Here is a 72089-nt window from a genome sequence, read left to right on the forward strand (position 1 = left end):
ATGCTATCGTAAATACATTATCTTATGCATTCTAAATTACCGCCCATTTGGAAAAGGAAAATGCAATAAATATTTACTCTGAGCTGCGCTTCGGTAGATTGGTCGTAGATGCTGGCCGGGTTGGCCAACAGATCTTCCTGTCCTCGGAAGAATGTCTCTGGTGGTAAATTGGTTACGTGGTGGTATCTTTGTCTGTCTGTTAGACTGGATCCGTCGTCCGTCCTTTCCTAGCCCCCGTCTACAGCGGCCGCTGCTAACTCAACGGCTAGGAAGTATCACTTCTGTAGTGAATAAGCTCAAAGTTCATACCATTCGCCACCAAAGCTCACGCCGAGGTTGGCTTAGTTCTGTACTTGACGTGTGTCCTTCTAACGTAGAGGCTGCAGACCTCACGTACTGGAACATGCGGTTATCTTTTCGTCAAAGGCTTATATAGTGGAAGGGGGAAGGATGTGTTTCATCGTTTATAACCCCTGTCTCTTCACAGGGGTGGGCCACTGATCAAGCAGGGCACTTTCCTTATGAAAACCCAATTCTCTCATTTGGAAGCTAAAATTACATTTAATCTCCTAACAAACAATTTCAATATCAAACATTTCAATTGCATAACAATTCCATGTGACTCTGATAACTAGAGGGTGTATACTTTCCCAGGTACAGTTTATGTCGTCCTGTCATCAGTCATAATGTCTCAGATGACAACCGAACTGACATCCATGCTCATTACGTTCCAAAGCATATTTCCAACTGGTTTTATTACCAAAATATGGTTCCTTTCCCAATTTGTTTGATGTTCCCAGACTCTCTATATTTAACACAGGCTGTTCAAGTCCTTCAGTAGGGTCAGAAAGAGAGGGGAAGGGAGAAAGGTATTTATGGGGGTCATAAACCTTACCCACAGGCCAACGTCATGACACTGGTATGATGTAGTTGTTGAGCGGCTTCACTGCAAGTATATTGTATGTTTCGAATATTCAATAAATACATTAAAAAAATGAAATTAAAAATATGGTGGAAGGAAGCCCATCATTAGGCTGGCTTAGCTTTCACCTGGTCAGCTCTTTCAGATCAGAGAAGGAGAGGACAGACGAAGACAGATGTTTAGACTACTGAGAAAAGAGCCATAGTGTATTGGGTTAGTGTAATGTTGTTGTTTAATTAGCACAGGCTGTAGCTCTTCTAGGCCAGTCATTCTCAGTCACACGGATTGGATGGTTATCACAGGAGGTTGGTGGGACCTTAATTGCGGAGGGCAGGCTTGTAATGGCTGGAGCGTAATTGGTAGAATGATATCAAATACAAATGCATGATTTCTTTGTGTTTGATGCCATTTTATTTGCTCTGTTCCAGCCATTATTACGAGCCGTCCTCCCCTCAGCAGCCTCCACTGATTTAAACGATTTTACTTGAATCTTATGCATTCTGTCAATCACACACACCCACAAAACCCTGCCTAAGGCTGTCTCTCTGATAACTGGAGGTCATTGCCACCTGTTCTACTGTAGTCAATGATTAGTCCTAGTTGTTAGCTTAGTAACACAACCACAGACACTGTTTTGATAACTAATGGTTATTTATGATCCAACCCTTCATTCTGATGTTGTCACCACATAGAGGAAGTTAACAAGATATAAGTTCAAATGTAAACAGTAACATTCACTCTCTGTACTTAAGTGGCAGAGGTGTCTTGTCCTTCTAGATTCCATGTTAATATTAGATAAAGTATAAAACAGAGAGGTGTCTTATCCTTCTAGATTCCATGTTAATATTAGATAAAGTATAAAACAGAGAGGTGTCTTATCCTTCTAGATTCCATGTTAATATTAGATAAAGTATAAAACAGAGAGGTGTCTTGTCCTTCTAGATTCCATGTTAATATTAGATAAACTATAAAACAGAGAGGTGTCTTGTCCTTCTAGATTCCATGTTAATATTAGACAAAGTATAAAACAGAGAGGTGTCTTGTCCTTCTAGATTCCATGTTAATATTAGATAAAGTATAAAACAGAGAGGTGTCTTGTCCTTCTAGATTCCATGTTAATATTAGATCAAGTATAAAACAGAGAGGTGTCTTGTCCTTCTAGATTCCATGTTAATATTAGATAAAGTATAAAACAGAGAGGTGTCTTGTCCTTCTAGATTCCATGTTAATATTAGACAAAGTATAAAACAGAGAGGTGTCTTGTCCTTCTAGATTCCATGTTAATATTAGATCAAGTATAAAACAGAGAGGTGTCTTGTCCTTCTAGATTCCATGTTAATATTAGATAAACTATAAAACAGAGGTGTCTTGTCCTTCTAGATTCCATGTTAGATAAAACAGAGTAGAGAACAATAATGTACTAGTCAGGTAATGTCTTTAATCTAGATTAAATGATTTATTGAATTAGCAGGAAGTACACATTGTTTATGTTCAGAATAATAAAAGCACAAGAAGAAAACATACCTGATAAACATATACAGTCATTTCAAATGTATTTAAAAGTGTAAAACTTAACAGTAATTGACTGACAGCAGCTATTGAATGATATTAAACCCCTATTATACACCTCATTGTTTGACATATGAATTATTGTTTGTCAGCTTGTGTAGCAGACATGAGTCGTTCATGATTGCTCATGGTCAAGTGTTGAGGTAGTCCAACCTGCGACTTCAAAATCAGTGTCAGATCTCGGTCCGAGAGGGAAATACCTCGTCTAAGTAAGACGTTGGTTTCCCCCATGGGAGACTCAGGTTCAGATCAGTATCTTTGTGTGTGTGTGTTTCTGAATGTGTGCATGTGTTTGTACCATTCTATCAAATCACACCAGTCTTCAGAACATCATTAACATACAGTAGAGAGTTCATTTATCAGCAGTGCAGAGAAAGTACCTATGAGAAGCCTATTTCTCACAGATCCATTGTTTTGAATAGATACACTCAAAATCCCACAATGCTCCTTGGCCTGACGACTTGTAAATGATTCCCCCACAGTTCTGGTATGTACCACCATTGGGCTGTCCATCATCCCAATACCTGCAGTAGAGCCAACGCAGAGTTAGACTGACCACTCTCTCAGAACCTAGAGTATGAACAACACAGAGAATCAGTCCTACTCCTTCCACTGTGGTCAGTGTTATTAGACCAGTAATCTCTTACCTTGGGGTGGTCAGTGTTATTATAGAGCAGTAGTCTCTTACCTTGGGGTGGTCAGTGTTATTAGATCAGTAGTCTGTTACCTTGGGGTGGTCAGTGTTATTATAGAGCAGTAGTCTGTTACCTTGGGGTGGTCAGTGTTATTAGATCAGTAGTCTGTTACCTTGGGGTGGTCAGTGTTATTATAGAGCAGTAGTCTCTTACCTTGGGGTGGTCAGTGTTATTAGATCAGTAGTCTGTTACCCTGGGGTGGTCAGTGTTATTATAGAGCAGTAGTCTCTTACCTTGGGGTGGTCAGTGTTATTAGATCAGTAGTCTCTCACCTTGGGGTGGTCAGTGTTATTAGATCAGTAATCTCTTACCTTGGGGTGGTCAGTGTTGTTAGAGCAGTAATCTCTTACCTTGTGATGGTCAGTGTTATTATAGAACAGTAGTCTCTTACCTTGGGGTGGTCAGTGTTACTATACAGCAGTAGTCTCTTACCTTGGGGTGGTCAGTTGTCACGGTTATCGTCGGTGAAGGAGGACCAAAATGCAGCAGGACTGTGTTTGTTCATTTTGAACATTTATTAAATCAAAATGAACACAAAAACAACAAACAAGAGAACGAACGATCCACAGACAGTCTGTTTTATGTTTAGCCTTGTGCCTTGCCAATCTCCCACAATTAAACAAACAAACACACCCAACTAATATAGGACGTCCAATCAAAGGCAACACCACACAGCTGCCTTCAATTGGAAGTCCACCCCAATTAACCAAACATAGACATACAACTAACTAGATAAACAGAAATACGTAAACAAAGATCATAACCCAAAAACCCGGAAATACTAAATCAAACACCCTTTTTCCAAAACACCACCCCGAACCACATAAAACAAATACCCTCTGCCACGTCCTGACCAAACTACAATACCAATTAACCCTTATCCTGGCCAGGACGTGACAGTACCCCCCCTTAAAGGTGCTAACCCGGAAGCACCTTAACAAAAATAACCCCAAACAACACCAACATTTCCCCTCTACTAAAAGGGAGGGAAGGGAGGGTGGCTGCCGTCAACGACAGCACTGTGCTACACCCCTCCCCATCCCACCTATATCAGGAGGTGGCTCCGGTTCTGGCCGTTCCAGGCAGTTGGGCCACTCTGGCAGCTCGGGGCAGTCCGGCAGCTCGGGGCAGTCTGGCCACTCCGGCAGTTCGGGGCAGTCTGGCCACTCCGGCAGTTCGGGGCAGTCTGGCCACTCCGGCAGTTCGGGGCAGTCTGGCCACTCCGGCAGTTCGGGGCAGTCTGGCCACTCTGGCGACTGTTGACTGGCGGGCAGCTCTGGCGACTGTTGACTGGCGGGCAGCTCTGGCGACTGTTGACTGGCGGGCAGCTCTGGCGACTGTTGACTGGCGGGCAGCTCTGGCGACTGTTGACTGGCGGGCAGCTCTGGCGACTGTTGACTGGCGGGCAGCTCTGGCGACTGTTGACTGGCGGGCAGCTCTGGCGACTGTTGACTGGCGGGCTGCTCTGGCGACTGTTGACTGGCGGGCAGCTCTGGTGACTGTTGACTGGCGAGGCTGGGTTTACGCACTTGAAGCCTGGTGCGTGGTGCTGGTACTGGGCGTACCAGATTGTGAACACGCACCTCCAGGCTAGTGCAGGGAGCGGGAACAGGACGAGTCGGACTGGGTTGACGCACTTCCGGGTCCGCACGAGAGACAGGAGCTGGAAACCCAGGGCTATGGAGGCGCACAGTCGGTCTTGATCTTACCTCCTGCACAACCCGTCTTGGCTGGATGGAACTAGTAGCCCTGTACGAGCGGGGTGCTTGTACAGGGCAGACTGGGCTGTGCAGGGGCCTGATGGTAGCTGTGCGTAGAGCGGGAGTTGGGTAGCCTGGTCCTCGGAGGCGTACCGGCGACCAGATGCGCTGCGCAGGCATCCTCCTACCAGGCTGGATACCCGCTCTAGCACGGCACCTGCGAGGGGCTGGAATAACGCGCACCGGACTGTGCGTGCGTATGGGTGAGAGTGCGCTCCTCAGCGAAACATGGCGCTCTCCACCTCATACGCTCCTCCATATAACCACGGGTAGCTGGCTTCCGGCTCTTCCTATGCCTAGCCAAACCACCCGTGTGCCCCCCCCCCAAACAATTCTTGGGGGTGCCTCTCGTGCTTCAACGCCAGTCGTGTTCCTCGGAAACGTTCCCGGTCCATACCAGCCTTTCGCCTTTCCTCTCTCTCTCTTACCACCTGGCCCCATGGAAGGCGATCGTTTCCTGATTGGATCTCCTCCCAAGTGTAGGAGCCTTCTCCCTTCAAGATCTCCTCCCAAGTCCATCTCTCACCATAGTCCAACTCAAAATCCCACTGCTCCTTCCTCTGCTGCTTGGTCCTGGTTTGGTGGGAGATTCTGTCACGGTTATCGTCGGTGAAGGAGGACCAAAATGCAGCAGGACTGTGTTTGTTCATTTTGAACATTTATTAAATCAAAATGAACACAAAAACAACAAACAAGAGAACGAACGATCCACAGACAGTCTGGCAAGGCACAAGGCTAAACACAGAACAATCTCTCACAATTAAACAAACAAACACACCCAACTAATATAGGACTTCCAAGCAAAGGCAACACCACACAGCTGCCTTCAATTGGAAGTCCACCCCAATTAACCAAACATAGACATACAACTAACTAGATAAACATAGAAATACGTAAACAAAGATCATAACCCAAAAACCCGGAAATACTAAATCAAACACCCTTTTTCCAAAACACCCCCCGAACCACATAAAACAAATACCCTCTGCCACGTCCTGACCAAACTACAATACCAATTAACCCTTATACTGGCCAGGACGTGACATCAGTGTTATTATAGAGCAGTAGTCTCTCACCTTGGGGTGGTCAGCGTTATTATAGAGCAGTAGTCTCTTACCTTGGGGTGGTCAGTGTTATTATAGAGCAGTAGTCTCTTACCTTGGGGTGGTCAGTGTTACTATACAGCAGTAGTCTCTTACCTTGGGGTGGTCAGTGTTATTATAGAGTAGTAGACTCTTACCTTGGGGTGGTCAGTGTTACTATACAGCAGTAGTCTCTTACCTTGGGGTGGTCAGTGTTATTATACAGCAGTAATCTCTTACCCCGGGGTGGTCAGTGTTATTATAGAGCAGTAGTCTGTTACCTTGGGGTGGTCAGTGTTACTATACAGCAGTAGTCTCTTACCTTGGGGTGGTCAGTGTTATTAGATCAGTAATCTCTTACCTTGTGGTGGTCAGTGTTGTTAGAGCAGTAATCTCTTACCTTGGGGTGGTCAGTGTTACTATACAGCAGTAGTCTCTTACCTTGGGGTGGTCAGTGTTATTATAGAGCAGTAGTCTCTTACCTTGGGGTGGTCAGTGTTATTATAGAGCAGTAGTATCTTACCTTGGGGTGGTCAGTGTTATTATAGAGTAGTAGTCTCTTACATTGGGGTGGTCAGTGTTACTATACAGCAGTAGGCTCTTACCCTGGGGTGGTCAGTGTTATTATAGAGCAGTAGTATCTTACCTTGGGGTGGTCAGTGTTATTATAGAGTAGTAGTCTCTTACATTGGGGTGGTCAGTGTTACTATACAGCAGTAGTCTCTTACCCTGGGGTGGTCAGTGTTATTATAGAGCAGTAGACTCTTACCTTGGGGTGGTCAGTGTTATTAGAGCAGTAGACTCTTATCTTGGGGTGGTCCGTGTTATTAGAGCAGTAGACTCTTACCTTGGGGTGGTCAGTGTTATTAGAGCAGTAGTCTCTCACCTTGGGGGGGTCAGTGTTATTAGAGCAGTAGTCTCTTACCTTGGGGTGGTCAGTGTTATTATAGAGCAGTAGTCTCTCACCTTGGGGTGGTCAGTGTTATTATAGAGCAGTAGTCTCTTACCTTGGGGTGGTCAGTGTTATTATAGATCAGTAGTCTCTTAACTTGGGATGGTCAGTGTTATTATAGAGCAGTAGTCTCTCACCTTGGGGTGGTCAGTGTTATTAGAGCAGTAGACTCTTACCTTGGGGTGGTCAGTGTTATTAGAGCAGTAGACTCTTACCTTGGGGTGGTCAGTGTTATTAGAGCAGTAGTCTCTCACCTTGGGCTGGTCAGTGTTATTAGAGCAGTAGTCTCTTACCTTGGGGTGGTCAGTGTTATTATAGAGCAGTAGTCTCTCACCTTGGGGTGGTCAGTGTTATTATAGAGCAGTAGTCTCTTACCTTGGGGTGGTCAGTGTTATTATAGATCAGTAGTCTCTTACCTTGGGGTGGTCAGTGTTATTATAGAGCAGTAGTCTCTCACCTTTTTTATTTATTTTATTTCACCTTTATTTAACCAGGTAGGCAAGTTGAGAACAAGTTCTCATTTACAATTGCGACCTGGCCAAGATAAAGCAAAGCAGTTCGACAACATACAAAAACACAGAGTTACACATGGAGTAAAACAACATACAATCAATGATGCAGTAGAAAAAGAAAAAAAATAATAAAAAAATAAGATTATATACAATGTGAGCAAATGATGTGAGATAAGGCAGGTAAAGGCAAAAAATGCCATGGTGGCAAAATAAATAAAGTATAGCAAGAAAAACACTGGAATGGTAGATTTGTAGTTTGAAGAAAGTTCAGAGATAAAATATAAATAATATGGTGCAAAGGAGCAAAATAAATAAAATAAATAAATACAGTAGGGGAAGAGGTAGTAGTTTGGGCTAAATTATAGATGGGCTATGTACAGATGCAGTGATCTGTGAGCTGCTCTGACAGCTGGTGCTTAAAGCTAGTGAGGGAGATAAGTGTTTCCAGTTTCAGAGATTTTTGTAGTTCGTTCCAGTCATTGGCAGCAGAGAACTGGAAGGAGAGACGACCAAAGGAGGAGTTGGCTTTAGGGGTGACCAGAGAGATATACCTGCTGGAGCGCGTGCTACAGGTGGGTGCTGCTATGGTGACCAGTGAGCGGAGATAAGGGGGGACTTTACCTAGCAGGGTCTTGTAGATGACCTGGAGCCAGTGTGTTTGGCGACGATTATGAAGCGAAGGCCAGCCAACGAGAGCGTACAGGTCGCAGTGGTGGGTAGTATATGGGGCTTTGGTGACAAAACGGATGGCACTGTGATAGACTGCATCCAGCTTGTTGAGTAGGGTATTGGAAGCTATTTTGTAAATGACATCGCCGAAGTCGAGGATTGGTAGGATGGTCAGTTTTACGAGGGTATGTTTGGCAGCATGAGTGAAGGATGCTTTGTTGCGAAATAGGAAGCCGATTCGAGATTTCACTTTGGATTGGAGATGATTGATGTGAGTCTGGAAGGAGAGTTTACAGTCTATCCAGACACCTAGGTATTTGTAGTTGTCCACAAATTCTAAGTTAGAACCGTCCAGAGAAGTGATGCTGGACAGGCGGGCAGGTGCAGGCAGCGATCGGTTGAAGAGCATGCATTTAGTTTTACTTGTATTTAGGAGCAGTTGGAGACCACGGAAGGAGAGTTGAATGGCATTGAAGCTCGTCTGGAGGGTTGTTAACCTCTTGGGGCTAGGTGGGACGCTAGCGTGCCACCCGTGGTGCACTCCATCAACAGCAGGTGCATTTCAAGAGCGGCAAATTTGAATCCAAATAAATGTCAAAATTCAAATTTTTCAAAAATACAACTATGTTACACCATTTGAAAGATAAACATCTCCTTAATCTAACCACGTTTTACGATTTCAAAAAGGTTTTACGGCGAAAGCATAAATTTAGAGTATGTTAGGACAGTACATTTACAAGAGTTGTGTGTAATGTTTTGTCAAGTCAAAGACAGGGTCACCAAAACCATAAAACCAGCTAAAATGATGCACTAACCTTTTACAATCTCCATCAGATGACACTCCTAGGACATTATGTTAGACAATGCATGCATTTTTAGTTCTATAAAGTTCATATTTATATCCAAAAACAGCGTTTTACTATGGCATTGATGTTGAGGAAATCGTTTCCCTCCAATAACCGGCAGTCAAGTCAGCGTCACAAATTAAATAATTAAAATTAGAAAACATTGGTAAAATATTATATTGTCATTTAAAGAATTATAGATTTACATCTTTTGAACGCAATCAACTTGCCAGATTTAAAAATAACCTTACTGGGAAATCACACTTTGCAATAATCTGAGCACTGCGCCCAGAAAAATACGGCGTTGCGATACAGACTAGACGTCATGTTGGGGAGATCTAAAATCGAAAATACTATGTAAATAATCCATTACCTTTGATTCTCTTCATCAGATGTCACTTCCAGGTATCACAGGTCCATAACGAATGTAGTTTTGTTCAAAAAAGCTCATCATTTATGTCCAAAAATCTCCGTCTCGTTAGCACATGATGTAAGCCAGCCGGACTTTCGTCATGAACGAGGGGAAAAAATATATTTCCGTTCGTTCAAACATGTCAAGCGTTGTATAGCATAAATCATTAGGGCCTTTTTACCAGAACATGAATAATATTCAAGGTGGACGAATGCATACTCTTTTATAACGTATTGGAACGAGGGTACCCAACATGAACTAGCGCGCCAGGTGTCTAATGGGACATCAACGTTCCATGGCTCTTGTTCGGTCAGATCTCCCTCCAGAAGACTCAAAACACTTTGTAAAGGCTGGTGACATCTAGTGGAAGCAATAGGAAGTGCCAAAATATTCCTAAACCCCTGTGTTTTTCAATGGGATAGGTTTAAAGTCAATACAACACATCAGGTATCCACTTCCTGTCAGAAAATGTCTCAGGGTTTTGCCTGCCAAATGAGTTCTGTTATACTCACAGACACCATTCAAACAGTTTTGGAAACTTTAGAGTGTTTTCTATCCATATATAATAAGTATATGCATATTCTAGTTACTGGGTAGGATTAGTAACCAGATTAAATCGGGTACATTTTTTTATCCAGACGTGCAAATGCTGCCCCCTAGACCCAACAGGTTAATCACCACATCCTCATCGGCAGACTCAGTAGCCTTGGTTTCTCAAACGATTGCGTCGCCTGGTTCACCAACTACTTCTCTGACAGAGTTCAGTGTGTCAAATCGGAGGGCCTACTGTCTGGACCTCTGGCAGTCTCTATGGGGGTACCACAGGGTTCAATTCTTGGGCCAACTCTTTTCTCTGTATACATAAATGATGTCGCTCTTGCTGCTGGTGAATCTCTGATCCACCTCTACGCAGACGACACCATTCTGTACACTTCTGGCCCTTCTTTGGACACTGTGTTAACCTGTTGGGTCTAGGGGGCAGCATTTGCACGTCTGGATAAAAAAAATGTACCCGATTTAATCTGGTTACTAATCCTACCCAGTAACTAGAATATGCATATACTTATTATATATGGATAGAAAACACTCTAAAGTTTCCAAAACTGTTTGAATGGTGTCTGTGAGTATAACAGAACTCATTTGGCAGGCAAAACCCTGAGACATTTTCTGACAGGAAGTGGATACCTGATGTGTTGTATTGACTTTAAACCTATCCCATTGAAAAACACAGGGGTTTAGGAATATTTTGGCACTTCCTATTGCTTCCACTAGATGTCACCAGCCTTTACAAAGTGTTTTGAGTCTTCTGGAGGGAGATCTGACCGAACAAGAGCCATGGAACGTTGATGTCCCATTAGACACCTGGCGCGCTAGTTCATGTTGGGTACCCTCGTTCCAATACGTTATAAAAGAGTATGCATTCGTCCACCTTGAATATTATTCATGTTCTGGTTAAAAAGGCCCTAATGATTTATGCTATACAACGTTTGACATGTTTGAACGAACGGAAATATATTTTTTCCCCTCGTTCATGACGAGAAGTCCGGCTGGCTTACATCATGTGCTAACGAGACGGAGATTTTTGGACATAAATGATGAGCTTTTTTGAACAAAACTACATTCGTTATGGACCTGTGATACCTGGAAGTGACATCTGATGAAGAGAATCAAAGGTAATGGATTATTTACATAGTATTTTCGATTTTAGATCTCCCCAACATGACGTCTAGTCTGTATCGCAGCGCGTATTTTTCTGGGCGCAGTGCTCAGATTATTGCAAAGTGTGATTTCCCAGTAAGGTTATTTTTAAATCTGGCAAGTTGATTGCGTTCAAAAGATGTAAATCTATAATTCTTTAAATGACAATATAATATTTTACCAATGTTTTCTAATTTTAATTATTTAATTTGTGACGCTGACTTGACTGCCGGTTATTGGAGGGAAACGATTTCCTCAACATCAATGCCATAGTAAAACGCTGTTTTTGGATATAAATATGAACTTTATAGAACTAAAAATGCATGCATTGTCTAACATAATGTCCTAGGAGTGTCATCTGATGGAGATTGTAAAAGGTTAGTGCATCATTTTAGCTGGTTTTATGGTTTTGGTGACCCTGTCTTTGACTTGACAAAACATTACACACAACTCTTGTAAATGTACTGTCCTAACATACTCTAAATTTATGCTTTCGCCGTAAAACCTTTTTGAAATCGTAAAACGTGGTTAGATTAAGGAGATGTTTATCTTTCAAATGGTGTAACATAGTTGTATTTTTGAAAAATTTGAATTTTGACATTTATTTGGATTCAAATTTGCCGCTCTTGAAATGCACCTGCTGTTGATGGAGTGCACCACGGGTGGCACGCTAGCGTCCCACCTAGCCCCAAGAGGTTAACAGAGTCAAAAGCTTTGGCCAGGTCAATGAATACGGCAGCACAGTATTGTTTCTTATCGATGGCGGTTACGATGTCGTTTAGGACCTTGAGCGTGGCTGAGGTGCACCCATGACCAGCTCTGAAACCAGATTGCATAGCGGAGAGGGTGCGGTGGGATTCGAAATGGTCGGTAATCTGTTTGTTAACTTGGCTTTCGAAGACCTTAGAAAGGCAGGGTAGGATGGATATAGGTCTGTAGCAATTTGGGTCAAGAGTGTCACCTCCTTTGAAGAGGGGGATGACAGCAGCTGCTTTCCAATCTATGGGAATCTCAGACGACACGAAAGAGAGGTTGAACAGGCTAGTAATAGGGGTTGCAATAATTTCGGCAGATAATTTTAGAAAGAGAGGGTCCAGATTGTCAAGCCCAGCTGATTTGTAGGGGTCCAGATTTTGCAGCTCTTTCAGAACATCAGCTGAATGGATTTGGGAGAAGGAGAAATGGGGGAGGCTTGGGCGAGTAGCTGTGGGGGGTGCAGTGCTGTTGAATGCAGTAGGGGTAGTTAGGTGGAAAGCATGGCCAGCCGTAGAAAAATGCTTGTTGAAATTCTCAATTATAGTGAGCTTATCGGTGGTGACAGAGTTTCCTATCCTCAGTGCAGTGGGCAGTTGGGAGGAGGTGTTCTTATTCTCCATGGACTTTACAATGTCCCAGAACTTTTTAGAGTTGGAGTTGCACGAAGCGAATTTCTGTTTGAAAAAGCTAGCCTTGGCGTTTCTAACTGCCTGTGTGTATTGGTTTCTAACTTCCCTAAAAAGTTGCATATCGCGGGGGGCAGTTCGATGCTAATGCAGAACGCCACAGGATATTTTTGTGTTGGTTAAGGGCAGTCAGGTCTGGGGAGAACCAAGGGCTATATCTGTTCCTGGTTCTAAATTTCTTGAAAGGGGCATGCTTATTTAAGATGGAGAGGAAGGCATTTTTAAAAAATAACCAGGCATCCTCTACTGACGGGATGAGGTCAATATCCTTCCAGGATACCAGGGCCAGGTCGATTAGAAAGGCTTGCTCGTTGAAATGTTTCAGGGAGCGTTTGACAGTGATGAGTGGAGGTCGTTTGACCGCTGACCCATTACGGGTGCAGGCAATGAGGCAGTGATCGCTGAGATCTTGGTTGAAAACAGCAGAGGTGTATTTAGAGGGCACGTTGGTTAGGATGATATCTATGAGGGTGCCAGTGTTTGCGGCTTTGGGGTTGTACCTGGTGGGTTCATTAATAATTTGTGTGAGATTGAGGGCATCAAGCTTGGATTGTAGGATGGCTGGGGTGTTAAGCATGTCCCAGTTTAGGTCACCTAGTAGCACGAGCTCTGAAGATAGATGGGGGCAATCAGTTCACATATGGTGTCCAGAGCACAACTAGGGGCCGAGGGGGTCTATAGCAGGCGGCAACGGTGAGAGACTTGTTTTTGGAGAGGTGGATTTTTAAAAGTAGAAGTTCAAATTGTTTGGGTACAGACCTGGATAGCAGGACAGAACTCTGCAGGCTATCTCTGCAGTAGATTGCAACACCGCCCCCTTTGGTCGTTCTATCTTGTCTGAAAACGTTGTAGTTAGGGATGAAGATTTCAGAGTTTTTGGTGGACTTCCTAAGCCAAGATTCAGACACAGCTAGGACATCCGGGTTGGCAGAGTGTGCTAAAGCAGTGAATAAAACAAACTTAGGGAGGAGGCTTCTAATGTTAACATGCATGAAACCAAGGTTATTACGGTTACAGAAGTCATCAAAGAGAGCGCCTGGGGAGTAGGAGTGGAGCCAGGCACTGCAGGGCCTGGATTCACCTCTACATCCCCAGAGGAGCAGAGAAGAATAAGTATGAGGGTACGGCTAAAAGCTATAAGAATTGGTCGTCTGTGACGTCCAGAATAGAGAGAAAAAGGAGCAGGTTTCTGGGGGCGATAAAATAGCTTCAAGGTATAATGTACAGACAAAGGTATGGTGGGATGTGAGTACAGAGGAGGTAAACCTAGGCATTTAGTGATTATGAGAGAGATATTGTCTCTAGAAACATCATTGAAACCAGAAGATGTCATAGCATGTGTGGGTGGAGGAACTGAGAGGTTGGATAAGGTATAATGAGCAGGGCTAGAGGCTCTACAGTGAAATAAGCCAATAAACACTAACCAGAACAGCAATGGAGAAGGCATATTGACATTAAGGAGAGGCATGCTTAGCCGAGTGATCAAAGGGTCCAGTGAGATTCAGACAGCTAGCCGGGCCATAGGTAGCAAGCTGGTGGAAGATGGGAGGGAGGTCTGTTTTTAGCCACCTCGTGCGTTTCCGTCTGTGGGTTAGTGGGGTTCCGTGTGGAAGGGGGGACCAGTCCAAGTTGGCAAAATAGTTAGTTATAGTGGCCCAAGAAAAGTGTCCGATAGACCTATTCAGATCGCAGCCGAAAAGACAGCTAACGATTAGCGGGCCGCAGATGGGCGATCAGGTTACGTCGCGACGGAGGGGCCAGTTGGATAACTCCCTCGGGCAGATAACGTCGGTGGTCCAGTCGTGAAGACCCGATGGGGCTCCGCATCGGCAGTAAAACGGGTCAGGATAGGTGAGTTGTAGCCCAGGAGACACTTCAGCTGGCTAGCTCAGGAATAGCCCAGGAGTGGCTGACGGAACTCTTCAGCTGGCTAGCTCCGTAATAATGTGTGTTAATTCCGTGACCGACGTTGCCAATAGTCACTCAGGTAGCAGCTAGTTAGCTGCAAGATCCAGGTGTAAATGGGGTGGTCAGTGTTATTATAGAATGGTAGTCTCTTACCTTGGGGTGGTCAGTGTTATTATAGATCAGTAGTCTCTTACCTTGGGGTGATCAGTGTTATTATAGAGCAGTAGTGTCTTACCTTGGGGTGGTCAGTGTTATTAGAGCAGTAGTCTCTTACCTTGGGGTGGTCAGTATTATTAGATCAGTAGTCTCTTACCTTGGGGTGGTCAGTGTTATTAGAGCAGTAGTCTCTTACCTTGGGGTGGTCAGTGTTATTATAGAGCAGTAGTCTCTCACCTTGGGGTGGTCAGTGTTATTATAGAGCAGTAGTCTCTCACCTTGGGGTGGTCAGTGTTATTATAGAGCAGTAGTCTCTTACCTTGGGGTGGTCAGTGTTATTATAGATCAGTAGTCTCTTACCTTGGGGTGGTCAGTGTTATTATAGAGCAGTAGTCTCTCACCTTGGGGTGGTCAGTGTTATTATAGAATGGTAGTCTCTTACCTTGGGGTGGTCAGTGTTATTATAGATCAGTAGTCTCTTACCTTGGGGTGATCAGTGTTATTATAGAGCAGTAGTGTCTTACCTTGGGGTGGTCAGTGTTATTAGAGCAGTAGTCTCTTACCTTGGGGTGGTCAGTATTATTAGATCAGTAGTCTCTTACCTTGGGGTGGTCAGTGTTATTAGATCAGTAGTCTCTTACCTTGGGGTGGTCAGTAGTGTGCCGTCCACCCATTTCCAGGTACCCTCAGTAACAGAGTCAGTCAGACCAATCCAGGAAAAAATGAGTGATTCAAACCCATTGATGAATGTCTGTTTTGGCACAGAAAAAGCATTATTAATAACACATGATGGACCAATAAATAAAGTAGCTCTCTCTGTCTCTGTCTCTGTCTCTCTCTGTCTCTGTCTCACCTGTTCCTCTTCACTGTTAATGATCACCAGATCTGCTCCTCTCTCCAGACAGTCCTGTCTACTCTCCTCCCAGGATTTCCCCTCAGTAGAGACGTAGTAACAGCTGCAGCCAAACCTTCTCCATCCTTCAGGACAGGACCCTAGAAGTTTGACATTTACCATATTTGACACTTTAATGTAATGAAAAATAAGAAAAACATGACACAGATAAAGCTAATGAACCCTTCCAATGAGCTGATTGAGATTCCACCTTGCAGCTTTAGGAAATAATTCATATGTTCTGGTGATTTCCCACAGCAGTCGTTTGTGTGAATTGCCTGTTTGCCTTTAGCTGTTACACTGAACAAAAATATAAATTCAACATGCAACCATTTCAAAGATTTGACTTAGTTACAGTTCATATAAGGAAATCAGTCAATTTAAATTAATGAATTAGGCCCTAATGTATGGATTTCATATGACTGGGAATACAGATATGCATCTGTTGGTCTCAGACACCTTAAAACCTGTTAAGGTATAGGGGGCAGTATTTTCACGGCCGGATGAAAAGCGTGCCCAGAGTAAACTGCCTAATACTTGGGCCCAGTGTCAAATATTTGCATATTATTAGTAGATTTGGATAGAAAACACTCTGACGTTTCTAAAACTGTTTGAATGATGTCTGTGTATAACAGAACTCATATGGCAGGCAAAACCTGAGAAATATCCAACCAGGAAGTGGGAGATCTGACACTTGTAATCTTTCAAACCATTGCTTATGAAACTACAGTGTCTGTGGGGTCATTGTGCACTTCCTAAGGCTTCCACTAGATGTCAACAGTCTTTAGAAAGTTGTTTGAGGCTTCTATGGTGAATTTTCAGGGAATAACAGCCGGTTCAAACAGTGGACTGTCTGAGGTCATGTAGTCACTTCATGCGCATTCACGCATTGGCTAGCATTTTTATTTTTCTTCTGTAATGAATACGCTATTGTCCGGTTGGAATATTATCAACTTTTTATGTTAAAAACACCCTAAGGATTGATTGTAAACATCGTTTGACATGTTTCTACAAACTGTAATAGAACTTTTGAGCTTTTCGTCTATTGAATTGCGCTCCCGCATCGTGCCTTTGGAATAGTGTCCTGGATGCGCCAACAAAACGGACATAAATTATGGACTTTATCAAACAAATTAACATTTCTTGTGGAAGTGGGAGTCCTGCGAGTGTATTCCGCCGAAGATCATCAAAGGTAAGGAAAGATTTATAACACTAATCTAGAATTTTATTGATGCCATGACTTGACGGGTAGCTGTATAGCTTGCATTGATGGCTGAGTTCTGTACTCAGAATATTGAACAATGTGCTTTCGCTGAAAAGCTATTTTAAAATCTGACACAGCGGTTGCATTAAGGAATATTATATCTATAATTCTTAAATAATTGTTATATATTTTGTCAAAGTTTATGATGAGTATTTCTGTAAATGAATGTGCACATTCACCGGAGGTTTTGGGAGGCAAACATTTTCTGAACATCACGTGCCAATGTAAAATGGTTTTTTGGGATATAAATATGAACTTGATCGAACAAAACATACATGTATTGTGTAACATGATGTCCTATGAGTGTCATCTGATGAAGATCGTCAAAGGTTAGTGCTTAATTTTAGCTGTATTTCTGGGTTTTGTGACGCCTCTCCTTGCTAGGAAAATGGCTGTGTGGCTTTTCTTGTTTAGGTGGTGTGCTAACATAATCTAATGCTTTGCTTTCGCTGTAAAGCCTTTTTGAAATCGGACAATGTGGTTGCATTAAGGAGAAGTGTATCTTTAAAATGGTGCAAAATAGTCGTATGTTTGAGAAAATTGAATTATGAGATTTCTGATGTTTTGAATTTCGCGCCCTGCTATCCCATTGGCTGTTGGCTAGGGGTCCCCAAGGCGGAATGGGGTTACGCTAGCGGAACGTCTTAAAGGTAGGGGTGTGGATCAGAATACCACCATTTGTCTCATGCAGCGTGACACATCTCCTTCACATAGAGTTGATCAACCTGATTGTGTCCTGTGGAATGTTGTCCCACTCCACTTCAATGGCTGTGAAAACTTGATGGATATTGGCGGGAACTGGAACACGCTGTTGTACATGTCAATCCAGAGCATCCCAGACATGCTCAATGGGTGACATGTCTGAGTATTCAGGCCATGGAAGAACTGGGACATTTTCAGCTTCCAGGAAATGTGTACAGATCCTTGCTACATGCAGATGAGCTTCCCTGAGACGATTTCTGACAGTTTGTGCAGAAATTCATCAGTTGTACAAACACATAGTTTCCTCAGCTGTCCGGGTGGCAGGTGAATTTGTGAAGATGTGGAGGTCCTGAGCTGGCGTGGTTACACATGGTCTGCAGTTGTGAGGCCAGTCGGACGTACTGCCAAATTCTCTAAAATGACGTTGGAGGTGGCGGTGGCTTAATGTAGAGAAATTAACATAAAATTCTCTGGCAGCAGCTCGGGTCGACATTATTGGATTCACCATAAAAATTGCATGCTTCCTCAACTTGAGACATTGATGGCATTGTGTTGTAGACAAAACTGCACATTTTAGAGTGGTCTCTTATTGTCCCCAGCACAAGGTGCACCTGTGTAATTATCATGCTGTTTAATCAGCTTCTTATGCCACACCTGTCAGGTGGATGGACTATCTTGGCAAAAGAGATATGCTCACTAACGGAGAAGTAAACAAATTTGTGCACAACATTTGAGCTGTTTGTGCATATGTAACATTTCTGGGATATTTTATTTCAGCTCATGAGACCAACACTTTACATGTTGTCTTTTATATTTTTGTTCAGTGACATTTTCAAGTTAAACATAACTTTGCAACTATTATTTATTCCCACATTGAATATGTAGGTAGCTTTGCATGAGCCTTGTCTTGTGAGAGGCCAGAACAGCTCATTGGATCTAGTCTCCTGCTCCTGTTTCTGTAGTGTGAGGCAGCTTGATGTACAAGTAAACACTTCCAATGTATCTGACATCTCTAGTCTCTTCTAGAATTACTAATTATAAAACTGGGTCAATGAATTACATTACACTTCAGATCCCCCCAGTTTCTACACAGATCGGAAAATGCCCCTTACATGTGGAACAATTTACAAAAAACTATTAGAATTGATGGTCAAAAAATAGATTTCTGATCTTTTAAATGTTAACTGTGATTGTTTTTCTTAAGGCGTATATGTATTGTGTCTGTGTAGTTGTGCATACAGTGGCAAGAAAAAGTATGTAAAACCTTTGGAATTACCTGGATGTCTACATAAATTGGTCATCAAATTTGATCTGATCTTCATCTAAGTCACAACAATAGACAAACACAGTGTGCTTAAACTAATAACACACAAATTATTGTATTGATATTGAATACATAATTTAAACATTCACAGTGCTGGTTGGAACAAGTATATGAACTCCTGAGCTAATAACTTCTCCAAAAGCTAATTGGATTCAGGAGTCAGATAACCTGGAGTCCAATCAATGAGATGAGATTGGAGATGTTGGTTAGAGCTGCCCTGCCCTATAAAAAAACACTCACAAATTTTGAGTTTGCTATTCACAAGAAGCATTGCCTGATGTGAACCATGCCTCGAACAAAAGAGATCTCAGAAGACCTAAGATTAAGAATTGTTGACTTGCATAAAGCTGGAAAGGGTTACAAAAGTATCTCTAAAAGCCTTGATGTTCATCAGTCCACGTTAAGACAAATTGTCTATAAATGGAGAAATTTCAGTGCTGTTGCTACTCTGCCTAGGAGTGGCCATCCTGCAAAGATGACTGCAAGAGCACAGAGCAGAATGCTCAATGAGGTTAAGAAGAATCCTAAAGTGTCAGCTAAAGACTTACAGAAATCTCTGGAACATGCTAACATCTCTGTTAACGAGTCTACGATACATAAAACACTGAACAAGAATGGTGTTCATGGGAGGACACCACGGAAGAAGCCACTGCTGTCCAAAAATAAACATTGCTGCACGTCGGAAGTTTGCAAAAGTGCACCTGGATGTTCCACAGCAAAAATATTCTGTGGACAGATTAAACTAAAGTTGAATTGTTTGGAAGGAACACACACTATGTGTAGAGAAAAAGGCACAGCACCAACATCAAAACCCCATTCCAACTTTAAAGTATGATGGAGGGAACATCATGGTTTGGGGCTGCTTTATCGCCTCAGGGCCTGGACAGCTTGCTATCGCCAACGGAAAAATGAATTCCCAAGTTTATCAAAACATTTTGCAGGAGAATGTAAGGCTATCTGTCCGCCAATTGAAGCTCAACAGAAGTTGATGCAACAAGACAATGACCCAAAACACAGAAGTAAATCAACAACCGAAAGGCTTCAACAGAAGAAAATACGTTTTCTAGAGTGGCCCAGTCAGTCCTGACTTCAACCTGATTGAGATGCTGTGGCATGACCTTGAGCGGTTCACACCAGACATCCCAAGAATATTGCTGAACTAAAACAGTTTTGTAAAGAGGAATGGTCCAAAATTCCTCCTGACCATTGTGCAGGTCTGATCCGCAACTACAGAAAACGTTTGGTTGAGGTTATTGCTGCCAAAGGAGGGTCAATCAGTTATTAAATCCAAGGGTTCACATACTTTTTCCATCCTGCACTGTGAATGTTTACACGGTGTTCAATAAAGACATGAAAACGTATAATTGTGTGTTAAACGTTTAAGCAGACTGTGTTTGTCTATTGTTGTGACCTAGATGAAGAACAGGTCAAATGTTAGGACCAATTTATGCAGGAAGCCATGTAATTCTGAAGGGTTCACATACTTTTTCTTTCCACTGTATGTGTGTTTTTATTTGTATTGAAAACAGGGCTCTACTGCAAATGAGACCTTGGTCCTAGTTGATCCTGTTTAAATAAAATTATTTTTTATAAAGTACACCCGCTGGACACTAGTCTATCGTAGGACCTTACCTCTAATTTATCTCCTTAATGCTGAGTGCCAAGCAGACACTCATTGGGTAACATTTTTACAGCCTTTCATATGACTCGGTAGGGGATCGACCTCCCAAACATCCAATCTCAGGGTGGACACTAACCACAAGGCCACTGGTGAATTCTAAAAGATGCCACAGTGAATGATAAGATGTAGAACTACATTATATATATATAAAACTTCCTTGACTGACAAAACAAAATCTGAGGGAGTTCTAGGTAGGTAGTTCTGATGACCTCCTGTGGCATGTCTTGAGCGCCACAGCAAAACACAGTTCCTGTAATTTGTTACTGTTTCTAACAGCCACAGCTAGCGCTGACAATACTTCTTGAGTATGATTGGGTGTGCAATAACAGGTCAACTACCAAAACGGTGGGGGGGCTGTCCTTACCGTTGATCTTACAGTTCAATCTATCTGTCTCCTTCTGTAGCTGGTCACGCTCCATAGTTGTAGTGTTCAGACTCTTCCTCAACTTGTCTCTCTCTTTAGTCCAGGTATTTAGACTATTCTGTAACTGGTCTCTCTCAGTGGTCCTGGTATTTAGACTGTTCTGTAACTGGTCTCTCTCAGTGGTCCTGGTATTTAGACTATTCTGCAACTGGTCTCTCTCAGTGGTCCTGGTATTTAGACTATTCTGTAGCTGGTCTCTGTCTGTAGTCCTGGTATTTAGACTATTCTGCAGCTGGTCTCTCTCAGTGGTCCTGGTATTTAGACTATTCTGTAGCTGGTCTCTCTCAGTGGTCCTGGTATTTAGACTATTCTGCAACTGGTTTCTTTCAGTGGTCCAGGTATTTAGACTATTCTGTAGCTGGTCTCTCTCAGTGGTCCAGGTATTTAGACTATTCTGTAACTGGTCTCTCTCAGTGGTCCTGGTATTTAGACTATTCTGTAACTGGTCTCTCTCAGTGGTCCTGAAATTTAGACTATTCAGTGGCTGGTCTCTCTCTTTAGTCCAGGTATTTAGACTATTCTGCAACTGGTCTTTCTCAGTGGTCCTGGTATTTAGACTATTCTGCAACCGGTCTCTTTCTGCATCTGTAAAAGGGAAAAGTCAATCAAAATGTGTCACAGTCAAAACATTGACTTCAAATTTTTATTTTATTTTTTCACTTACAGGAATCCCACAGACCTATGATGACAGCCAGTAGAACACACACTACAGCAACACTGGAGGGTCTCTTCCACCACTGAAAATGTACTGAATAACAAGCTATTAAAGTCAGATAATTGGTCATGTGTTTTACTGTATCAATGTTTTATTTGAGCTGGATCCTACAGAAACAGGAACAGCACCTCTGTTTTGGACTGATGGATTCCAGAACCTATTTGTTTGGATCCGCTACCTTTCTTGGCTTGAAAAAGAATTGTTACTGTTTGCAATGTAAAAATTTGAATTACAGCGCTCAAAGTTAAGTTGAGTTTCCTCAATATTAACGGAGGGCACTGTAGGTAGGGGGTAAGGTAGAGGCAGGTAGTCTCAATATTAACAGAGGGTACTGTAGGTAGGGGTAAGGTAACAACAGGTAGCCTCAATAATAACAGAGGGTACTGTAGGTAGGGGTAAGGTAACAACAGGTAGTCTCAATAATAACAGAGGGTACTGTAGGTAGGGGTAAGGTAACAACAGGTAGTCTCAATAATAACAGAGGGTACTGTAGGTAGGGGTAAGGTAACAACAGGTAGCCTCAATATTAACAGAGGGTACTGTAGGTAGGGGTAAGGTAACAGCAGGTAGTCTAATATTAACAGAGGGTACTGTAGGTAGGGGTAAGGTAACAACAGGTAGTCTCATAATAACAGAGGGTACTGTAGGTAGGGGTAAGGTAAAACAGGTAGTCTAATAATAACAGAGGGTACTGTAGGTAGGGGTAAGGTAACAACAGGTAGCCTCAATATTAACAGAGGGTACTGTAGGTAGGGGTAAGGTAACAACAGGTAGTCTCAATATTAACAGAGGGTACTGTAGGTAGGGGTAAGGTAGAGGCAGGTAGTCATTTTGATAACTAAAATTGAATAAACTTTAACACTAAACAATACTTAAGTAGAGTAATTCCTTACTTGTGGTGAGGGTTGTTGACACCAGTTTACTTTGCTTTCCATTTTTCAGCACAGTACAGACAGTGACAGAGTACTGAGTACCACATTGCAGGTCAGAGAGAGTGATGCTGTGTGAAGATGTGGTAGTGATGTGTGGTTCTGTCCCTGGACAGTGGTAGGAGATCTGGTAATGATGTTGGGTTTGGTCCAATCCTGGTGGCTGGCTCCAGCTAACAGCAGCTGATGTGGAGTCCACTGAGTCAACAGTCAGCTGGTCTGGAGCAGGAAGTACTAAGGGAAAATACATTATTATCAGTGCTACAATTTAACTCCAGAAATAAACTACAGGAGGAAAAGTAGAATAGTAGTAATAAAGTAGAAAAGGCTGCTTGCAATTCCTTTAGATATGGAAAGAAATAAGCTAAAAACAGACGTCACAAAACAGAAGTTGGATTTGTAAAGTAACAAAAATGAAGGGTTTCTGCTATATTCATTTAGTAACGGTGCTGTCCCGCTGCACGATTGTTGCCGCCACACCAAAAATAAATATAAATTAAAAGAATGTTGTCATTCTAAATCCTCTCCACAACAACAAAGTTAACACTGAAGTACTGATAAAGTTGAAGCAAGCAGAGGCAGATTAACTCCTTGATATAATGACTCACAGGAATGGAAGAAAGCAAGAATTCAGATACTGTATTATAAACAAAGTTGAATGATTTCAGCACCAAACTGCATGATGAGATCTGGGGAATTCACCACCATCATATATTTCTCATCGTGGAAGATACTGGACCTTTACATCCCATGCGGACTGTTACGGGTTTCGGTTCTGTTAGGGGTTTCGGTTCCTCTATCAATTTAGAGGTTCACTAGGTTTTGCGCTCTGATTGGAGTCACCTCGTTAGTCAGTATGTGTTCCAGCTGGTATTTAAGAGCCGCTGGTCCTGCTGGTATTTAAGAGCTACTGGTCCTACTGTTATTTAAGAGCTACTGGTCCTGCTGTTATTTAAGAGCCGCTGGTCCTGCTGTTATTTAAGAGCTGCTGGTCCTGCTGGTATTTAAGAGCTACTGGTCCTGCTGTTATTTAAGAGCTGCTGGTCCTGCTGTTATTTAAGAGCTACTGGTCCTACTGTTATTTAAGAGCCGCTGGTCCTGCTGTTATTTAAGAGCTACTGGTCCTGCTGTTATTTAAGAGCCGCTGGTCCTGCTGTTATTTAAGAGCTGCTGGTCCTGCTGTTATTTAAGAGCTGCTGGCCCTGCTGGTATTTAAGAGCCGCTGGTCCTGCTGGTATTTAAGAGCTGCTGGTCCTGCTGTTATTTAAGAGCTGCTGGTCCTGCTGGTATTTAAGAGCTGCTGGTCCTGCTGGTATTTAAGAGCTGCTGGTCCTGCTGGTATTTAAGAGCTGCTGGTCCAGTGCATCAGATGGAGGGATGTTGGGAGACCTACACCTCATTTTAGGGTTGTCATGGCATTTAGACAGAAACTCCTGTTTATTTAGCTCCATTTCCTTTTACTCCAGATCCTGAGTTGGTGTAGGTTTTTCTTTTAGTTTGTCATTTCAGAGGTAAACCTTAGTGGGCATCCATGGTGGGTGTCTTTAGAACCCCTTACTAGTGGCTTTGCCATCTTTCAGTGGGAACCCCCCATGGTGTCTTTAGAACCCCTAACTAGTGGCTTTGCCATCTTTCAGTGGGAACCCCCATGGTGTCTTTCAGAACCCCTTACTAGTGGCTTTGCCATCTTTCAGTGGGAACCCCCATGGTGTCTTTAGAACCCCTAACTAGTGGCTTTGCCATCTTTCAGTGGGAACCCCCATGGTGTCTTTCAGAAGCCCTTACTAGTGGCTTTGCCATCTTTCAGTGGGAACCCCCATGGTGTCTTTAGAACCCCTTACTAGTGGCTTTGCCATCTTTCAGTGGGAACCCCCATGGTGTCTTTAGAACCCCTTACTAGTGGCTTTGCCATCTTTCAGTGGGAACCCCCATGGTGTCTTTAGAACCCCTTACTAGTGGCTTTGCCATCTTTCAGTGGGAACCCCCATGTCGTCTTTAGAACCCCCTTACTAGTGGCTTTGCCATCTTTCAGTGGGAACCCCCATGGTGTCTTTAGAACCCCTTACTAGTGGCTTTGCCATCTTTCAGTGGGAACCCCCATGGTGTCTTTAGAACCCCTTACTAGTGGCTTTGCCATCTTTCAGTGGGAACCCCCATGGTGTCTTTCAGAACCCCTTACTAGTGGCTTTGCCATCTTTCAGTGGGAACCCCCATGGTGTCTTTAGAACCCCTTACTAGTGGCTTTGCCATCTTTCAGTGGGAACCCCCATGGTGTCTTTCAGAACCCCTTACTAGTGGCTTTGCCATCTTTCAGTGGGAACCCCCATGGTGTCTTTAGAACCCCTTACTAGTGGCTTTGCCATCTTTCAGTGGGAACCCCCATGGTGTCTTTCAGAACCCCTTACTAGTGGCTTTGCCATCTTTCAGTGGGAACCCCCATGGTGTCTTTCAGAACCCCTTACTAGTGGCTTTGCCATCTTTCAGTGGGAACCCCCATGGTGTCTTTCAGAACCCTTTTTGAAACCCTTTCTGTATTTTGTTGTTGAAGTGATTATCTTTGTTAGTTCCCTTTTCTGGGAGCGATGACATTGTGTTTGTGTTTTGGGAATGTAAAACTGACACATCCATTATGATTTGTTAATTTACATTAGTCTTTTTGATAACTAGTCAAAGTTTTACACCAGACATAATAATTAAGTAGGGTACTGCCTTACTTGTGGTGAGGGTTGTTGACACCAGTTGACTTTTCTTTCCATTTTCCAGCACAGTGCAGACAGTGACAGAGTACTGAGTACCACCTTGCAGGTCAGAGAGAGTGTTGCTGTGTGAAGATGTGGTAGTGATGTGTGGTTCTGTCCCTGGACAGTGGTAGGAGATCTGGTAATGATGTTGGGTTTGGTCCAATCCTGGTGGCTGGCTCCAGCTAACAGCAGCTGATGTGGTGTCCACTGAGTCAACAGTCAGCTGGTCTGGAGCAGGAAGTACTAAGGGAAAATACATTATTGTCAGGGTTACAGTTTAACTCCAGAAATAAACAACCGGAAGATAAGTAGAATAGTAGTCGAAAATTAGAAAAGGCTGCTTGCAATTCCTTTAGATATGGGAGGAAATAAAAACAGGAGTCACAACAGAAGTTTAGGGGTTTCTGCTGTATGGTGCTGCGTCGCTGCTAAATTGTTGCCGCCACACCAATTTTTTTTAATATAAAAGAAAAGAATGGTGTGATTATAAATCCTCTCCATAATAACAAGTGTTTTACACTGTACTACTGATAAAGTTAGAGCAAGCAGAGGCAGATCCACAGCTTGACATAATGACTCACAGGAATTGGGAGCAAGCAGTAATTGAAATATTATGAAAAAGGTTTAATGATTTAAGCATCAAACTGCATGATGAGATCTGGGGAATTCACCATCATATATTTCACACCAGGGAAGATACTGTACCTTTACATCCCATGCTGATACATTCATTATGATTAGTTAAAATAAATAAGTATGTTGTTGTCATAGAATAAGTCGTACTCATCCTTGAAAATGTCGTACTGGAGAGAAGAGGACCAAAAGCGCAGCAGGTACGTGAATGCTCATCTTGATTTTTAATTACTCTCAAAATGAACATACAAAATAACAAACACGAAAACGAACGAACGACAATAAGAGTCTGACTAGGCACACGGCTATTGTCGTTCGTTGCTTTTCGTGTTTGTTATTTTGTATGTTCATTTTGAGAGTAATTAAAAATCAAGATGAGCATTCACGTACCTGCGCGTTTGGTCTTCCATTTCCACCAACGACAAGCGTGACAGAATCACCCACCACCAAAGGACCAAGCAGCAGAGGAAGGAGCAGACGGAGTTCGAGTTGGACTGGCGGGAGAAGTGGACTTGGGAGGAAGTTCTGGACGGGGCCGGACCCTGGCATCAGGCTGGGGATTATCGCCGCCCGCAGTGGGAAATTGAGGCAGCCAAGGCAGAGAGGCGGTGGTACGAGGCCAGAGTGGACGCGCTGAAGGAGAAGCACGAGAGGCACCCCCAATAATTTTTTGGGGGGGCACACGGGTAGTTTGGCTAGGCGAAGGAAGAGCCGGAAGCCAGCTACCCGTGGTTATATGGAGGAGCGTATGGGGTGGAGAGCGTTATGTTTCGCTGAGGAGCGCACTATCTCACCCATACGCACGCACAGTCCGGTGCGAGTTATTCCAGCCCCTCGCAGGTGCCGTGCTAGGGCGGGCATCCAGCCTGGTAGGAGGATGCCTGCGCAGCGCATCTGGTCGCCGGTGCGCCTCCGAGGACCAGGCTACCCAACTCCCGCTCTACGCACGGCTACCATCAGGCCCCTGCACAGCCCAGTCTGCCCTGTATGAGCACCCCGCTCGTACAGGGCTACTAGTTCCATCCAGCCAAGGCGGGTTGTGCAGGAGGTAAGATCTAGACCGGCTGTGCGCCTCCATAGCCCTGGGTTTCCAGCTCCTGTCTCTCGTGCGGACCCGGAAGTGCGTCCACCCAGTCCGACTCGTCCTGTTCCCGCTCCCCGCACTAAACTGCAAGTGCGTAAACCCAGCCTCGCCAGTCAACAGTCGTCAGAGCTGCCCGCCAGTCAACAGTCGTCGGAGCTGCCCGCCAGTCAACAGTCGCCGGAGTGGCCAGACTGCGCTGAACTGCCGGAGTGGCCAGACTGCGCTGAACTGCCGGAGTGGCCAGACTGCGCTGAACTGCCGGAGTGGCCAGACTGCGCTGAACTGCCGGAGTGGCCAGACTGCCCTGAACTGCCGGAGTGGCCAGACTGCCCTGAACTGCCGGAGTGGCCAGACTGCCCTGAACTGCCGGAGTGGCCAGACTGCCCTGAACTGCCGGAGTGGCCAGACTGCCCAGACTGTCCCGAGGTGCCAGACTGCCCAGACTGTCCCGAGTTGCCAGACTGCCCAGACTGTCTCGAGTTGCCAGACTGCCCAGACTGTCCCGAGTTGCCAGACTGCCCAGACTGTCCCGAGTTGCCAGACTGCCCAGACTGTCCCGAGTTGCCAGACTGCCCAGACTGTCCTGAACTGCCAGACTGCCCCGACTGCCCCCGGCGATGCCAGACTGGCCCGACTGCCCCTCGGCGATGCCAGAGTGGCCCGACAGCCTGGAACGGCCGGAACCAGAGCCACCTCCAGAAATAGGTGGGTTGGGGAGGGGGGGTGTAGCACAGTGCCGTCGTTGACGGCAGCCACCCTCCCTTCCCTCCCTTTAGAAAAGGGGACTTTTTTGTTGCTTGGGGTTATTTTTTGTTAAGGTGCTTCTGGGGTAGCACCTTTAAGGGGGGGTACTGTCACGTCCTGGCCAGTATATAAGGTTAATTGTTTTGTAGTTGGTCAGGGCGTGGCAGGGGGTATTTGTTTTATGTGGTTCGGGGTGGTGTGTTTGTGTAAAGGGTGTTTGATTTAGTATTTCCGGGTTTTGGTTTATGTTTAGTTAATTCTATGGTTAGTCTAGTGTGTGTGTTTCTATGTTTGGTTGATTGGGGTTGGGACTCTCAGTTGAAGGCAGGTGTTGTCTATCTGCCTTTGATTGAGAGTCCCATATATTAGGGTGTGTTTGTATGTGTTATTTGTGGGTGATTGTTCTGTGCTTAGCCGTGTGCCTAGTCAGACTGTTATTGTCGTTCATTCGTTTTTCGTGTTTGTTATTTTGTATGTTCATTTTGAGAGTAATTAAAAATCAAGATGAGCATTCACGTACCTGCTGCGTTTTGGTCTTCCATTTCCACCAACGACAAGCGTGACAGTTGTCTAGTTATTATAATAATTAAAGCAGGGTACTTACCTGTGGTGAGGGTTGTTGACACCAGTTTACTTTTCTTTCCATTCTTCAGCACAGTGCAGACAGTGACAGAGTACTGAGTACCACATTGCAGGTCAGAGAGAGTGATGCCTTGTGAAGACGTGGTAGTGATGTGTGGTTCTGTCCCTGGACAGTGGTAGGAGATCTGGTAATGATGTTGGGTTTGGTCCAATCCTGGTGGCTGGCTCCAGCTAACAGCAGCTGATGTGGAGTCCACTGAGTCAACAGTCATCTGGTCTGGAACAGAGGGTACTAAGGGAAAATATATTATTGGTAGTGCAGCTACAGTTTTACTCCAGAAATAAATTACAGGAGGAAAAGTAGTCAAAGTAGAACATTCCTTTTGATGTGGGCAGAAGTAAACTAAAAACAGAAGTCACATACATTACAAAACAGCTTCTGTTGTAACAAGAATGAAGATTTTCTGCTATATTCATTAATTTATATAAATTAAAATAATGTAATTATAAATCCTCACCACAATAACAAAGTGTTTAACACTGTACTACTGATAAAGTTAAAGCAAGCAGAGGCAGAATAACTCCTTGACATAATGACTCACAGGAATGGAAGAAAGCATGAATTCAGATCCTGTTTTATAAACAACTGTAACCCTCTCACCACAGGCTCAGATAAATCAATCCAGTAAGTATGGTGAAACGGACACTCAGTATATAATAAACCTGGTATGACTTAACTTACTAGGGAAAAACCAGAGACCAGGGTTCCTACCTACAGATAGAATGGTTATATAGAAAATAATGAATGATACACTTTCATTCAATCTGCAATAAACGACACCATACAATTTTAAAACAGACTAAACCTAAACCCGGGTGCTAAACTGAAAATGTTCGATCGGGCGCCGTTGGAGCTAAGCAGTTAATCATGGTTTCACAGAAACCCGTTGAAACCAACAGTTCCAAGGCTGTGACCTATTTATAATCCAATTCAACGAAGCCCTCAAATTCTCTCAGACCAAACCGTCTTCTTCAGCTCCCGATCCGACAAACCCAAACTAGCTGCCGAAGCATCTGGAACCTTTGTTAATCCAGCCAAGCAGCAAGCGAATTGAGATGATTCTCTCGCTAAAATATGAAACTATAAATCTTATTTTGTTAAGGTGAGTAAAGTAGAGTGCAGTTAAACCCAATTCGAGGAAAAAACTATGTTTAGTACACAAAACGTCTTCCCACTTCACATGAGCATCTTCTTCTTCTTCTATGGCATAATGTAGTTTGCAACAATTTCATGTGCATTCTGCCACCTACTGTGGGGGTGAATAACAATTCCCCTAAAAAAGGAAATCACGTGGGTAAAAATAAATCGAATATCATACAAACTATCAAAAAATAGAAAGAAATAATAATTTACTAAACAAAATCAACCTGCTTTTCTGTGAAATAATGAATTCTAATCATGCCCCTACACAGGCTCAAAAGACTCCTGTGAAGGCGTTGTAACGGTTGTCGTAAGGAGAGGACCAAAACGCAGCGGGAATATGTACACTCATCTTCTTTTAATAGGACAAAGAAGGAAAACCAAAACAAACACGTATACAAAAACACAACGACGATTAACAGAGGGGGTATTTGAGGGGGTAAGGCATGAAGCTATAAGGCATGAAAACAAGCTCCCTAAATGTGACTCTCAATCAGCAACAACGATGTACAGCTGTTTGTGATAGAGAGCCATACCAGGCCAACACAGAAATACAAAACTAGAACAGCCCTCTAGAAATACAAACACAAGAACATACCCAACACCCCGGAACACATAAATCAAACACCCCTCTACATACATACACACCCCGAACCACTTAAATCAAATACACCCTCTATATCGACACATACACCAATAAACCCCAGAAACACTCTACACAAACTAACCCTCTATAAACATATACACAAAACCATGAAAAACAAATACCCTCTGCCACGTCCTGACCAAACTACAATAACAAATAGGCCCTTTACTGGTCAGGACGTGACAGTACCCCCCCCAAAAGTGCAGACCCCGGATGCACCGCACAAAAAAAACCATCTACAAAATAAATCCCCCCAAACTAAAGGGAGGGTGGCTGCCGTCACCGACGGTTCCCGTGCTACAACCCCCCCCCCCTTCCCCAACCCACCTATATTGAGGTGGCTCAGGCTCAGGTCTACTTCTCCCACCTAACCTGTCCACCCCCGCTGAATGCTCAGGGCTATGATTCGTCGCTGGAGACCTCGGGCTGATGAGCATAGCTGGAGACCTCGGGCTGATGAGCGTAGCTGAAGGCTCAGGGCTGAAGAGCGTAGCTGAAGGCTCAGGGCTGTAGAGCGTAGCTGAAGGCTCAGGGCTGTAGAGCGTAGCTGAAGGCTCAGGGCTGTAGAGCGTAGCTGAAGGCTCAGGACTGTAGAGCGTAGCTGAAGGCTCAGGACTGTAGGGTGACTCTGGGAGCTCTGGACTGTAGGGCGACTCTGGGAGCTCCGGACTGTAGGGCGACTCTGGGAGCTCCGGACTGTAGGGCGACTCTGGGAGCTCCGGACTGTAGGGTGACTCTGGGAGCTCCGGACTGTAGGGCGACTCTGGGAGCTCCGGACTGTAGGTCGACTCTGGGAGCACTCGGTTCCGGACTGTAGGCCGTCTCACTCGGTTCCGGACTGTGGGCCGTCTCACTCGGTTCCGGACTGTGGGCCGTCTCACTCGGTTCCGGACTGTAGGCCGTCTCACTCGGTTCCGGACTGTAGGCCGTCTCACTCGGTTCCGAACAGTGGGCCGTCTCACTCGGTTCCGGACTGTGGGCCGTCTCACTCGGTTCCGGACTGTAGGCCGTCTCACTCGGTTCGGACTGTAGGCCGTCTCACTCGGTTCCGGACAGTGGGCCGTCTCTCTAGGTTCCAGACAGTGGGCCGTCTCTCTTGGTTCCGGACTGTGGGCCGTCTCTCTACGGGGCACTATCGCCGGACACTCTGGACGAGGCACTGTTGCCGGACACTCTGGACGAGGCACTGTTGCCGGAAGTTCTGGACAAGGCACTGTTGCCGTGTTTTTGTATACGTGTGTTTGTTTTGGTTTTCCTTCTTTGTCCTAATAAAAGAAGATGAGTGTACATATTTCCGCTGCGTTTTGGTCCACTTCATAGGACGACCGTTACAGGCGTGACATTTCCTATCGACAACAGTCCTATTTCGAAGTTCAGCTTCTTGGACTTCTTAGACACTTGTGCTGTACGATTAATCACTGTGGCTATAAATGCAACAAAATTCACTTTCTTCACAATGAGTGTATCCAGATCCCTCGATTGTCTTAACCTCTATGGGCTAGGTGTGCGTCCCACCTACTCAACAGCCAGTTGAATCCTGTGGCGCGTTATTCAAATCCTTAGATATGCTATTACTTCAATTTTTCAAAAATATGACTATTTTACACCATTTTAAAGATAAGACTCTCGTTAATCTAACCACACTGTCCGATTTCAAAAAGGCTTTACAACGAAATAAAAACATTAGATTATGTCAGCAGACTACCCAGCCAGAAATAATCAGACACCCATTTTTCAAGCTAGCATATAATGTCACATAAACCCAAACCACAGCTAAATGTAGCACTAACCTTTGATGATCTTCATCAGATGACAACCCTAGGACATTATGTTATACAATACATGCATGTTTTGTTCAATCAAGTTCATATTTATATCAAAAACCAGCTTTTTACATTAGCATGTGACTAGCATGTGACTAGCATTCCCACCGAACACTGCCGGTGAATTTACTAAATTACTCACGATAAACTTTCACAAAAAGCATAACAATTATTTTAAGAATTATAGATACAGAACTCCTCTATGCACTCGATATGTCCAATTTTAAAATAGGTTTTCGGTGAAAGCACATTTTGCAATATTCTCAGTAGATAGCCCGGCATCACAGGGCTAGCTATTTAGACACCCAGCAGGTTTAGCACTCATCAAAGTCAGATTTACTATAAGAAAAATGTTCTTACCTTTGTTGTCTTCGTCAGAATGCACTCCCAGGACTTCTACTTCAATAACAAATGTTGGTTTGGTCCAAAATAATCCATCGTTATATCCAAACAGCGGCGTTTTGTTCGTGCGTTCTAGACACTATCCTAAAGGCTAAATAAGGGTGACGAGCATGGCGCAATTCGTGACAAAAGAATTCTAAATATTCCATTACCGTACTTCGAAGCATGTCAACCGCTGTTTAAAATCAATTTTTATGCCATTTTTCTCATAAAAAGCGATAATATTCCGACCGGGAATCTGCGTTTAGATAAACAGACAAAGGAAAAGAAACCATTCGGTCGAAGCGGCGCGCGCCTAAGCCCATAGTACTCTGAGTGGCCACTTGCCAAAAGCGATAAAGTGTTTCAGCCAGAGCCTGCCTCGATATCGTTCAACGTTTTCCCGGGCTCTGAGACCCTATGGAAGACGTAGGAAGTGTCACGTTATTGCACAGATCCTGAGTCTTCAATAAAAAGAGCCAAGATGAAACACTACTTCTCAGACAGGCCACTTCCTGCTTGAAATCTTCTCAGGTTTTGGCCTGCCATAGGAGTTCTGTTATACTCACAGACATCATTCAAACAGTTTTAGAAACTTTAGGGTGTTTTCTATCCAAAGCCAATAATTATATGCATATTCTCGTTACTGGGCAGGTGTAGTAACCAGATTAAATTGGGTACGTTTTTTATCCAGCCGTGCAAATACTGCCCCCTATCCCCAACAGGTTTTAATACACTATCAACTGGTTGCATTGCATCCTCCGACATATTGTAACATGGTTACCTCTTACCCCTTTGACTCCACATAGCAAATCTGCTGCACATCCCTGACCTTTGACACCTCGGCCTCCTTCACCCTAACAGGGCACGCAAGGAAGTCCGGAGTATGATCCCCACCACAGTTGCAACAGTTTCAATTGACAGATTCTTCAAAACCATACTTCTCCTGTCTGCAAACATTTGACACGTGACCATTTTCCCACAATGTAATGGTTTGGACACAAATGCCCTCACTGTACACCTCACATATCCAAGCTTCACATGTTCAGGTAGTCTCCTCAAACAACAATAGTATGGATAGGCTTGTCTCCTTCCACCATTTACCATACGGATCAGGCGACATGCACTGTCCACTCCTGTGATTTTCTGACGAAGGTACTCGTCAAATACGCAGTCCAACAAGAAATGCATTATTGGACCAGACCACAAAAACATCTCTCTCCCATCTTCCTTCTCTTATTCAGCGACAACAGAAAAACCTGTGAAACCCTCTGCACACCACCCATAGTCCATCTTGATTGGCCCTAACGATCAGACACCCTTGACACCCTTGTTGCACCCTCGACAACTACTATGATTATTATTATTTGACCATGCTGGTCATTTATGAACATTTTAACATCTTGATCATGTTCTGTTATAATATCCACCCGGCACAGCCAGAAGAGGACTGGCCACTCCTCATAGCCTGGTTCCTCTCGGTTTCTTCCTAGGTTTTTGCCTTTCTAGGGAGTTTTTCCTAGGGAGTTTTTCCTAGACACTGTGCTTCTTTCACATGCATTGCTTGCTGTTTGGGGTTTTAGGCTGGGTTTCTGTACAGCACTTTGAGATATCAGCTGATGTACGAAGGGCTATATAAATACATTTGATTTGAGTTGATTTCATTTGACGTGAACAGAAACTGTCCTAACATATTTCAAGTAACAGTATATAATAATTTAACCAACTTGTGCCCAACAGTGAAGGCTTTAGTAAAACATAGAGTTTATGAAAATAAAACAAATCTGATTAAATGTATATAACGTATACAAACTATACATCCACATTATTACGTAAATCATATTTCTAAATACATGTTTTAACAGGGTGTTGCACAACCTTTATGGATTTCAACACCAAACTGCATTATGAGATCTAGGGAATTCACCATCATATATTTGTGTACCTTTATATCCCATGCTGACACACATCCATTATGATTAGTTAATTTATATTAGTCATTTTGATAACTAGTCAAAGCTTAATTAACTTTGACACCAGAAATAATACTTAAGTAGGGTACTTCCTTACCTGTGGTGAATGTTGTTAACACCAGTTGACTTTGCTTTCCATTTTCCAGCACAGTGCAGACAGTGACTGAGTATTCAGTACCAGGTTTCAGGCCAGAGAGAGTGATGCTGTGTGAAGACGTGGTAGTGATGTGTCGTTCTGTCCCTGGACAGCGGTAGGAGATCTGGTAATGATGTTTGGTTTGGTTCAATCCTGGTGGCTGGCTCCAGCTAACAGCAGCTGATGTGGTCTCCACGGAATCAACATTCAGCTGGTCTGGAGCAGGAAGTACTAAGGGAAAATACATTATTGTCAGGGCTATAGTTTAACTCTAGAAATATATTACAGGAGGTTGAAAAGGCCAGCTTGCAATTTCTTTTGATATGGTAAGAAACAAGCTAAAAAAATAGAAGTCACACAACAACAAGTTGTTCTACAATGTTTAAAATCCAATAACAAGGTGTGGATACCAAAAGTTGTTTTCAACTTATTTCAGAAGAAATAGGGAATTATTTAAGAAAAGTGCAAAGATGCCAATATATTTGGCAGCAACTTTATATCAATTAAGATAATGCTGTGATAAATCCTCTGCACAATAATATTATAATTTTAAACAATTTCATGGTATTTTAAGGTATTTCAAGGCACGTTATCTTTATACTGTAGATGCCGTTGTCTAATAAGGAGAGGGCTGCACGGCACAGACAAAAGATTAACGTAGATCCAGTTGCTAGGGAGGAAAGACTAGCCAGAAGAAAAGGAAGGTATTGTTTTCATGGTTTCATGCTACTGTCAGCAACAGAATAGGATATAATAGGATATAAAGCTGGGTGGATAACACTTAACATTAAGTTGCACTATTGCACTGTAGTTCATGTTTTACTGAACTGCAGTTAACGTATAACTAATGGATTATATTAGTTAACAAAATATTACACACACACACACAATTATGGATTAAAAATGGATCATGAATTATATTAGTTAATACCTACTTCACAAATACACTAGATATACAAAAGTATGTAGACACCCCTTCAAAAAAGTGGATTTGCCTATTTCAGCCACACCGTTGCTGACAGATGTATAAAATCAAGCACAAAGCCATGCAATCTCCATAGACAAACATTGGCAGTAGAATGGCATTACCAGAGAGCTCAGTGACATTCAATGTGGCATTGTCATAGGATGCCACCTTTCCAACAAGCCAGTTTGTGGAATTTCTGCCCTGCTAGAGCTGCCCCGGTCAACTGTAAGTGCTGCTATTGTGAAGTGGAAAGTCTATGAGCAACAACAGCTCATAGACTAAGATCGCCATGTGCAATGCCAAGCACCGGCTGGAGTGGTGTAAAGCTCGCCTCCATTGGACTCAGGAGTGATGAATCACGCTTCACCATCTGGCAGTCCGATGGACGAATCTGGGTTTAGCAGATGCCAGGAGAACGCTACCTGCCTCAATGCATAGTGCCAACTGTACAGTTTGGTGGAGGCTAGGCCCCTGTCGTGTCTTTGGGCACCATTAAAACTGAAGACAGGTTTATCAAATAACTCCCTGTAAGTATTATTACGCGATTAAACTGATTAATCGTTTAACTGTAATTAACTAGGAGATCGGGGCACCAAGGAAAATATTCAGATTACCAAGTTATAATTTTCCTAATATAACTTTCCTATATTATAACATTATATATTATATTATATTATAGTATCTGACCAATTATCTTCTGGTTTAAATGGTGTATTTTACCTCGCTCCAGTCTCATTCCAAACGTCGTAAATCGTTGTTATCTTCACGAACCCAGTCTTCACTAAGTCATCCACACATAAATTGTCTTAAAATCATTTATTTACTAAACTAAGTAATTCACAGAAAGCATACAAACAGTTATTGTTACAAAGAAATGGTAGAGTAATGTGCCCTAGTGGGCTAAACCGGCATGGCGCCTTGTTAAACAAAGGGTAATACAGGGCAGCTGAGGAGGCACAACAGAGTTGATAAATATTAACAATTAATATGCTATCCTTTGCACATGAACGCTCACTCATTCGGAAACAATTGCAATCAATATATATATTTACGCTCAGTGTGTCGTCGGGATCCTTGTTGGAGAGTTTTTGTCCTGTTGGAGAGTTTTTGTCCGCGTTCTCTCTCTCTCTCGGTTAGAATGGATCTTTCAAAGCGACATCCGTTCATGTCGTTATAGAATGGATGTTTCGTCGGTCTTTGCGTTCAATGATACCGAATTTCTAGCTGCAGACTAGTAATTAATATCAAAGACTTGTTATTATTCTGTCGGTATCGATAGTCTAAAAGTTTAACCACGTGGTATGGTTAAAGCTCAGTAGAGGAATGCATGGTCAAACCTATTGGCCAACTCATAATGGAGTGGAGGCCTGGTCTAAGAAAGAAATTCTGGGTGGGGGTTTATATACTGAACGTAGAAAAGGCTGTCACATGACGCCTTGTCCTGTCTGTGTCCCTGGGGGCATGCCGATGACTTAGTTAAGCTTTGAACAGAAATATAATTCTCTCACATTAACATCAGTACATAGCATCTCAACATAATCCAAATAGCTTTATCCTTATTAATACATTTTATACAACCATTTAGATGTAAGTCCCATAGCTGAGGCTATCAAATAAACATTATTATGGTAATATGGCAATATTGTCTCTCACAAGTTTCATAAAATTGTACCAAGCGGACCAGTTCGTAGCTGGATTCTTCACCGATCTTTTATACCTTCTCCAGAACATAAATGTCGTTCGGTTCCCCGTCCGGAGAGGTGGAAGAATTCCTTTGTCTCTTTATGAAACCATTCTGTCTCAAAACTATGGCCTGTGAGGCAGGACATTCCCTTTGGAATTTACGACCGCATTCTGACCACAGCAGCCAGGGTAGGGGGAGGTAGGTAGGGGGATGTTGCATAGAAAAGGCCTGGTGCAGAGGGAGGGGGGTTCAACTGTGCTCGCTGTACCCAGAGAGAGGGCAACGTCATGACAAAACCCACACGTGGTTTGTGGTTATGAGGCCGGTTGGATGGACTGCCAAATTCTCTGAAACAACATTGGAGGCGTCTTATGGTAGAGAAATGAACATTAAATTCTCTGGCAACAGCTCTGGTGGACTTTGCTGCAGTCAGTGTGCCAATTGCACGCTCCCTCAAAACTTGAGACATCTGTGGGATTATGTTGTTTGACACAACTGTACATTTTCGAGTGGCCTTTTATTGTCCCCAGCACACTACATGTTGCATTTATTTTTTGTTCAGGGTAAATTCGTTTTTAAAATACAGCAGTTCTTGTGTTTTATACTTTTTCATAACGGCAAGGACAAGTTTAATGTCATATGACAATATAATGTTCATTATGTCACTGTGAAAACTGGCTCCAGACATGTCGATAGACCAACTGTAAACCAGCCTATACTTATAACCTTTAGTTTAGAAATGCTTATTAATAAAACATTTATGATAGTGTTACCAAGTCATATGTTATTAAAAGTGGAGTATGTCGTGGCAACCATTTACATTTTAGTCATTTAGCAGACATGAGTTGTAAGGCCAATGAATGGAGCTGGTATGAAGAACTTTAACAGGAGACAATACCTTGGGATGTTTCCCTGTTTCTTCCTGAGAATCCCTCCTCTGGTTTCGACTCATCTCTGACTTGTTTCAGTGGCTTTTCCTCTTCACAGTTCTATAAAAAGTAGAATTCACAGGTTAACATGTTTAATACATTATGTTGAATCTACAACTGCAGGTCTGTTGAGAATAAAGCACAACAGGTTCAGAATTAGGGATATTTAATGCCGTGTTCAGCATGTATAGTTTTGGTTTAATGCACACTAAGGGTACAGTCAGACTGATCGCATGAACATGGCTGAAATCGTATAGAACATACATCATTATCAGTTTTTGTGTGTCAAAAGTATCACTCCAGTCAAATAATTTCTGATGCCTGACGAGTTGCATACATTAAAAGACGGAGCGTTTGTGTGCTTTTTTGTTTTGTTTTACAATCATCTCCTTTGTCATTCATCCAGCAACAGATAACTCACATAAAAAAAGCAGAAGTTCCACACAAAATCCCAATGTGTCTACATTGATAATGTCACATCATAGGGGATAGACAATACATTTGGAAAAAGTTACTTTATATTTTTTACATAAAAATGTCCTACTTTGAGCCCAAACTCTAGTGGATTACTTGCTACCAACCCGTTTTTGGAAAAGTAAAGTAACGTGATGGCAAGCCATTTTATTTCCATGGCAATTTCCAAACGTCCACTAGGGGCAACGTGCGTGCCTGTTACCATCTAGTACAGGGGGATTCAAACCTTTCCTTGGAGACCCCCAGACATTTCACAATTTTGCTGTAGACCTGAACTAGCTCACTGATTCATCTAACCAAGGGCTTGATGATTAGTTGACAAGTTGAATCAGGTATGCTAGTTCTGGAATAGTTCAAATCCATGGAACGGCTGGGGGTCTAAGAGGAGAGGTTTGACTACCTCTGATCTAATAAGCTCGTGACAAGTCAGGGTGATTAGGATGGGTGTGAGGATGGGCTAAAACTGCAAGCTACAGCTCTGAGCATTGTGGGTTCAATCCTAGTGCTAGGCACAATTTTCTTAAATATATATATATTTCTTTTACCCTATCCTAAACCATAAAGCGACAATCTGTGATTGCTACATCCACGTTTTTACTTTTAAATGAATGATAGGTAGCCACTTACTCATGAGCTTAGTTCAACAGTCGAACCCCATCAGAACCCATAATATACGCTTTTTTTTTTACTTCATTCATTGTAAACAAACAATATAGGCTCAGGTTTCTGTTTTTACCAAAACAGAGGTCGGCAGACGCTTTGTTGTTTCAACTGCTGATTGGCCCTTTAAAAGGTGAAGGTACAATATATCCATTTAAAACAGCAGCCATAACATCACCAAACAGTCCATGATAACTTATTCAACTTTTATAGTGTACCTAAAAGCAGTGCAACAATGTCACCTTTTTCCCCCGGATACAAATGTGGAAAAAAAATAAATCAAGGCTTTCTATAATCTCTGAGTTACTCAACCGTTCCACAGGCACAAGGTGTACTGGGCTTTCCTGGTGCTCTCAAGGAAGAGAATAGTCAACAGTGAGAAACACAGGCAGGAGATCACTACCGGTTTCCGGACTTCTTGTAGCAGTAGAAGTATGGTTTCAACATGTTGACATGACACAGCCAGGTTTGTTTTTCTGCGCTTCGGCCTGACGTCATCACTAACGAAACCAGGACATGGTCACTCACATCGAAAGTGTGGGTTCAGGGCTTTCAATCATACCAAACTTTCATTTCTGTTTGGGCCTTCTCCAGATTCTTACTAGCAAACTCACAGGAGCGGGGACATCTGTATTGAAAAGCGTAAACCTGCTCCAACAAATTTGTTTTTGAGGTGTTGTCCTGCAACAACTTCTCTTTCAGCAAGCACAAAGGACCTCTGACGTGATATCCAAACATGAGCTCATTCAGACTGAAACTCCCACGCTGTAAATAGCACAAGAGGGACCCCTTCATCCCTGTCTTTCTCGAACTCAAAGCAGTAAGCTCTCAATGTATACTTCAAAGTTTTATTAACTCTCTCAAGAATACCAAAGCACTCTTTTCTTTTGGCAAAGGACCAACACAGTCCACCAGAACCCTGCTGAAAGGTTTGTCAAAATCAGGAATAGGATACAAAGGTGCAACCAAAACAGCTTGATTTGGTTTACCCATCCGCTGGCAAATGTAACAGGCTTTACCGTATGCCACAGCATCCTGTTACAGACCAGATACGGTCAAACATACGTCTGCCATAAAACCATTGTGAGCCAACCTCAGTATCTGTTATCGAATTGCTTTTTGGGAAAACCAAAGGGTGTGCAATGTGTGTCCCTCCACTTTGAACAATACAAAGTTTGAGTGAGGTGTCTAGGTCATGTGACCAAGGAGCTATTGAAATTATAAGTCAGAAATGGAAGGTAAAATGAATAAATGAAGTTCAAAGAAATGTAATCATTTTTGAGAACTCCACAGGGTAGGGGCATACAACACTTTGAACTTTTGAATTATTGAATTTTAAGTGATTTATATATACGTTTGGACATACCTACTCATTCAGCTTTGCACACTCTTGGCATTCTCTCAGCTAGCTTTACCTGGAATGCTTTCCCAACAGTCTTGAAGGATTTCCCACATATGCTGAGCATTTGTTGGCTGCTTTCCCTTCACTCTATGGTCCAACTCATCCCAAACCATCTCAATTGGGTTGAGGTTTGATATTGTGGAGGCCAGGTAATCTGATGCAGCATTTCATCAATCTCCTTCTTGGTCAAATAGCCCTTACAGAGCCTGGGGGTGTGTTGGGTCATTATGCTGTTGAAAACAAGTGATAGTCCATCTAAGCGCAAACCAGATAGGATGACGTATAGCTGCAGAATGCTGTGGTAGCCATGCTTGTTAAGTGTTCCTTGAATTCTAAATAAATCACAGATAGTGTCACCAGCAAAGTACCCCCACACCATCACACCTCCTCCTCCGTGAATCACGGTGGGAACCACACATGCGGAGATCATCCGTTCTCCTACTCTGCGTCTCACAAAGACACGGCGGTTGGAACCAAAAATCTCAAATTTGGACCAAAGGATAGATTTCCACCGGTCTAATGTCCATTGCTCATGTTTCTTGGCCCAAGCAAGTCTCTTCTTCTTATTGGTGTCCTTTAGTAGTGGTGTCTTTGCAGCAATTCGACCATGAAGGCCTGATTCACACAGTCTCCTCTGAACAGTTGATGTTGAGATGAGTCTGTTACTTGAACTCTGTGAAGCATTTATTTGGGATGCAATTTCTGAGGCTTTTAACTCTAATGAACTTATCCTCTGCAGCAGAGGTAACTCTGGGTCTTCCTTTCCTGTTGCAGCCCTCTTGAGAGCCAGTTTCATCATAGCGCTTGATAGTTTTTTGCAACTGCACTTGAAATTTTCCGGACTGACTGACCTTCATGTCTTGATGTAATGATGGACTGTCGTTTCTCTTTGCTTGTTTGAGCTGTTCTTGCCATAATATGGACTTGGTATTTTACCAAATAGGTCTATCTTCTGTATACAACCCCTACCTTGTCACAACACACCTGATTGGCTCAAATGCAATAAGAAGGAAAGGCACGGCACACCTGTTAATTGAAATACATTCCAGACAAAGGGTGGCTACTTTGAAAAATCTCAAATATAAAATATATTTTGGATTTGTTTAACGCTTTTATTTGGTTACTACATGATTCCATATGTGTTACTTCATAATTTTGATGTCCTCACTATTATTCTACAATGTAATAAAAATGTAAAAATAAAGAAAAACCCTTGAATGAGTAGGTATGTCCAAACTTTTGACTGGTACTGTACGTCCAACTCCTTTTCGTTGACAGGTGGGACAAGCCGGCTGTCTGACCAAGATCAAACTCCGTTGAGGGTGCAGGATAGCCTGCCTGGATTCGGAGTGTTTCCAAATCCAATTCTCTTAATCAAATGGCTGCTCACGTTCTTCTTGTTTTTCAATGTGCTCAGAACTCGTATTTTAGTTGCTCCAACTTTGCCTTTAGTTCTAACTCTCTTAGTTGTACATCTACGGAGTACTCTACCACATGTAGGAACCTTTTCATTATTCTTCCCTCTCTGGGAGGATTTCCTCCTCTACCAAAGCAGTACCAATTAACTGACTACTGCTTTTGGATCGACATGTACCACTTTGATGTCATAATGCCTTGCAATGATGAGCAGTTTCACCTTCGTACATGTATCTCCATAGTAGGATTTTCCACAAATGCTTTCCACAAAAACTTAAGGTCCATATTTTTCATTATTAGCCTGTGTGTTTATGCAACTTTCAAAATTATTTCACCAATCTTATAACCCCTCTGAGTGATTGTCAGTAACATAAACTCTACCACAAAATTGTATTTTAAACACTCAAATATCTGGGCACAGTAGAGCTTCAGAGTAGTTGATTAGAGCTCATGGGAAACAAAATCCCGGACGAGCCCCTATTTTGTTACGTTTATGGGGGTGTGCACTGAAAGTTGACTAGCAACAAGAATCTGGGACCGGGAAAGGCGGCGCACAATTGGCCTAGCGTTGTCCGGGTTAGGGAAGGGTTTGGCCAACCGGGATGTCATTTGCGCTATATCGACTCCCTGTGGCAGGCCGGGCACATGCACACTGACCTCGGTCGCCAGTTGTACGATGTTTCCTCCGACACATTGGTGAGGCTGGCTTCCAGGTTAAGCGAGCAGTTTGTCAAGAAGCAGTGCGGCTTGGCAGGGTTGTATTTCGGAGGAGTTTATGAGGCTCTCGACCTTCAGCTCTCCCAAGTTTGTACAGGAGTTGCAGCGATGGGACAAGACTGTAACTACCAATTGGGGAGAAAACTGGGTAACAAAAAAATAAAAAGAATAAAAAAGATATATCCACAGTTGCTAATAGTTACTGGTAGCTACTGTAGCTAGATGTATTGGTCCAGGGAGTAGGTTAGCTAGCCTCTAGCTTCGCCGGTAAAACTCCAATATCACAGCTAAACTCTGCATTCATCCATTATCATTCAATTCCGTTGCAGAAGAGGGAGGAGGAGAGTGGATAGTCTTTGCTATGTAGTAGCTACTGTTAACTGTGCTGTGCTCCATAGCAATTAGCACATGGAGGAAGGTGAAGATGTCCACGCCCGATGAATCAATTTTGATAAGGAACCATAGATTTGTGTTCTGAGGGTGGAACTACACAAGCATTTCCACACTACGACAGGAATTAGGTCTAAACAAAGTACCACATTATTAGTCATAATACCCATAAAACCTAGCAGTCAAACACAAAGGGGATTTTAGAAACACTTCAAATAAGGATTGTGTTTCGTGTAGACTTACTCTGTCGGTTAGCTGCTAATGTGGCTATGACACAGAACTACAAATACCTTTCTCAAGCTGCATGACACTCACCAGTGCCATGATGATCTGGACAAGACCGACAAATCAAGGCATTAACTAACTAATGTTAGCTAAATCTAGTCATTAATTAATTGGCTAAATTTGTTTAAATGTATAGTTCTGTGAACTGTCTTGGGCATGTTCTAAAATTTACACAATACCTGTTATCTAGCTAGTTAGCTAGTTAGCAACATTAGCCTGGCTACATGGCTATATTAGCCTTCTATTTGTCTAGTCATTTAAATATATAATTCATAAAAAAAATGTACCTTTCTTTGGCTTTTATTAAACAGAGGTTTAGCTTGCTAGTTGCAACCCCCTAGAGTCAATTGATGCACCGGTGCATCAATCTAAATGACTTTTTTTTAAATCCCCATCAACTTTAAGGTAGAGATGTTTTTTTTTTATTGGATGTATCTCAATCCATTGCATCCATCAGTGTCGCACTTCCACATCTGTGCTGAAGGGTGGCACAGTTAGAGCACTGTTTGTCAGACCATGAGACTTCCCTAAGGGCTTGACTTACAAGCTAATGTGACCCCACTGTGGAAAGGAGAGATTCTCCCGACTACAAAGGTTAAAACATTTTTATGGAAGTATGAAGATAGTTTTGTCCCTACCCAAAAATATGGGTTAAATGTGTAAAACATAAAACCTTGTTTCTTAGAAGTTTTTATTGATTGTCTTTTTTTGCCATTTATGAATATGTTATTCAATGCATTTCTCTGGGCTATAGTAATAAAGACGAAATTCAATATTTTGTCAATTAATTATTTTATTTTATACCTAAAGGGGTCCTAAAATTCAAATAGCTAAATGATTCATAGTATGACCATCTTAAAATAATTCCATATGTCAGTTTATAACCCCCGACTTCTTAGTCTCTAGAGAATGAACTAGCTAGCTAACTTACATGGTGAAGCTAGACGTTCTTGATAATGTTTGTTTGTGTCTGTGGGGAGGGGTTGGTAGCCTACTTGAAGTCCTACTCGACTTGTAGCTACCCTAGCCCTTTCCAGTCTGATCGGAATTTTCCACATCTTGCTGAATCATGACCTGTGCATATATGAAACATTATATATTTTGAAAGCTGAGATGATGACATACAATTGCATCCCATTAATGAAATTGTAATCAGTCAAGAAATAACACCTGTGGAAATGTGTATTTTATATGAAAATCTTTGCTTTTTACCAAACAAGTTAGAGAAAAACTATCTTCATTAGAAAGTGGCAGTTGTTTTGTAAGGACTGAAGATCTGAAATCAGAATAGAAATACATTTTACTGTGAACAAATTACAGCTGTCTTTGCGGCCAACAGTATTTGACACTCTTATCTGGATAGTATGTTAAAAACAAATCTGCACCAAAACACATTACAAATAGCATTGTCTTAAATATGATAAGGAAAGAAAAACAAGTAATTTAATATCAATGAAACAAGAACTTTATTGAAAGAATGAGGTTAGAGGAATACATTTTCTCCCTCTCCTTCCAGTCATCTACAGGATCACTGACCATGTTAAAATGCCCACAGTATTCCAGATAGTAGCTCATGTGCCTGTGTAATGTGTTATCTATGACACTGTTATGCAAGCAGACAGTATTTCAACCACAAAATATGTACCCAAGACCAACTGAAGTCTTATCAGAAACGTGTTTCATTGTTTTCTCAGCTTTTAATGTCCTAAAAAAACAGTCAACCTGACAACATTTTGACATTTTGCACAGTAGCAATCTTTCAACTGTATTGGAGTTTTTGCATTTTCTCCCCGGTCCCTAAACAAAACCGACAAATTTATCCTTGTCAACTAACGCATTAATTCTGTCAATGTAAGACATTATTCTGGAAAGCACTACTTTATTTAGTCTTGTGGGTCAACAAATTATGACAGAAGAGAAGCTGCATGTACTGTACAGTGCATTTGGAAAGTATTCTGACCCCTTCACTTTATCCACATTTTGTTACGTTACAGCCTTATTCTAAAATTGATTAAAGTATTTTTTCTCTCATCAATCTGCACACAATACACCATTATGCCACCACAATACCCCATAATGAAATAGCAAAAACAGGTTTTTAGAAATGTTTGTTAATTTATTAAAAATAAAAAAAGGAAATATATAATTTACATAAGTATTCAGACCCTTTACTCAGAACTTTGTTGAAGCACCTTTGGCAGCGATTACAGCCTTGAGTCTTCTTGGGTAAAACACTACAAGCACGGCACATCTGTATTTGGGGAGTTTCTCCCATTCTTCTCTCCAGATCCTCTCAAGCTCTGTCAGGTTGGATGGGGAGCATCGCTTCACAGATATTTTCAGGTCTCTCCAGAGATGTTCGATCGGGTTCAAGTCCGGGCTCTGGCTGCGCCACTCAAGGACATTCAGAGACTTGTCCCGAAGCAATTCCTGTGTTGTCTTGGCTCTGTGTTTAGGGTCGTTGTCCTGTTGAAGGTGAACCTTCGCCCCAGTCTGAGGCCCTGAGTGCTCTGGAGCAGGTTTTCATCAAGGATCTCTCTGTACTGTACTGTGGGACCTTATATAGACAGGTGTGTGCCTTTCCAAATCATGTCCAATCAATTGAACTTACAACAGGTGGACTCCAATCAAGTTGAAGAAACATCAAGGATGATCAATGGAAACAGGATGCACCTGAGCTCAATTTCGAGTCTCATAGCAAAGGGTCTGAATACTTATGTAAATGAGATATTTCTGTTTTCATTTTTTATACATTGGCAACATAAAAAAATACTATTTTCACTTTGTAATCATGGGATAGGCAAAATGTTTATTTAATACATTTTAGAACAAGGCTGTAACGAAACAAGATGCTTAAAAAGTGAAAGGGTCTGAATACTTTCCGAATGCATTGTATCTAACCATATTTGACAAACAGATGGCCTACCAAATGTCAGAAGTTATAATATGGCCTAACAAATGTTGGAGGGCATTGTGTCAAGAAGCAGTGTGGCTTGGCTGGGTTGTGTTTCGGAGGATGGATGGCTCTCGACCTTCGCCTCTCCCGAGTCCGTACGGGAGTTGCAGCGATGGGACAAGACTGTAACTACCAATTAGATAACATGAAATTGGGGAGAAAAATGGGTAAACAAAATAAATACAAATAACTAAAACTGGCCAACTACCCCAGTAGAGGGGGGTCTTTAAAACTTTGGTTAGCCAGCACCTTTGATCTCCATCCAGGAGGGCAAGTCATGACAGCCAGGACCAGCCTTTCAAAGTACTACATGGCTACAGATGTGAGTGCCACGGGTCGGTAGTCATTTAGGCAGGTAGACTTAGTGTTCTTGGGCACAGGGACTATGGTGGTCTGCTTGAAACATGTTGGTATTACAGACTCAGACAAGGAGAGTTTGAAAATGTCTGTGACGACACTTGCCAGTTGGTCAGCGCATGCTCAGAGTACACGTGATGGTAATCCATCTGGCCCTGCGGCCTTGTGAATGTTGACCTGTTTAAAGGTCTTACTCACATCGGCTACGAGAGCGTGATCACACAGTTGTTCGAAACTGATGCTGATGCTCTGATACATGTTTCAGTATTACTCGCCTCGTAATTTAGCTCATCTGGTAGACTCGTGTCACTGGGGAGCTCGCGGCTGTGCTTCCCTTTGTAGTCTGTAATAGTGTGCATGCCCTGCCACATCCGATGAGCGTCGGTAGCCAGTGTAGTACGATTCGATCTTAGTCCTGTATTGATGCTTTGCCTTTTTGATGGTTCGTCGGAGGGCATAGCAGGATTTCTAATAAGCTTCCGGGTTAGAGTCCCACTCCTTGAAAGCGGCAGCTCTACCCTTTAGCTCACTGCAGATGTTGCCTGCAATCCATGGATTCTGGTTAGGGTATGTACAGTCACTGTAGGGACGACGTCATCGATGCACTTATTGACAAAGCCAGTGACTGATGTGGTGTACTCCTCAATGCCATTGGAAGAATCCCGGAATATATTCCAGTCTGTGCTAGCAAAACAGTCCTGTAGCTTAGCATCTGCTTTATCTTACCACTTTTTTATTGACCGAGTCTCTGGTACTTCCTGCTTTCATTTTTGATTGTAAGCAGGAATCAAGAGGATAGAATTATGGTCAGATTTTCCAAATGGAGGGAGAGTTTTGTATGCGTCTCTGTGTGTGGAGTAAAGGTGGTCTAGAAATGTTTCCCCTCTGGTTGCACATTTAACACGCCGGTAGAAATTAGGTAAAGCGGATTTAAGTTTCCCTGCATTAAAGTCCCCGGCCACTAGGAGCACCGCCTCTGGATGAGCATTTTCCTGTTTGTTTATGGCTGCATACAGCTCACTGAGTGAGGCCTTAGCGCCAGCATCGGTTTGTGGTGGTAAATAGATAGCTACGGAAAATATAAATGAACACTCTTGGTAGATAGTGTGGTCTACAGCTTATCATGAGATACTCTACCTCAGGCGAGCAAAACCTTGAGACTTCCTCAGATATCATGCACCAGCTGTTGTTTACAAATATACATAGACCGGCACACCTTGTCTTACCAGAGGCTGCTGTTCTATCTAGCCGATACAGTATATAACCCGCCAGCTGTATGTTATTCATGTCGTTTTTCAGCCACGACTCGGTGAAACATAAGATATTATAGTTTTTAATGTCCCGGTGGTAGGATATACGTGCTTGTAGTTCATCCACTTCATTATCCAGCGATTGTACGTTGGCCAAGAGTACCGATGACAAAGGCAGATTAGCCACTCATCGCCGGATCCTTACAAGGCACCCTGATCTCCTTCTGCGATATCTCCGTCTCTTTCTCCTGCTAATGACGGGGATGAGGGCCTTGTCTGGAGTAAATCCCTCTTGTCTGACTCATTAAAGAAAAAAAATGTTTCCAGTTCAAGGTGAGTAATCGATGTCCTGATGTCCAGAAGCTCTTTTCGTTCCTAAGAGACTGTAGCAGCAACATTATTTACAAAATATGTTACAAACAATGCGAAAAAACAAACACAATAGCACGGTTGGTTAAGAGCCCATAAAACGGCAGCCATCCCCTCCGGCGCCATTAGAACCTTCACCCATTTTCCCCATGTTGCTTCCATCACTTGTTCTTCTCCAGATTTGATAACATCTAGAATCAAAAACAAGTTTTATAAGTGTTGTGGTGTACAGTTGTTTAGGGTTGTGCGGTATCCAGATTATCATACCATTTCTATTCCATACCAGGGTATACGGTATTACCGGAAGTGCACACAAGGGGCAATTAGCATTTTCCAATCTGAGATTAAATAGAGCTGGATAGGGAATAGAGCCAGGGAAAGCCTACATGAAACACAGACCTTGTTTGAAGTGGTTCTTAAAATCCCCTATAGGAAAAATTGATGGTGAAAAAACTATTGGAACAATTTCCGTGTTAGACAGCTAGGTTTTAAGGGAATTATGACGCGTCCACTTAGGCATCTCTGCCTCTGACGTAAAAACATTTTTGGCTTCCACACAAAATTACTTCTTTATTTATTTTTGTGATGGGATGATTGATACTCCAACATTCTGATGCAGTTTTCAAAGCACTACTGATTCAATATAATGTACTGATGCTTATATCAAAGTAACAATACAATGTGATGATGACGTTCGAAGCTTCAGACATCAGACTACCATCTGACAGGTGTCGGAACTCGGAACTGATGCACTGCGACATCTGCTGGAAGCTTTTTGTTTTTATCTAGATATTTTACCTTCTTAGCAGGTGGAAAGATCAACAAGATCTCACAGTCTCACCTCAGAATTAGATGTTCATCCATGTTTCACAAACAACACATTTCCAAATTGTTCCAAACGTCAAATTTCTAAGTTTTGAAGCTCAGGTCGAGTCAAGTTCTTAATTTTGGCCGCTGGTTCAAACTAGGTGAACAATATGCCAATGTGTCCTTCAGCAAGGCACTTGACCCTATTTGCTCCTGTAAGTCACTTTGGATAAGAGCGTCCGCTAAATGACTCAAATGTAAATCGGGTCCCTCTCCTATCATTGCCCATATAAAAACATTTTCCAACTAATTAATCACTGTCAGAACCTATAGGGTTCTGATTTATACCTGGATAGGTAACCAGATTTAAAAAAAGCTCTGGGCCCCAGCGAAAAAAACAATTTCCTCCACCACTCTGGGACCTGTGGTGCCACCTCTGCATCAGGGCATCATCGTCCCAGAAATCGTTGCATTCGGTTGGGTGGGGGGGATTGTGAAAGGATGCAGTTTGGCATAAAAAAACAACAATTGATTTGACCACTCGAAACCCAAAATTAGGGACTTGTGACTTGACTCGACCTGAGCTGTGGAACTTGGCACTTTACTTGAGACTTGCCCATTATTACTTTGGACTTGAAGGTTAAGACTTGAGACTTGCTCATGATTTTTGCAAAATTGTGACTAGGTTCCATCTCTGCGGTGCAGTGCGTGCTTTGCATCGAGCTTTGTGCCTAGCCTGCGCAACCTGTAATTTCCGTGAATCTGATTGGTCAAGACACAGAACACAACGCACAGAATCTGCAGCACTCCAATATTGTGAGCGAGATGACAAATCAAGTCATACAGCTCAAGTCCTAGTTAAGTCAAGAGTCATACAGTAGATGCTCAAGTCGATTGGCAAGTCACAAAATGTGCAACTCGAGTAGTACTCAAGTCCAAGTCACATGACTCGAGTCCACATCTCTGTCCATTTGTATGCTTCCCATCCTTAAAGTTTCCTTTTTTGCATAATTTTACTTTCATTTTTGTACACCAGCTTCAAAATAGGATATTTTTGGTTATTACAAAGATGGTACACTGATGCTCTACACTATACATTGCTTGCTAGGTCACATAAACAAGTTTTAATTAGCAAAACTAAAATAACATAACACATTACAGGAACATGCTTACCACTGAGGATGTAAATTATGTAAGTGTGTCTTACCATCTCTGCCTCCTTATCCTTGTCAATGTTTTCACGTAATACTTCCTCTGCTGGGCATTTCTTGTCAAGGTGTTCACCTAATACCTCCTCTGCTGGGCCTTTCTTGTCAAGGTATTCACCTAATACCTCCTCTGCTGGGCCTTTCTTGTCAAGGTGTTCACCTAATACCTCCTCTGCTGGGCCTTTCTTGTCAAGGTGTTCACCTAATACCTCCTCTGCTGGGCCTTTCTTGTCAAGGTGTTCACCTAATACCTCCTCTGCTGGGCCTTTCTTGTCAAGGTGTTCACCTAATACCTCCTCTACTGGGCCTTTCTTGTCAAGGTGTTTAACATCTCTGCAACATCGACTTCCCATGAGATGCCAGATGTTACTCCCTTGAGGGGTGCCCTGTTCCGAAGAGACACATGACATGTAAAACTTCTCAAATCGGCTGAGACGCACCACACATTCCTTCTGATCCTCAGAAGTACAAAAATATCGAAACAAGCCCGCCTTTCGTGATCCTCACACCCTTCACTTTACCCAGTACTCTCTCCACAATTGTGATATCTGAAATAGATTTTTTAAGATTGGTAATCCGATCAGCTGCTCCTCATTATCAAACTGTACTCCTACAAGATACTGTAAGAAGGGATATTCTCAGCACTGTACTCTACCTTGCTCCGTTTTCCATTCTTTTGGACAATAGTCCAATTGTCCTTGATTCCACCACCATTAGATTCAAGATCCACATCAGCTTCCGCCATCTTTCATTGACCTTTGCAAAGCATCCGTTCCGCAGTATACCTTTGAAAACCATTGAAAACTACACGCAGAAAAGTCGTGCTATTTGTATTTGAGCATAGATGGGTTAGCTGACAAAGTTTAGAAAATGATGTGCACGCTTCCATGGGGCAGAAGTCAGCGTGTTGTTGTGTTTCTGGATGGCCAAATTACCAGCAAGAATGACAAGAATCTTCCATGTGGAGAATCGTAAGTGACTCATTTCAGCTCATTTCATCTTGTTATTGATACTATGTCTTATTTTGAGGGGTTTTGATGAAGACATGCAATGCTAAAATTCACTAGCTAAGCAACAACTGTAATGATGTATTTGAGGGGAAACAAGTGCTTTCTTTGCAAATGGACACTGCTCAAAAAATAAAGGGAACACTGAAACAACACAATGTAACTCCAAGTCAATCACACTTCTGTGAAATCAAACTGTCCACTTAGGAAGCAACACTGATTGACAATAAATGTCACATGCTGTTGTGCAAATGGAATAGACAACAGGTGGAAATTATAGGCAATTAGCAAGACACCCCCAATAAAGGAGTGGTTCTGCAGGTGGGGACCACAGACCACTTCTCAGTTCCTATGCTTCCTGGCTGATGTTTTGGTCACTTTTGAATGCTGGCGGTGCTTTCACTCTAGTGGTAGCATGAGACGGAGTCTACAACCCACACAAGAGGCTCAGGTAGTGCAGCTCATCCAGGATGGCACATCAATGCGAGCTGTGGCAAGAAGGTTTGCTGTGTCTGTCAGCGTAGTGTCCAGAGCATGGAGACGCTACCAGGAGACAGGCCAGTACATCAGGAGACTTGGAGGAGGCCGTAGGAGGGCAACAACCCAGCAGCAGGACCGCTACCTCCGCCTTTGTGCAAGGAGGAGCAGGAGAAGCACTGCCAAAATGACCTCCAGCAGGCCACAAATGTGCATGTGTCTGCTCAAACGGTCAGAAACAGACTCCATGAGGGTGGTATGAGGGCCCGACGTCCACAGGTGGGGGTTGTGCTTACAGCCCAACACCGTGCAGGACGTTTGGCATTTGCCAGAGAACACCAAGATTGGCAAATTCGCCACTGGCGCCCTGTGCTCTTTACAGATGTAAGCAGGTTCACACTGAGCACATGTGACAGACGTGACAGAGTCTGGAGACGCCGTGGAGAACGTTCTGCTGCCTGCAACATCCTCCAGCATGACCGGTTTGGCGGTGGGTCAGTCATGGTGTGGGGTGGCAATTCTTTGGGGGGCCGCACAGCCCTCCATGTGCTCGCCAGAGGTAGCCTGACTGCCATTAGGTACCGAGATGAGATCCTCAGACCCCTTGTGAGACCATATGCTGGTGCGGTTGGCCCTGGGTTCCTCCTAATGCAAGACAATGCTAGACCTCATGTGGCTGGAGCGTGTCAGCAGTTCCTGCAAGAGGAAGGCATTGATGCTATGGACTGGCCCGCCCATTCCCCAGACCTGAATCCAATTGAGCACATCTGGGACATCATATCTCGCTCCATCCACCAACGCCACGTTGCACCACAGACTGTCCAGGAGTTGGCGCTTGCTTTAGTCCAGGTCTGGGAGGAGATCCCTCAGGAGACCATCCGCCACCTCATCAGGAGCATGCCCAGGCGTTGTAGGGAGGTCATACAGGCACGTGGAGGCCACACACACTAGTGAGCCTCATTTTGACTTGTTTTAAGGACATTACATCAAAGTTGGATCAGCCTGTAGTGTGGTTTTCCCCTTTAATTTTGAGTGTGACTCCAAATCCAGACCTCCATGGGTTGATAAATTGGATTTCCATTGATTATTTTTGTGTGATTTTGTTGTCAGCACATTCAACTATGTAAAGAAAAAAGTATTTAATAAGATTATTTCTTTCATTCAGATCTAGGATGTGTTGTTTAAGTGTTCCCTTTATTTTTGGAGCAGTATATTTATGTTTTCAATAATCATTGGAGACCAAATATAGCATACTTGTTGTCAACAATCTAAACCAACCCCGTCTGTTTTGCGCCATGGTTTTAACGAGTCAGTTTTGTTGCTAAACAACCAACCCACCTGTATGATTGGCCAATCAAACACCACTATGCTACCGCAAGCCACAACATCTGGAGCAGTACAGCTACTGACAGAACAATGAGACAGATGTTTCACTGGACGTTTCAATGTGAAGCGTCCGCTTGGCGTTCCACTCACTACCAAATATAGTAGTGAGAGGAAGCCCATTGGCCGGAGGTGGGAAAAGATGGAAGGGGATGGATTTTAGCAGACATTCTGCTCATTTGGAGTATAGATATGGGTATCAAATCAAATTTTATTAGTCACATGCGCCGAATACAACAGGTGTAGACCTTACAGTGAAATGTTTACTTATAAGCCCCTAACCAACAATGCAGTTTAAAAAAATAAGAATAAGAAATAAAAGTAACAAGTAATTAAAGAGCAGCAGTGAAATAACAATAGCGAGACTACATAAAGGGGGTACCGGTGCGGTTCAATGTGCGGGGGCACCGGTTACTCGAGGTAATGGAGGTAATGTGTACATGTAGGTAGAGTTATTAAAGTGACTATGCATAGATAATAACAGAGAGTAGCAGCGGTGTAAAAGGGGGGGGCAGTGCAAATAGTCTGGATAGCCATTTGATTAGATGTTCAGGAGTCTTATGGCTTGGGGGTAGCAGCTGTGTGGAAGCCTCTTGGAACTAGACTTGGCACTCCTGTACAGCTTGCAGTGCGGTAGCAGAGAGAACACTCTATGACTAGGGTGGCTGGAGTCTTTGACAATTTTTAGGGACTTCCTCTGACATCGCCTGGTATATAGAGGTCGTGGATGGCAGGAAGCTTGGCCTCAGTGATGTACTGGGCCATACGCACTACCCTCTGTAGTGCCTTGCGGTCGGAGCCTGAGCAAAGGCAAAGGGTGGCTATTTGAAGAATCTCAAATATAAAATATATTTTGATTTGTTTAACAAACATGAACACCACACAAGGGTTATCACTTTTTTGTCCCTACATTTTGCCTAAGAACACAGCCATGAATAAAGAATGGCACCAACGCATCCTCCAAGAGCAACTTCTCCCAACCATCCAGGAACAGTTTGGTGATGAACAATGCCTTTTCCAGCATGATGGAGCACCTTGCCATAAGGCAAAAGTGATAACTAAGTGGCTCGGGGAACAAAACATCTATATTTTGGGTCCAGACCTTAATCCCATTGAGAACTTGTGGTCAATCCCCAAGAGGCGGGTGGACAAACAAAAACCCACAAATTCTGACAAACTCCAAGCATTGATTATGCAAGAATGGGCTGCCATCAGTCAGGATGTGGCCCAGAAGTTAATTGACAGCATGCCAGGTCGGAATGCAGAGGTCTTGAAAAAGAGGAGTCAACACTGCAAATATTGACTCTTTGCATCAACTTCATGTAATTGTCAATAAAATCCTTTGACACTTATGAAATGCTTGAAATTATACTTCAGTATTCCATAGTAATATCTGACAAAAATATCTAAAGACACTGAAGAAGCAAACTTTGTGGAAATTAATATTTGTGTCATTCTCAAAACTTTTGGCCACGACTGTACATACAGTTGAAGTCGGAAATGTACATACACTTAGGTTGAGTCATTGAAACTCGTTTTTCAACAACTCCACAAATTTCTTGTTAACCTGTTGGGGCTAGGGGGCAGTATTGAGAATTTTGAAAAAAATATGTGCCCATTTTTAACTGCCTCCTACACCAACTCAGAAGCTAGGATACAAAATATAGTTTTGGCAAGTCGGTTAGGACATCTACTTTGTGCATGACACAAGTAACTTTTCCAACAATTGTTTACAATTTACACATTCTTTGATTTCTGAACCTATATACATTTTACGGACACAGTATATTTTACATGCGTTCTCTTGTTGTTATTAGTCCCACCCTTCATCTCTACTCAAGCCTCCCATCTATATCTTAACACCATCCAGCTTTGTAAAAAATAAATTACATATAGCCTTTACAAAAGTCATACTTAATTTTATGTCAATTTAGAAAAACAAAACACCCATTTATTGTATCAGGCTTGTGTCTTGTAATAGTGACTATATAGATGTCCTTACCTGCTTGCTGAGTTGGGTATCTGGAGTTGTATGTCTACAAGTGGAGCTACAGCTGATGTTTTATAGCGATGTGGGTACTAGTTGTACTTCATGAAGTGACAGGTCACCCTTAGCTTGAAGGCTTACCCTTTCTAGACAGTCAGGTGATTTCTTGTTAATCACAGAGGTTGTTCCAGTCTGTCTCGTTCAGGTGCAGGAACAGTTGCCCCACCCTTGCATGCCGCATGCCTCACCTGCAACAACTTCAGGGATTCCTGTTTTTCCACAAGGCTGTTGACAACCAAAGCAACTGTGACTGTTGTTGTTTAACAAAGCAGTCAACCTATTTCCTGTAGTCTCAAACTGATTAAACGTTTTGTTTAATGTAATAAAGTTGACTTTTAATATATTCTTCAGATGGAGAACATGTATTAAATCATGTAAAAATAATGCCATTCAAATAAATTGACTCACCCACATACAGTGGGGTCTAGAATTATTGGGTCCCTTGATAAAATTTAGCAGAAAATACTATTTTAAAAAATCATACAAATACTGAGCTATATTGTATGCAACAAAATATATATATATATTTTATACTAGTACAATTTACGATCTAGTATGATCTTAATTAAAAAGATAGGGGTCCAAATAATTGGATCCCTTGTATAACGACGCAGGGCGAGACCCAGATGCAGACACCGGAGGCAGATGGTTCGAGTTGCTGATATTTATTAAGAAGCAGAACAAGAGAAAACAAGGATGTCGTCAAAGTAGACAAGGGGCAGGCAAGAGGCAGGTCGAGGACAAGCAGAAGTTCATAAAGCAGGCGAGAGTCCAAAAGGTACAGGGCGGCAGGCAGGCTCGAGGTCAGGCAAGGCTAATTGTTCAGGCAGGCGACCACAGTGTCAAGGCAGTCAAAGTGTCAGAACCTAGGAGGACTACAAAAACAGAGACTATGAAATCCAGGAGCCCGGAAAAACACGCTGGTTGACTTGACAAGACAAGACGAACTGGCCACAGACAAACAGAAAACACAGGTATAAATACACTGAGGATAATGGGGAAGATGGGTGACACCTGGAGGGGGTTGGAGACAAGCACAAAGACAGGTGAATCAGATCAGGGTGTGACACCCTGTTTTCAATACTCTATCACCCTCCCCTTGCGAGGATAACAACGCTGAGACCTAAAACAAAGAAAAAATATAAAAGAGATTGGAGAACACATTGGGAGGGAATTTAGACCATTCCTCCATAGAGAATCTTTCCATATCCTGAACATCATTCATCTGTGCTTATGGATGCCCTCTTTAATTCAAACCACAGGTTTTCAATGAGGTTCAAGTCCGGAGACTGAGATGGCCAAAATGTTGTGGCCCTACAAACTATAATATGACCCCACCATCGAAAGTTGAGATTCACATGAACACGTACATTTCGGTTGTTTTACTCTTCGATGAACACAAGCCTCACAAGACTCATCTGAACCCGGTACCAATTAAAAACAATTAATTGAATTACTTTAATGCCAAAAAATGGGTTCAAACTTTAGAACCCAGTTCCTACATTTGAATATAAACATTTATTTTTATCAAACAAAACTATACTACATTTTATCTTTGGGACCCTCAGGATGACAAATCAGAGCAAGATTACTGAATATAAGTTCATGATTTACCTTCAGAGGTCAATGTATTGTTGTGCACTCTCCTCAAACAATAGCATGTTATTTTTTCACTGTAATAGCTACTGTAAATTGGACAGTGCCGTTAGATTAACAGGAATTTAAGCTTTCTGCAAATATACGACATGTCTATGTCCTGGTTGGATGTTACTTACAATGTAATTCTAGTCACATTAGCGCACGTATAGGGACACCAATCCCATAGAGGTTAACTTATCCAGCAAGTTATTACGTTATTCGGTGGTAATTACATTATCAGGTGAGTAGCAATGTTTTGTATTAATAATGTAATAACTTCAACTGATCATGTAATAACTACAGTCAGTGTTTTTATGCATTATTTCCCTCATTTTGATGAACATACCACACTCCACTAATTGGAAGCACAAACACAAACCAATGCACATGAACGCATACACACACACTCACAACCACACATGGGATTGTACACACACACACACACACACACACACACACACACACACACACACACACACACACACACACACACACACACACACACACACACACACACACAAAAAAACCAACGCACATGAACGCATACACAAACACACACTCACAACCACACATTGGATTGTACACATGTACACACACACATACACACACACACGTTACCCTTTATGTGAAGGGGTATTCATAACACCTTGATGAAACCAGATACTGTGTTGCAGTATCATTCATAACAACTGTCATAACACATTTATTCAGCCAGGGATTCTTAAAAGTAGGGATGATCCTTGTCCAGCAGGGAAATTACATTTGTATATATATATATATATATATATATATATATATATATATATATATATATATATATATATATATATATATATATATATTTTATTTTTATCTTACAAATTACTTTAAGGGGAATTTTATAAGGAAAGAGTTTTGGTTTTGTAATTTTCTAAATATTTTCAATATTATTAATTTCTATGTCGGCTCTGTGCAAAGAAATGCCCTTGTCCAGAGAAAAGGATCACAAGATTTCAAACTCCCCCCAAAAGTGTTTAAAATTAATATTAACTGAAAAATAATGTTATGTTGTTTCTTGCAATAGCCCTCGGTGACTCTTTGAAAATGTATATCAAAATTGTGATTACAAATTTGGAGATATAGTCAACTCTGTTAGATTTGTCTAAAATCCTGAATGAATCTGTAATTAGAAGGGTCATGAGCAGCGTCATGAGCAGGGTCATGAGCAGGGTCATGAGCAGGGTCATGAGCAGGGTCATGGGTCCAGCAGGGTCATGAGGACCCTGTGTCGGTTTCGTTCCACCTACATATATAAAATATATATATACATTATTTGATGAAATATTGAATTTGACCTTACTGCTATTAGCCCATAGAAACGCACATTGAATAACAGATTCATACATGTTAAAACTGTACAAAAAAAAAAAATTCTAAAGGAAGTTTGTTTTAAAGTTTCTGCCCTATATCTGAGACATATAAGAAAGATCAGGAAATAATAGTTATATTTTTTGCCACATATTTAATGCCTTTTTTTAGGCACTAAACTACCTCCATATATATTACTTTCATTCATTTTTTAAACGTACCGGACTACCTTCAGATGAGTCTTGTGAGGGTTGTGGGCGTTCTTAAGCAAAATATACTGATGTGGTTACATTTCTCCTGGCCCATCCTTCAACTTTTTAACAAAACAGAGGCAGGGGTGCCCTCTTTGTTATTTTTGAACCGGGGATTGGTCCTTTAAAGTGTTTTGGCTGTATAGACAAATATATTGTAGGTAGATAAGTGATAATCCACTGAGGGACTTTTATCTTATTATGAAGGAATTTTGTATGCTTATCAAGCATGAACACATGACCTATGACCCCTAAAATGCTGATACTGCACCTTGCCATTGTATGACCTTAAACAACTATATGGGTAATGCAGATGGAAAGTGCAATATCTAAAATCTAAATGTGTAACAGTTCACCCATATTACAAAATTACATATTGGTTTCCGTACCCTGTAAGCAGTCTATGGACAAGTTATGACAGCAATCAATGCTTTGGTTTTGTTTCCTGGCAACAGGGTCGGTGTTATGGGCGGTCCTTAGGAGGCCTAGCCCGCCCTACCATACCTCCTAGCCCGCCCTACCATACCTCCTAGCCCGCCCTACCATACCTCCTTGACCGTCCAAATAAAATATTGATATATTGATCATTTACTTGACCCAGACGAGTGCCGACAGAAAGAAGCATAAATCTCAGATAAAGCGTCCAAGCGAGCGAAACAGCGCCCCTCTGTCTCAGTAGGTGTAGACCATGTATCTGATGCTGTCTGGACAGTGAAACAGCGCCCCTCTGTCTCAGTAGGTGTAGACCATGTATCTGATGCTGTCTGGACAGTGAAACAGCGCCCCTCTGTCTCAGTATGTGTAGACCATGTATCTGATGCTGTCTGGACAGTGAAACAGCTCCTCTCTGTCTCAGTATGTGTAGACCATGTATCTGATGCTGTCTGGACAGTGAAACAGCACCTCTCTGTCTCAGTATGTGTAGACCATGTATCTGATGCTGTCTGGGCAGTGAAACAGCGCCCCTCTGTCTCAGTATGTGTAGACCATGTATCTGATGCTGTTTGGACAGTGAAACAGCGCCCCTCTGTCTCAGTATGTGTAGACAATGAATCTGATGCTGTCTGGACAGTGAAACAGCACCCCTCTGTCTCAGTATGTGTAGACCATGTATCTGATGCTGTCTGGACAGTGAAACAGCACCCCTCTGTCTCAGTATGTGTAGACCATGTATCTGATGCTGTCTGGACAGTGAAACAGCGCCCCTCTGTCTCAGTATGTGTAGACCATGTATCTGATGCTGTCTGGACAGTGAAACAGCACCCCTCTGTCTCAGTATGTGTAGACCATGTATCTGATGCTGTCTGGACAGTGAAACAGCACCATCTCTGTCTCAGTATGTGTAGACCATGTATCTGATGCTGCCTGGACAGTGAAACAGCACCCCTCTGTCTCAGTATGTGTAGACCATGTATCTGATGCTGTCTGGACAGTGAAACAGCACCCCTCTGTCTCAGGATGTGTAGACCATGTATCTGATGCTGTCTGGACAGTGAAACAGCACCATCTCTGTCTCAGTATGTGTAGACCATGTATCTGATGCTGCCTGGACAGTGAAACAGCACCCCTCTGTCTCAGTATGTGTAGACCATGTATCTGATGCTGTCTGGACAGTGAAACAGCACCATCTCTGTCTCAGTATGTGTAGACCATGTATCTGATGCTGTCTGGACAGTGAAACAGCCCCTCTGTCTCAGTATGTGTAGACCATGTATCTGATGCTGTCTGGCCGGAAATAGTATGACATGCCATACTCTTTTGGTCCAGACAGCATCTGATACATGGGCTACATACTGTGTAGTAAGACAGAGGGGCTTTGTTTCGCTCGCATGGATGTGTCTTCCATTGAGATTGTTTAAGCAAAGAGGAAGAGGTGAAGCGAGAGGGCTCACTCTCGCCAAAATCTGTCCAGAACTAACCCAATGTGTTTCTATTGGCATAATATGCAGACCTAAGCTTGTAGCCTGCCTTCCTGCCTTTGGGACAACTAATCCCATTGTTCGGGCGGAGCATCACGTCATTATATACAGATCTCTGGTTTCAGCCTCTTGCGAATTGGAAGGGAAAGTTGCCGGGTGCATCCTGTGCACTGTTTGGATGCTGGCTTCCCCTAAAGTAAATTGATGTTTTGCCAAAATGATATAATTACTCCTGCCTAAATATAATCATTCAAAATACTTCACCAGAGGGCATGACTTCGCCACAGAGGATCATTAGCTTATTTACAAATATGTTTTTGTTATGGATTGTTACACATCACAAGTGCGTAGGCCAAGGCCTATGTGGGAAGCCTGCAATTTGGGCAGAGCACGTGGCAATAGGCCTAGCTGATTGAGTTGTGGATGCCAGTGAAAAGCATCTAAAATATGTGTGAAGATAATGTGTCTTGAGTATAATGGAAAATGTTGCAACAAGAAGAAGGGGAGGTGGGTGTGGTGGAGGCATCTCTCTCCAGAATGGATGCACTTCATCAGCAATTCCAGAATGCGCTCAGCTGTCGCCTTCCAATTCTTGAGCATTCATTGTTTAATTGTGTGAATTGTTTGCCCTTTGTTAATTGTTTATCAATTCCCCATTACATATGTCACCAGTAGGCCGTGTAAATATACTGTTTATACCCTGTCATTTGGTTACATTAAATTCTGTTAATGCATGTATTAATTACAGTCAATTAGCCTACCGTTCTCATTCTCGGAGTGGAAACATTATTTGCAGAGTTCACAAGCTGTTTGCACTCCCCCTTTGTATGACCTTAAACAACTATATGGGTAAATGCAAAGTATAGGATCTGAAATATAAATGTGTTAATCCATCTTTCTTGTTGTTTTTCTGTTTGATGGAAACAGTTTGAGAGTTCTAACTACATTCTAGATGTATTTAATGGTTTTATGTAGACATGTTTTCATGTTTTGAATGTAATCCTGAATCATTTTTTTCAGTATTAGGCCTTCCCTGTAGCTCAGTTGGTAGAGCATGGTGTTTGCAACGCCAGGGTTGTGGGTTCGATTCCCACGGGGGGCCAGCACAGACAAAAAAATATATTAAAAAAAAAATGTATGAAATGTAATGTATGCATTCACTACTGTAAGTCGCTCTGGATAAGAGCGTCTGCTAAATGACTAAAATGTAAAGGTAAAAATGTAACGATTTAATCATGGAGAATGTTTAAACTTAATATTTGACATTGTATAAATATAGTTACAATGGTGTCAGTTGCTTAATGTTAGCTAACTTTTACATACTTTGTTTGCTATCTTATCATTGTCTGGTTATTTACATTTCAATGAGAGTTCAACCAAACATTTTCCGTGGGAATGTGCCATCTTTATTCTGGGGATCACTGGCTGTCTCATGGTGTGTCTGAGGGTGTCATGATTGGTTTGACCTGAACTCGGAGCCTGACAGAAAACCAAGACAAACCACAGTAACTGCAGTCAAATCACGGTGGATCAAAGACAGAGTACAGTAACTTCACTTACTGCTGTTTGCCTTGGATTTTACTTGGATTTTGTAGTCACTATTTGACACTCCATTTTCTCTGAAACTGAATATAATTGAACCAGGACACTTTGTGCCAAGATAAACCAGATACTACAAAGCTGGATTTCAGTCTTAACTTTTGACCAAAATGTGAACAGTAGTTACTGCTGTTTGCAATAGTATGGCAGAATAGCTGTTCACATAATCCTAATAGACCAACCTCTTCATGGACTGCATTGGAACCTTGTCTTATTTTAGGGAGTGAACTAGTATGCTCAGATTGAATTAAAACTGTTATTTTAACAATGCTGGGTATGCATCTTGTTGACACTCATCCAGTGATACATTAACCCCTGAATGCGTTGTCTGCAGCATTGTCACATGACAGCTACATCAGCTGTTCAATTTCACTTACAGGCAAGTCAACTGATTTCGGATTGGGAAGTAGGTCCCAAAGTGCTCTTCCAAGTGTTAGAGGTGAGCAGTCATCACTCGTGTGGGACACTTACTGATGCTGTTGTTTGTTAGAAAAATGCACAGTCGAGGGAAGGGGGCATGGTTCGTTTTTGAAAGACTCTCTCTCCAATAATAATAATTTCCTCTGAATCCACTGATTCGGTATCTCATCTGTAGAATGTTTTTGTATTTCCCCTGGATACTTTTGTTCAGTTCGTTCAGTTTCCCAAATATGTCTGTTACCTCCGCAAGGAGACACATTTTCTTTTCCTTAAACATAAATTCTTCTTTTTTTCAGTGGCGATTTTAGCATGGGGGGCAAAAAAATATATAAAATGTTGATGAATGCCAGCAAAGCCACTACACAACAGAACACAACACTAAACAATACATTAACTGTACTATAACGGTGACAAACAGTGCACACAAACCTGAACCAACAGCAGAGTCCCAACATTTTACCACTGCTACACCTGGCTATCAGCGGAGCCTTGTCTGGCAGCGAAACATTTAATTCAGCCTCATTTACTGCCTTGTAAAAAAACCAAAGCTGATATGGCTGACTTGCTTAAACAAATGTAGTTTCTACTGACAATTGAGATGTACAAACTACGGCATAAGGGAACGGTGAGCGGATAAGAGGCATTCTGTAATTTCGATGAAGACACTAATGAGCGAGCTAAGAAGGACATAGTCAATAAAACTATTTGTTCAGCACTTTTGAAATGTACAGTGACAAATTTCAGAACATGGGCCTTTCTTACAGTATTCTCCCTGTACTCCAAGTCAGAACCGTAGGATAAATAAAGGGGGTCTATAAGCAGAAAATGAAAGCTCTTACAATATTCGATGAAGACATTTCTCTAAAACAGGCTACAGGCTACATGTGCATCACCAAGTCAGAACAGTAGGCTAAGTTATGAGAGGGAAAGGGACCACATGTTTAGGGCGATGCACATGGGTTGATAACAACTTACTACACAACATACACTTAGTATTACTTTCTTAGCTACAGTATACATATCTCCCTGGCATATTACATCATTTATGCAGTACCATACAAGACATTTTTGGACTCTCCTTGTTGTGCTGTACTCACTTGAACAGTAAAGTGGTGCAGGGGGTCCTTCTTGTGGGAAAATCTTGGATTTATGGTGGATTTATGGTGCTTTCAAGACAACTGGGAACTCTGGAAAAAAACAAGGTTGAATCATGATGTCGGTGATCTTCAGGTTGGATATCTAGAAAGAGGCCCGAGTTCCCGACTTGGAATTATGAGTTAGATGACCGTTCAAAACGTATTTTCCCAGTCGGAGCTCATTTTTTTCCAATGTCTCAGTTGTCTTGAACTCACTCAAGTCTGAGATTTCCCAGTTCCGAGTTTCCAGTTGTTTTGAACTTAGCAGAAATCATGCTGGATTGACAGCATCGCCAATGTTTTCAACCTTTTCTGGCCCATGTTGTTGCATGTGTTTATCCTTTTAAGGTTGGAAAAGAGACCCTTAAACCCAGACTTGGACCACACACCCTCTCCACTGAATAGCAGGAATGTGATTGCTATGCAACACTTGCTGTTAGCCACTGATTCCTTCTAAACCACTCATTGTTGAATTTGTTATTTCCAACTTGTTGTGTAATGTTTATGTCCAATGGCCGATGAGCACCGATGTGTTTTATCTATAATTTCTCTTCATATGACAAGGATTGAAAAGGTTTTGCCAGTGGATTGTCAACTTGATTAATGATGATGACTGATGACTGCTTGTCTAGCTTGATAGCTAAGATTTTGAAAGTATGATATTGACATGATCAGCCTAATAAAAGCTACGGTAGATGTAATGGTGATTTGACGTCATTTTATTTATGGCCAATGACTTTGAGCCTTCTTGGATGGGCACTTCTAATGTAAATCTATGGCAGCACCAAAGGGGCTTGAATTGTCGAGCTCTCCTTGTAGATTTTGTGGTGACGTAGTGTCCCATGTGTGACAGAACACTGAGCCAATCACAGCGCAACTAGAGAATGCAGAAAATGATCATATCTGGTGAAATGGAGAAAATAAGTATTTGAGAAGTGAAAACATATGCATCCAACTGTAATATATTGGTTTGTAAATAATACAAATGTAGCAAAATGTACCGAGTGAAATGTAAGATTGGAGTAACGTGTGTTTTAAAGTTTAAACACCCTGCATTATGTGTTTACATCAGGATATCAGTTACCTTATTTGGCCAAACAATAATGAACTAACGTACCATTGGACGGTGGGTTCAGATACAAGGTAACGTGGTTAATTTGGGTTTATCCTGAAAATGTGTAAGTGGTTGGAAACGGGTAGTATGTGTAGCTACAGAATACTGCACAAATGTTATAAAAGTGAATATTTGATCAAACAGGAGTATTGTGCTGCTGGTTGGGCAGAGTTTGCACTTTTGGGACTATCATATTGGTTCCTTTGTACTGGGTAAGCTAAGTAAAAATATATACTAACATTACGAGAGAGAGGTCAAAGAAAAAAACTGTTTCTTGATCAGCACTTTCTCTGGGACGCTTTGTGAATACAGGCTCTGGTCACATGTCCATGCATGACACAACACATCTAGTGTTCAATTCTGGTACTGCTTTAACTTTACTGATAAGGACTATTTTCTATCTATTAACTAAAGTGTTTTTACTGTGCTATGTCAACTAATAACTGACATCCTTTAGAAGGAAAACACTGGAGTTACTATTAGTACATTACAACACTTAGTAATACAGTATATCTGGATCACAGTATATAGATGTATTTAGTCAGTAGAATGAACACATGATACATATGGAACAGAATGGACACAAATATAGAACACTGCTGCATTTGAAATGGGTTGATAACTGTAAAAACTTCAATGATATTTTTTATATGCACACCACAATGGTACATTTAAAAAACATAATAGTAAATTATGGTAAAAAATAATAATATGTAAACCACAGTTAGAGACTATGAATCCACAGTTCCACTCCCCTGGGCCTGATGAATGTTGGACAAACTCCACATAGACATGGTCTCTTTAAAGACATCAAATACGTCTTTCAATGTAGTTATACATAGAAACAAAAACAGGTTCAGCCTAACACAGTGAAAACCAGTTCAACTCTATAAGATAGGGAATTACATTTGCTATTGCAATTGGACTACAGTGTGAATGGTTTTTCACACACACAGTATTTTCGAGGAGCACATGGTCCATCCTTCCAATTCTTCAATGGGTCTGATGCCGTCTGTGAGATCTCAACACAAGCCACCTTGTCATTCAAGTTATTTGGTTCCCCTTCCATCCAATAGCTATAAACAACACAGAGAATCAGAGTTGAAAATCATCCAATACAACATAGAGAATATTAACCTAGTCCCCAGGCTCAATTGTTACCATCCGACAGAGAGGGAGAGAGAGAGCTGGCTGAGGACGAGATTATCAGACTGTAAAAAGTAATTTCTTACAACAGAAAAAATTGTGTAAAAGTCCTCCAGAACATGTTCCTTACGTAGAGGTTAAATGGTGTTTTGCCAACCCACTCCCAGATTCCGTATTAACCCTGTAAATACACAGAATTATACCTCTAACCGCACAGAATTAACCCTGTAACCATGCGGAATGTATGCTTGAAAAATAGACTTTCATCAAGATTACATCAAATTTTGAAGTGAAACTATGAGATCAGGTTGCAGCCTCAGCTATAGTATAGGTCTAGATATAGTCTCATGCAAACATGCTATTCTGACAGGAAGTATATTTTATAAATTGACAGTTACATGAACATTGGTGATACAATTGGTTACACATGTTGAATACTAATCAGAGAAGTAGATAATAATAATAATAATAACAACAACAACAACGAAACAGTAGTATTATAGTATTACTAATATATATTATATTACCTGTTCTTCTCTGCTGTTTATAATAACCAAGGCAGCACACATTGTTCTGCACTTTCTCTGACTGCCCCCAGCTGTTTCCATCCTGGAGGAGACATAATAACAGCTGGTGCCAAACTTCCACCATCCATCCAGACAGGGTTCCTCTGAGATAAACACAACAGAACAGCAGGCATTTAAACATCTACAAATATATTACATCTCTTCTAAGTATGAAATAAAATTGTACTTCTAAATAAGAAAATAAAAGACTGCACTCACCATAGAACCTAAGCCTGGTCTGTAACTGGTCTCTCGCAGTGATCCTGGTATTTAGACTATTCTGCAACTGGTCTCTCTCTTTAGTCCTTGAGTTAAGACTAATCTTTAATTGATCTCTTTCAGCAGTCATAACTTTAAGATTATTTTGCTGCTGGTCCCTGTCTTTGGTCCTTGTGGTGAGACTATTTTGTAGCTGGTCTCTCTCTGTGGTCCTGGAATATAGGCTATTCTGTAGCTGGTCTCTCTCGGTGGTCCTGGTATTTAGGCTGTTCTGTAACTGGTCTCTTTCTGTGGTCCTGGTATTTAGACTGTTCTGTAACTGGTCTCTCTCAGTGGTCCTGGTATTTAGACTATTCTGTAGCTGGACTCTCTTTAGTTGCATCTGAAAAAGGGAAACGTCAATCAAAATGTGTAGCTGTCACAACATTGACTACAAATGTTTTAGTAAAAAACAATAGAGAGAATACAGTAGATGGTTTGTGTTAAAAATGATTGATGATCTATTTTATGTGTCACGTGGTTATGCCCATATATGTACATCCGGTCATGCCATTCTCACGCTATCGAGTGAGTGCTTATGTAACCTGATAGTGCATCTGTTTAGGGTAAAGCATGTGTTTGCATTTAAGTTGTCAAGGTGATTGATGTGTAGTGACCTTGTTGAACTATGGAATGTGTTTGAACATTTGAAAGAGTAGGGCAATGTTGTAGTGAACTTATGTCTCTACTGTTTAGTGATGTTGTATATGCAACAGTAATTTCCGGGGTGGTAGAGTATTGGTCAGTATAAGTAAAGAGCTGTGAACACCACGAGCGACAAGAAACCTTGAGAGATAAACCACAGAAGACTCTAATAAAGATATAAAACATTGCTCCTAGATCAATTTTAGGTGTATTGTGATTTAACTTCAATGAATGAGATCGCTGTCTCTCTCTCTCTCTCCGTGTGTGTGTGTTTGTGTGTGTGTGTTGACAAGGATCTGTAGCGTCTGGGGGGGAGCTAATGACCTATGTCACCCCCCCCCAACATGTGGCTGTGTGTGGGAGGTTGTTCGGTTACAAGCAGAGAAACATGCTGATAACATTATTTTATAGGAAAGGAATTAAAAATAATTATACATGTAAACATTTAAAGGATATAAATGGCATTTATGTATAAACATTTTAGAAGAAAATACAAGGGTTTTAAAAAGAAAAATGTATTTACCTTCAATGAATGACAGCTCTTCCTCTGGCCGAGGCGGCAGCGTAGCCTAGTGGTTAGAGAATTGGATTAATAACCGAAAGGTTGCAAGCTCAAATCCCTGAGTTGACAAGGTACAAATCTGTTGTTCTGCCCCTGAACAAGGCAGTTAACCTACTGTTCCTAGGCTGTCATTGAAAATAAGAATTTGTTCTTAACTGATTTTCCTAGTTAAATAAAGGTTAAAAAAAAAAAATCTTTGTTTGTGCAGGCTGCATGGTAGGTGTCAGGTTACGAGCTGTGGGTTGACACAGAGAGAGAATCCTGATCAAGGAGCAAATGCCTTATTTTATATGAATACAGTAAAAAAAAAGATATATACAGTGGGGAGAACAAGTATTTGATACACTGCCGATTTTGCAGGTTTTCCTACTTACAAAGCATGTAGAGGTCTGTAATTTTTATCATAGGTACACTTCAACTGTGAGAGACAAAAATCCAGAAAATCACATTGTATGATTTTAAGGAATTAATTTGGATTTTATTGCATGACATAAGTATTTGATACATCAGAAAAGCAGAACTTAATATTTGGTACAGAAACCTTTGTTGGGAATTACAGAGATCATACGTTTCCTGTAGTTCTTGACCAGGTTTGCACACACTGCAGCAGGGATTTTGGCCCACTCCTCCATACAGACCTTCTCCAGATCCTTCAGGTTTCGGGGCTGTCACTGGGCAATACGGACTTTCAGCTCCCTCCAAATATTTTCTTTTGGGTTCAGGTCTGGAGACTGGCTAGGCCACTCCAGGACCTTGAGATGCTTCTTACAGAGCCACTCCTTAGTTGCTCTGGCTGTGTGTTTCGGGTCGTTGTCATGCTGGAAGACCCAGCCACGACCCATCTTCAATGCTCTTACTGAGGGAAAGAGGTTGTTGGCCAAGATCTCGCGATACATGGCCCCATCCATCCTCCCCTCAATACGGTGCAGTCGTCCTGTCCCCTTTGCAGAAAAGCATACCCAAAGAATGATGTCGGAGCATGGTTCCTCTCTAGTTTTAATCCTAGGTTTATGACTTCTAGGGAGTGTTTCCTAGATGCTGTGCTTCGACATATGCATTGATGGGTCTTAGATTTTTAGACTGGGTATCTGTAAAACACTTTGTGACAACAGCTGATGCAAAAAGGGCTTTTAAGAAATACATTTGGTTGATTGACAGATTTGTATTATTATAAAAAATTATATAATAATTTAATATAATATAATAATATTTCATAATCTTTATTATTATTATGTTACAGGTGAGACATACCCATAAATGTCAACGTCTTGTCAAGTGGTCAAATCTGTACAGCACCCCCAGACAATCATGTACAGTAGCTCCAACTTACAAGAATGGGTTTACAAGGCAGTGATGAAAACAGTTTATATGAGCACTAATTCAAACATACAATGATATATATTTGATAGAATTACCCATTCAACACTGCTGTTGTGTCTTTGGCATCATTAAACTGAAGACATGTTTATCAAATAAATCTCTGTAATTATTATTACGCGATTAAACTGATTAATCGTGTAACTGTAATTAACTAGGAGGTCGGGCACAAAGGAAAATATTCAGATTACACAGTTATCTGCAAGAACCCAGTCTTCACTAAGTCATCCATACATCAATTGTCTTAAAATCATTTATTTACTAAACTAAGTAATTCACAGAATGCATACAAAACAGTAGGTATCGTTACAAAGAAATGGTAGAGGAATGTACCTAGTGGGCTAAACCGGCATGGCGGTTTGTTAATAACCTCTTACATCTAGACGTTCCGCTAGCGGAACACCTGCTCCAATATCCAATGATAGGCATGGCGCGAATTACAAATTCCTCAAAAATACAAAAACTTCAATTTTTCAAACATATGACTATTTCACAGCATTTTAAAGACAAGACTCTCCTTTATTTAACCTCTTGGGCTAGGCGGGACGAATTCGTCCCACCTACGTAACAGCCACTTGCAGCCGTCAACAGCGGTGCGATTTTCAAAACCTTAAAAATCCAATTATCTTCAATTTTTCAAACATACAACTATCTTACACCCTTTGAAAGATAAACATCTCCTTAATCTAACCACGTTGTCCGATTTCAAAAAGGTTTTACGGCGAAAGCATAAAGTTAGATTATGTTAGGAGAGTACCAAGCCAGAAATAATCAGACACCCATTTTTCAAAGCCGGCAAATGTCACCAAAACCCATAAGACCAGCTAAATGCAGCACTAACCTTTGACGATCTTCATCAGATGACAACCCTAGGACATTATGTTAGACAATACATGCATGTTTTGTTCTATCAAGTTCATATTTATATCCAAAACCAGCGTTTTACATTAGCATGTGACGTTCAGGAACTAGCATTCCCCCGCAATAATTCCGGGTCAATTGTACTAACAGTTTGCTAAATTACTCACGATAAACGTTAGAAAAAGCATAACATATTATATTTAAGAATTATAGATACATTACTCCTCTAGCACTCGATATGCCCGATTTTAAAATAGCCTTTCGGATGAAGCACATTTTGCAATATTCTGAGTACTTAGCCCGGCATACGGCTAGTTATTTAGACTACCACGCAGTTGGACAGACTAAAATCGAAAATTTACTATAAGTAAAAAGTCATTACCTTTGTTGCTCTTCGTCAGAATGTCAGTCCCAGGAATTCTCAGTTCCATAACAAATGTAGGTTTGGTCCCAAATAAGCCATCATTTATGTCCAAAAAGCGCCGTTTTGTTTGAGTTCTAGACACTATCAGATGGTAATCCACGGTCACGATCATAACGAGGGGAAAAAAATAAATATTTCTTACCGTTCTTCAAACATGTCAACCACTTGTTTGCATAAATCATTAGTGCCTTTTAACTCGTAAGAAAAGCAATAATATTCCGACCGGGATCTGCAATAAACTAAAGCCGAATTAAAATACTCCACGGGGCTAATCGCGCGCGCCTCACTCCATTGTCACCTAATGGGACACTTGAATAAGATGATAATCTGTTTCAGCCTGAGGCTGCCTCGTCAACCTTCATGATTTTCCCGCGTCCTGAGAGCCTATTGGAGCCCTGGGAATTGTCACGTTACAGCTAAGATCCTTACTTTTCAATAAACAGATGCAAGACGCACGACTCCTTGTCAGACAGGCCACTTCCTGCATGAAACCTTGTCAGGTTTTTGCCTGCCATAGGAGTTCTGTTATACTCACAGAGACCATTCAAACAGTTTTAGAAACTTTAGGGTGTTTTCTATCAAACCTGAACAATAATATGCATATTCTAGCTTCTGAGTTGGTGTAGGAGGCGTAAAAAATGAGCCTATTTTTCCAAAATTCTCAATACTGCCCCCTAGCCCAAACAGGCTAACCACACTGTCCGATTTCAAAAGGCTTTACGAAAGCAAAACATTAGATTATGTCAGCAGAGTACCAAGCCAGAAATAATCAGACACCCATTTTTCAAGCTAGCATATAATGTCACAAAAACCCAGAAGACAGCTAAATGCGCACTAACCTTTGATGATCTTCATCAGATGACACACCTAGGACATTATGTTATACAATACATGCATGTTTTGTTCAATCAAGTTCATATTTATATCAAAAAACAGCTTTTTACATTAGCATGTGACATTCAGAACTAGCATACCCCCCCAAACTTGCAATATTCTAAGTACATAGCCCAGTCATCACTGGCTAGCTATTTAGACACCCGGCAAGTTTAGCCTTCACAAAATCAGATTTACTATTATAAAAGTTTGATTACCTTTTGTTGTCTTCGTCAGAATGCACTCCCAGGACTGCTACTTCAATAACAAATGTTGGTTTGGTCCAAAATAATCCATCGTTATATCCGATAGCGGCGTTTTGTTGTAAATACGTTCCAGACACTATCCGAAAAAAGTAAAGAGTGTTGCGCGCAGCAATTAAATGACAATACAATTCTAAATATTCCATTACCGTGCGTGAAGCATGTCAACGCTGTTTTAAAATCAATTTTGCGACATTTTTCTCGTAAAGCGATAATATTCCGACAGGGAATCTCTTTTCGGAAACAAAAAAATCCCAAAGGCGGCGGTCGGGTCGCGCGCCTAAGCCGAGTGTCCCTTGATCGGCCCACTTGAGAAAGCGATAATGTGTTTCAGCCTGGGGCTGGATGGGCGACATTCTGTTTTTCCCGGGCTCTGGGCGCCTATGGACGACGTGGGAAGTGTCACGT

The 72089-nt window shown here is 42.1% G+C and overlaps 1 protein-coding gene and 1 long non-coding RNA gene across 9 annotated transcripts; both read right to left on the reverse strand.

Moving 5' to 3' along the window:
- Positions 1-2358: 2358 nt before the first annotated feature.
- LOC123723939 (uncharacterized) lies at positions 2359-55456 on the reverse strand. Of its 7 annotated transcripts, XM_045712287.1 has the most exons (13): positions 55238-55456; positions 50662-50754; positions 50368-50619; positions 38047-38137; positions 34459-34728; positions 28360-28629; positions 25268-25537; positions 22518-22787; positions 21574-21657; positions 20850-21494; positions 15476-15615; positions 15264-15373; positions 2359-3015 (listed from the first exon to the last, which is right to left on the reverse strand). In XM_045712287.1, exons 2-13 carry the CDS (start codon positions 50719-50721, stop codon positions 2883-2885), a joined length of 2595 nt encoding a protein of 864 aa, XP_045568243.1. In that variant the 5' UTR covers positions 50722-50754; positions 55238-55456; the 3' UTR covers positions 2359-2882. The 7 variants fall into 7 exon arrangements, with proteins under 7 accessions (XP_045568243.1, XP_045568242.1, XP_045568244.1 ...); XM_045712286.1 differs by having other exon boundaries at positions 50368-50754; positions 55238-55455; XM_045712288.1 differs by having other exon boundaries at positions 2359-3061; positions 50368-50754; positions 55238-55455.
- Positions 55457-65224: 9768 nt separating this feature from the next.
- LOC123732949 (uncharacterized) lies at positions 65225-67946 on the reverse strand. Of its 2 annotated transcripts, XR_006763520.1 has the most exons (5): positions 67845-67946; positions 66638-67019; positions 66380-66522; positions 65983-66033; positions 65225-65782 (listed from the first exon to the last, which is right to left on the reverse strand). It is a non-coding gene; the product is annotated as an uncharacterized lncRNA (long non-coding RNA). The 2 variants fall into 2 exon arrangements; XR_006763521.1 differs by lacking the exon at positions 65983-66033.
- Between the last annotated feature and the right edge of the window lie 4143 nt (positions 67947-72089).

Source organism: Salmo salar, unplaced genomic scaffold (assembly GCF_905237065.1).
Source record: "Salmo salar unplaced genomic scaffold, Ssal_v3.1, whole genome shotgun sequence".
NCBI classification, from domain to species: Eukaryota; Metazoa; Chordata; class Actinopteri; order Salmoniformes; family Salmonidae; genus Salmo; species Salmo salar.

Bases quoted from the DNA above. Each gene is read 5' to 3' on its own strand.
- LOC123723939 (XM_045712286.1), bottom strand. From the start codon at position 50,721: ATGGGAAGTCGATGTTGCAGAGATGTTAAACACCTTGACAAGAAAGGC. The intron at 38,138-50,367 runs GTAAGACACACT...TACTTTTTATAG, and splicing joins AGGATAAGGAGGCAGAGATG to AACTGTGAAGAGGAAAAGCC. The intron at 3,016-15,263 runs GTAAGAGACTAC...GCTCTACTGCAG, and splicing joins ACACTACTGACCACCCCAAG to GTATTGGGATGATGGACAGC.